Here is a 60,948-nt window from a genome sequence, read left to right on the forward strand (position 1 = left end):
CTTGTCTTGTTGATCCCATATTGTGCAACTAGTCTGTCAAATGGAATAAATTCTGTTCCCTCTAATATATGTTCTAAGTATTTAATTCCTTTACAACTCCATTCTGGGAAATTAATCATATTATTGTTTTGTAATATGTCAGGGTTATTTCAGATAGGTGTACGTTTGCATGGGATTAATGAAGACTCCGTTATTTTTAGAAACTCCCACCATGCTGTCAGAGAAAAGCTGATGTTGATACTTTTAAAGCATTCATGTCTTTTGATGTTTGAGCTAATAAATGGTAGGTCTGAAATCTCTAGATCCTTGCATAGTGCCTGTTCAACATCTAGCCAGGGCTCAACTAAGAAGGTATGTTTTGACCATTCTGAGATGAACTGAAGCCTGTTGGCTAAGAAGTATTGGTGAAAATTAGGCAGATCTAATCCTCCTCTATCCTTGGTTCTTTGTAGCGTTTTTAAGCTGATACGCGGGGATTTATCTTTCCAAAGGAATTTGGAAATATATGAATCCAGAGATCTGAACCAATCTTGTGATGGTTTGTTAGGGATCATCAAAAATAAGTAATTTATTTTTGGCAAGATCATCATTTTTATAGTGGCGACCCTTCCCATGAGTGATATGGGTAAAGATTTCCATCTAGTCAGATCGCCTTCTACTTTCTTTAGAAGTGGGATGTGGTTTAATTTAGTTAAGTCTGAAAGCTTAGGAGAGACATTAATACCTAAATATTTAATATTTCCGGATTGCAGTGGGGCAGAGGAAGAATTATGGAAGGAGCAGTTAATGGGGAGAACTGTAGATTTTGGCCAGTTAATTGAATAATCTGAAACTCTTGAAAACAAGTTTATTAAAGTAATTACCTCAGAGAGGTTGGTTTGTGTGTTTTGCAGAAAAAGCAACACATCATCCGCATAGAGACTGATTTTATGTTCTATGTTCTTACATTTTATGCCCTTAATTGTTGTAGCCTGTCTAAATGCTGCTGCTAGAGGTTCGATAAAAATTGCAAAAAGTGAAGGGGAGAGTGGGCATCCCTGTCTGGTGCCCCTCAGAAGATAGAAGCTGGAGGATTTCTGGTCATTTGTTCTGATACGAGCTGTTGGGGAATTGTATAATATTCTTATCCAGTTTATGAAAGAGTTTCCAAAACCAAATTTGTGTAAAGTTGCGAATAAAAATTTCCAGTTAACTCTGTCAAATGCTTTTTCTGCATATTTTGTTCAATGTTTCCTGATCTTGGTCGCACGCGTAGGCTTCTTCTAGTGATTTGATGTTTTTTTCTAATTCCTGAATATTTTTGTTTTCTTCTTTCTTTTTGTGTGATGAGAAAGAAATTATTTTACCTCTCATCACAGCTTTCCCTGCTTCCCATAGAACAGAAGCAGATATTCCGGGAGTGTCATTAAAGTTTAAATATGAAGTCCATTCCTTTTTAAAATATTTAATAAAGTCTTCATCTTTAACTGATACTCAATTTAATGGATGATATTAAAGAACTAAGAAGGCAGAGCGAGGAAAAGGACAAGAAGATTGCTATGCTGGAAGGACGGGTGTCAGATCTGGAACAATATTCAAGAGTAAATGATGTGATAGTGACAGGACTGGAAACCAAGCATCAGACATACGCACGGGTAGCAGCAGCAGAGAGAGGGGAGCCACCCGAGCAAGAGCTACGCTCTTTGGAAGAGCAGGTAATGGCCTTCTTTAAAAGCAAAGGTATAGAAATGGACAGTAAAAATATTGAGGGATGCCATCCTCTTCCGAGAAAAAATCAAATACCTGCCATTATCATTCGTTTTGTTAATAGAAAACAGAAAAAAGAACTGCTCAAGCAAGGAAGAAAGCTAAAAGGTACAAATGTTTATTTAAATGAACACCTAATCAAGAAAAATGCAGACATTGCAAGACAAGCAAGAATATTAAGAAAACAGAAGAAAATACAGTCAACTTGGACGTCAGACTGTAAAATATTCATTAAGTTAAATGGAACACCAGAGCAGGCTAAGGTTCTAGTCATCAAAGAGATGACGGAACTAGAAAAATATAACCGATAAATGCAAAGCAGTGCTAAATATGATGTGACCGTCCAAGTGCACAACCAACGCAGATGTCTGACAATTTTCAACTAACAACTCATATAGATATTGAAAATAAGACATTGATGTATGACAGCAACATAGATCCTGATTGTAATTTCTTTAACAATAAAACAAATGAATGCAATTATTATACAAATGAGCAACTTAAAAAGGAATTCAAGGTAGAACAGGGTATAACAATGGTTCACTTTAATAGTCGAAGCTTATATGCAAACTTTCAATCCATCAAAGACTACATAACACAGTTTGAACAGCCATTCAATGTGATAGCCATATCGGAGACCTGGATAACTCCTGGAAAAGAAGAAGACTTTAAAATAAATGGATATGAATTCCTTCATGTAGACAGGATCAACAAGAAAGGAGGTGGGGTGGCACTTTACATTGATAAAAACCTAAAGTACAAAAGAATGGGAAGAATGACAACTGTTATTGATGGAGTGATGGAATGTTTATCAGTGGAAATAATTATAGAAAAAAGGAAAAACCTAATTGTCAGTTGTATATATAGAACACCAGGATCTAAGATTGAGATATTTAAGGATAATATGGAGGACTTATTTACAAATATAAATCAGAAAAGAATGTTTATTTGTGGGGACTTTAATATTGACTTATTGAATCCAAATCATAATAAGAGTACAGAAGAATTTATTGATTCCATGTACAGCATAGGTTTATTTCCACTGATAACAAGACCGACCAGAATAACATCTCATTGTGCAACTCTATTAGATAATATATTTACAAATATAATAGAAGGAAAGATAAAAAGTGGGCTGTTAATCAATGATATAAGTGACCATTTACCAGTCTTTGCATCGTATAATTGCCATTATAAAGTGAACAACGATGGACATAAGATTATTTACAAAAGAATAAGAACAGAGAAGACCTTAAATTGTCTTAGAAATGAACTTTTAAAGCAAGATTGGAATATTGTATATGAACAAACAGAAGTTAATAAAGCTTACGAAGTATTTTTAAGAACATTTAACACATTACTTGATAAAAACTGCCCAGTAATTGAAATCAATAGGAAACACAACTATGCAGGAAGACCATGGATGACAAAAGGACTACAAAATGCCAGCAAAAAAAAGAATACCTTATATCGAGAATTCATAAAAAAGAGAACAATAGAAACTGAAATGAAGTATAAAACTTACAAAAATAAATTAACTAATATAATGAGATCCTGTAAAAGAGAGTATTACATTAAAAGGTTAGAACACAATAAAGATAACACAAGAGATATATGGAATGTATTAAACAGAATAATCAAAAATGAATCAAGGAATAATGATTACCCTGGATACTTTATAGAAGGGACAAGAAGTATTAATAACATGGAGGAGATAGTAAATGGCTTTAATGAATTCTTCGTAAACATAGGGCCAAAACTGGCAGAAGAAATAAAGGTTGATGGAATAGAAAGGGACACTGGTGAAAATATTGAAAGGAATAGTAGCTCAATGTTTTTAAGAGCAGTGGAAGAGAAAGAGATTTATGACATGGTTAGAGGACTTAAGAACAAAACCAGTACAGACTGGAATGATATTGATATGGTAACGGTAAAGACAGTTATTGATGGTATCGTAAAACCATTAAAATATATATTCAACTTGTCGTTTCAAAAAGGAGTTTTTCCACAAAAAATGAAAGTTGCTAAAGTTATTCCCATTTACAAAACCGGTGAAAGACATAATTTTACAAACTATAGACCAGTGTCAATACTCTCCCAGTTCTCTAAGATACTGGAAAAACTCTTCATAAAAAGATTTGACAGTTTTGTGGAAAAATATGAATTAATGACAGATAGTCAGTATGGGTTCAGAAACAACAGATCAACAGCTTTGGCACTGATAGATTTAATGGAAAAGATAACGGAATGTATGGATAATAAGAGGTATGCGCTCGGAGTTTTCTTAGATCTAAAGAAGGCGTTTGATACTGTTAATCATGAAATTCTATTAAAAAAACTGGAAAAGTACGGGTTTAGGGGAGTGGTTTTGGAATGGTTAAAAAGCTATGTAGGGAATAGGCAACAATATGTACAAATAAATGAATATAAATCTAATTTGATGGATATAGCTTGTGGAGTACCTCAAGGTTCAGTACTGGGTCCAAAAATGTTTATTATGTACTTAAATGATATCTGCAGAGTATCGGAGATTTTAAAGTTTGTAATATTTGCAGATGACACAAATATACTGTGTGCAGGTGGGGAATTGCCACAGGTTTTGGAAATGATCACACAGGAATTAACGATATTAAAGAAGTGGTTTGATATAAATAAATTATCATTGAATCTCGATAAAACCAAATTTATGTTGTTTGGAAACCAAAAGAAAAACATCGAAGTAGAAATATGTGTTGACAATGTATATTTAGAAAGAGTAAATGAAATAAAATTTCTTGGGGTGATCATTGACCACAAGCTCTGTTGGAAGCCACACATTACTTATGTTCGGGGGAAATTGGCACGGGGCATTGCCGTCCTGGGAAAAGCAAAGCATATGTTGGATCAGAAAGCACTGCACATTTTATACTGTGCTTTACTACTGCCATATATGAGCTACTGTGTAGAGGTCTGGGGAAACACATACAAAAGTAACACACAAACAATAACTATAATACAGAAAAGGGCCATTAGATTAATAAATAATGTAGGGTACAGGGACCATACAAATGCACTCTTTGTCAAAATGCAAGCTATTAAATTCCAAGACTTGGTGAAGCTTAAAACAGCGCAAATAATGTATAAAGTCAGAAATAAATTGCTTCCCAAAGAAATCTGTAAATTGTTCATAGAAAGAGAAGGTGGGTATAACTTAAGAGGGAAATGGAATTTAAAAATACAAAGTGCTAGAACAACTTTAAGAACTATGTCAATCTCAATTGCAGGAGTTAAATTATGAAACAGTCTAACAGAAGAAATAAAAGACAGTCAAAACATAAAACAGTTTAAAGTAAAATATAAAAACCTAATTTTAAATAAGTATAAGAATGAAGAAAACGGGGTTAACCCAGGACGGTAATGTTGCTGGTAATGGTGTTGCGGTTCTTTTTTGGTTGTTTTTTTGTTTTTTTGTTTTGTTTTGGTTTGTTGTTTTTCCATAACTTGTGTATCTGCAAATATACACATTCTGTATTTTTCATATGAAAGAAACTATACTGTGGTGGGGCTTGCTAATTTCTTGTTTTTGATTTATGTATGTTATGTTTTGTTTTACTTCATATGTTTATATGTTTCATATGTTGTTTGTTTAATTTAAGACAAAAAAAAATTAAATGAATGAGAGGTAAAACTTGAGGGGGTAGGGACAAATAAGTAAATACTTCAGCCTACTCCTTTTCAAACAAATAATGGAATGATATTTTGTAATGATTGTGAAGGCACATGTTTGAAATGTTTGAAATAAAAATGAACTGAACTGAACTGAACTAAGTAGTGATATATTAAATCTCCAGTTTTTTCTTGGCGTAGTGTTATTCTTGTGCATTAGTGTTAAAGATACAGGAGCATGATCGCTGACAGCTATAGGATGAATCTCAGTGTCTGAAATGTCACACAGCAGTGAGCTGCTGACCAAAAAATAATCCAGACGAGAGTAAGAGTGATGAACATGCGAGAAAAAAGTATATTCCTTACTGGTGGGGTGAAGAGAGCGCCATGCATCGCAAAGACCAAAGTCGTTCATATACTGTTTGATTATATTTGTGGACTGCCAATTACGCTGAGTTCCTGTTGTGTTGAGCCTATCCATGTCTTCATTTAGTCCAAGGTTGAGGTCACCGCCAAGAATGAGTGTGCAATCAAGATGTTCAGAGAGTGCACTAAAAAATCCGTGGAAGAATGAGGGTTCATCAACATTTGGACCATATACACTAACAATACATAGTTTTTTGTTCAATATTGATAGTTTAATAATTAGAAATCTACCCTCTGGATCTATAACTGTATCGAGTACTGTAAAATTAACATTTTTATGTATTAAAATTGCTACTCCCCGTTGTCTAGAATTATAACAGGCTGCAAACACGTTAGGAAACTCAGGTGTTTTAAGTTCGTTTAAACCTGTGACAGGTCTGTGAGTTTCTTGTAATAAAACAACATCTGCCTGTAGTTTTTTAAGCTGGTTAAATATTTTTAACCTCTTTCCTCTGGTGCCAGCTCCATTTACATTCCATGTGACAAACCTCAGCATGCCCATAATTGTGTGTGTATGTCTAATGAAGTATGCTGGGTGTTTCGTTTAGACAGGTGGAGAGAATGTGGAAACATCCCTTGTTTGTAAATAGAAAGAGAAAAAGAAGTGTGGTGAGAGGCTCCATAAGTCTGACTATGTGTGTGAATATTCACTAATATGAACAAGCGTGGCTTGTGTTATGTGTCCTGCAAGTCTGTGCGTGCTGTGAGGCTGTTGTGAATGTGCTGCCGTTGAGCTGATGTGTTTGCGTGATCGTGGTGTGAAAATATGGAGAAATAGAGGGTGTTGTTTGTAGGTGAGTGGGGAAGTAGGTGATCACAGCAGTGAAAGACAAGAGAAAGAAAGAAACCACATGAACTGTGAGCAACAACAACAAAAAAGAAACGAAACGGAAACATTCCAATTAAAGCAATGACGGAGGGTGACGGTGTTATATCTGCTATGACATCATATTGATATTACTAGGTTAAACCCATGTTAAAGGAGAAAGTGTGAATGAATAAGAAAAGAGTGTAGCGGGTTCTTATCTGGAGTGCAGTCAATATAACCACGGTGTGGTGCCGGGGTCGCGGTAGAGCTGTCCGTCCACGTAGAGCCGGTCCACGGCGATGACAGCACGGGAGCCTTTCTGGATGAAGCTACGTCGAACTGGGAACAGGACCTTGCGTCGTTCCAGGATCTCTTTGGGGAACTGGTCGTTCACGCTGAAGTCCGTTCCTTTCAGCTCTCTGCCGCGACTCTTCACCTGTTCCTTCTGTTTGAATTGACCGAATTTGGCCACAATAGGCCGTGGTCTCCCGGTCCGCGACTGCACGCCCCCCAAGCGATGTACTCTATCGAAGTCGATGTTCTTTACGGTGTCCTCCGGCAGCTTCAGGTGGATTTTAATGAAGTTTTTCACCGTTGTCTCTGCGTCCTCTCCGGCAGTTTCTGGAATACCAGAAAACACAAGATTATCTCTCATGCTACGGGCTTGTAGATCGATAACGGACTCTTTTATTTTTTTATTTTCAATGTTTAGCTGGGTCACGTTATCGGTGAGAGATTTGACCGACTCCCGTAGCGTGGCATTTTCAGCGGCAAGCGTTTCCACCTGCTGCTGGCTGAATTCCAGGGATTCTCTCAGAGATTTAAATTCCCGGTGTAAAATCTCCACCAGGGCCAGCCTCGCATCGAAACTGGACAATCGCTTGTCGATTGACTCCAGGATGTCTGCGATGTCTTTGCCGGCAGGCGATGTTGTACCGGGAGAGTCTGATGGGCGACATCTCTTCGATGACGGCGTCTCAATTTTGGCCGGGGAAGATGCACTCTGGGCCTTATTCATTACTAAATCTTGAAAACAGCGGTCGATGTAATCTTGGAGAGCGTCTAAACTCTCCCCGTTGTCCTCCAGGGTGTTAGAGATGATAAAACAGATGTTGTTAGTTATATGACAGTTGATTAGTATATTTGGTAATACTGAAGCTTGAAAAACCTTTGTTAAACTCTATGCTACCATTTGCTTTTTCTCCGCCAAAATCTCCGGCGTCTGACGTCACCTACAACATGGGTCGCTTACCTTGTCCCTTTGAAAATTTCATTTAAAAAACATAAAGAATGCAGGCTGTTGGCTCTAAACTACCTAGTCATATACAAAGTGTTAAGGTCAGTGAGTGACTCACCTCCCAGTGGGACTCAAACTACAATACAAGAGCAATAAATTTAGGTCAAGGTAATGAGTTATAACACAAACTAACCACCTCCTACTACAAGTTTGAAATCACCTTTTATATAAAATAACTAAAAACGAAATAATTTATAAAAATATATGTGACTTAGAAATTCAGTTTGAAATAGAAAGCATCCTGTTATGACTAAGGCCCACCCACAGTGCCTTTGTGACTAACCAGGGGTATCCACCCACACTTTGGGAATTGCTGCTTTAGGCAATATAGTGTACATTTGCCGTAATGTAATGTGATTGTGATCTTAATCCACAATGGTTAGGACCATATGTATTACCCCACCTTTGTTCTTTCTCTCATCAAACAAACAAGCCCATTATTTTAATTATAAAGGTCTTATCAGTCTATATGTGATTCCTTTTTATCTGTGAACTTGGTGATGAAATTAAATCTTTTTAGTTTAGGTAGGACCATATTCATATTAAATATTTATATTTTAAATATGTGCATTAAATGTTTTAACTGTTGCTCCTTTACAAACACAACTGACAAAAAGGAAAGACATCTGGTAAGAGGCTTGCATTTGGCACATGTCAAATTTACACACATATAAAATGGTAAACACCCTGTAAGACTGGACAGACAAAAGCTGCTCATTGCCCTTCCTATTACAGCTGCATGAAAGATGCAATTCATACAGATGTCACCCACAAAGTAAGCTTTAATCAAGGATTTTCTCTCCTATGAAAATAATCAGCCTATATACATTAATGTTAAAATACCCCAGCCACAGAAACCTCCTATAGAGGACTGGATAAGAAGATGGCGAATTAATTGCTCTTATCTTTACTGCAAATGGAGCTTTGTAAGGACCTGTGTCTTCATGCACTTCATGGCACAAATAACTTCAGTGTTTTTGAATGTAAATATATTTATCCATGAATTCAAATGTATTTGGACAGACGTGTAAATGGTAAATGAACAGGTTATAATATAGCACTTTTCTACTCCATATAAGAACTCCATCCCTCATTCAGTCATTCATACAAGCAGTTTTTCTATTCACCCACTGATGACTGCATCAAGTGTTGCAGCCTGGTTTAGGGGTACAGGAGGGGAACATGTCCTCAGAATTGCAACTTCCTTACACTTGTCTCCTCTTGAAACTAGAATATGCAGAAGACGAACTATAAAACGCGCGTCTTACAGATACACCCACTCAAAATTGTTGCTTTCAGCCCAAGGTCAGCCGGCTGACAGTTAACTGACAGCCAGCTGTCAGCAGACAGTCAGCCACTGGGAGTCCCCCTTCCTTCCCTTGGGGTGTATCTACTTTCCATTATAAACCTTCTTTCACTCAGTTGCAGAGTGCCACCAAGAGATGCCGCTCTCTTCAACAGTGGCAGTTAGCTGTAGATGATTTTCTCAGTATTATCCTAGGGTCTTTGCCTTACAATCTAATAAATAGATACTATTTAAAAGAAAATTAAATACAGAAAAATGATATTCTTGCAGACATGCTTCCTTATAGATCCCAAACCAGATCTGGAGGTTGTGTCTGACACTAGTAGAGCTTAAGTTTTTATTTGTTACTTTGTCCGAACACAGTTTTACAGTATGCTTTTTCTCCTTTGTCGCTGATAGCAAACATAGGCACACACACACTGTTTTGTTTTTGTTTTTTTGTTTTTTCCCAGGAAATTGAGAGACAAAGCTCCAGGACTCCAATTGTTTTCATTTATTCTACTTTTCAGTTTTGCTGATAATGTGCTTCTTCATTCATGATTCATTGAAATCTTAAATGTTACCTGCTCCCATATTTTTGCCGAGTTTCATCTCAGCAAAATTCCTGAGAAGTTAAAGGACAATTATGCTCAAATTCAACACAAAATGCGTTAAAAATGAACACTCTACCCTTACCCCATATGTATATGTAAGTCATCGTGTGCCCTGCTGTGTGCTCTGTTTTCTGTCTTACTGTCAACTTCTTGCTTCATGCCAGAGTTTTGTGTTTTCGTCAGGGCTAGCGGGTCAGACTCAAGCACAGGCAGCGGGTCACGTTCACAGTCTTAACTTTATTGAACACCAGGTGCTATTTACAAAGTGAGGGATTTGGGGTAGGGCTCCAGTGGGTCCATGGGTTGATAGCGAAAGGGACGGGTGCTCCACACTCGTGGATCTCAGCCACTCCTCACTCACTCACGCTTAATCCTCCAAACTGCGGGGAACGGGAAGGGTCCGGGAATCTGAAGACAGGAAGGGAAGCAATCACTAAAAGGCGTACAATATTGGACACGAATCTATAAGCTGGGATTCTGACTAATATGGTAGTTCAATATTCCAGTGACAGGAGGCTCTGAGCTGCTCCCTTTAGTAGTGACCAGAAACAGTGATGAGCTACAGGTGAGTGATTAGTGGAAGGTGTACATGCCAAAGGCAGGAGCCCGAGGAGAGCTCCGCCCCGGCTGAGTGATGCAGGAGCAGGAGGGAGGAGAAACGAGAACAAACAAAAACACATGTAGCCTGGCGGGGCTGGCTGGGCAGACACGGGGACCATGACAGTTTTGTGTTTTAGTTCGTAACTCCCGGCAATAAAACGATTTCCAAGTTTACATTTTGCCTCCAAAATCCAGCACCTGGGTCCTCATTCAGCCTGCCACGCAGCCAGCACTTGACCTTAAAACCCATTAGAGCGATTAGAACATGCTGTAGGTATTACAGGTACTGCGCTGCAGTGGTTTGTATCATATCTATCTAATAGACTCCAGTTTGTTCATGTAAATGGAGAGTCCTCTTCACACACTGAGGTTAATTATGGAGTTCCACAGGGTTCAGTGCTAGGACGAACTCTGTTTACATTATACATGCTTCCCTTAGGCAGTATCATAGCATACATTTTCACTGCTATGCAGATGACACCCAGCTCTATCTGTCCATGAAGCCAGATAACACACACCAATTAGTTAAACTGCAGGAATGTCTTAAAGACATAAAGACCTGGATGGCCTTGGAGTCATTTTTGACCAGGACATGTCCTTCAATGCACATAATAAACAAATATGTAAGACTGCTTTCTTCCATTTGCGCAACATCTCTAAAATTAGAAATATCCTGTCTCAGAGTGACGCTCAAAAACTAGTTCATGCATTTATTACTTCCAGGCTGGACGACTGTAATTCATTATTATCAGGATGTCCTAAAAACTCCCTGAAAAGCCTTCAGCTAATCCAAAATGCTGGAGCAACAGTACTCTATTAGAGCACTTCGCTCTCGCTCTGCAGGCCTACTTGTTGTTCCTAGAGTATTTAAAAATAGAATGGGAGGCAGAGCCTTCAGTTTTCAGGCTCCTCTTCTGTGGAACCAGCTTTCAGTTTGGATTCAGGAGACAGACACTATCTCTACTTTCAAGATTAGGCTTCAAACTTTCCTTTTTCCTAAAGCATATAGTGTCACGGTTTGCCAGGGCAAGCCGTGTGGAATATTTAGGACCTGGATGCGGCAGCTCTGATGCAGGTGAGTGTTTATTAACGAAGGGAAAAACAAACAACAAAGGCACTGGGAACATGAAACTGGAACCTAAACTGGGTAAAACTAATAAAACAAACCAGAAACGAAGCTGCAGGGAGAGCCGGGGAAATACACATGGTGAGATGCAGGGAGACCGAGGGGAAACAACACAGACGAACCAGCAACTACTATGACAGAAGACACAACTTAAATACACTCAGAGAACACAGGGAGATTACACACAGGTGGGGAACACAGCTGGGAGTGATTAACGTGACGAGACTAGGGAGGCAAACTGAAAACACTCACATAAGACGCAGACCTTCACAATAAAACAGGAACTTACACATGAAAGGACACAAACTAAGAAACGCAGACTAGATACAGGAACACACGGGCAGAACAGAGTAAACACTAACCAGAGGAAGAACAGAACCAAAATCGCAAGAAGAGAAAACACAAAACGCTGGGTCAAAAGGACCCAGGATCATGACATATAGTTAGGGCTGGATCAGGTTTAGCTGAATGAAAGGTTTCCCCAACTTTAGAAACAATACATTTGCATAATGGCTGAATATACAAATGAGTGATGAAACATTTCTCCCATTGAAATCGCTTTGTCCAGATGAAAAGAATCAACTTTTTGGAACTCATTTGATTTATTAGAGTTATTTGATTCTGCAAAAGTTGAATCAAATAATAATAAAAACAAATCCTATAATCAGATCACTTAAATTTGCTCTAGACTTTGGAAGGACAGAGATTGGAACTAGGGCTGCCACAAACGATTATTTTGATAGTCGACTAGTCACCGATTATTTTTGCGATTAGTCGACTAATCAGATCATCATCCATTGGACGTAAAACTATAGATTATTGCACCAGCAGCATCTGCTCTTATATAACTATCATTAGCTTACAGCTTTAAGTGTTTAAGGTATGTGCTAACTAAAAATAAAGACAAGATGATAGTTTATTAAATTTTAATGAAATTTGCAGATTGTTTCGGTGAAGTTTAATAAACTCCTTGCTATCTAAAATATAACGGGACAGTATATTCTCCAGCATCTCACACTTCTGATAATCAGCTGTCTGCTTGACGTTTATTCAGCTGTGTAAAAACAATAACTTTGATCTCAGCCAGGAACAAATAAAATACTACAAAAAGCCAAACAATAACATTTTTAAGTTATCTAAGTGACTTATATATCATGTTTAACCTGAGTAGCGAAAGACAGCGGTGGGTTTGAAAACGATTTGCCGGGAGTGCGGTGTTCTCACGGCTCTAGTGAGCCTTGCCCTCGGCTAGCTATCGAGCTAGTGGGTAACAGACGTCTCCGAAAACGTCGGAGCGCTCTTGATAAACTGAGCAGATATTTGAGGTTTATACAGCTACATTCTCACCTGAAAATATGTTAAACGTTTATTTTGTGACCCACAAAGAATAATAAGAGTAATATTAAAACTAACTAGCTGCCGCCATCGTTGGAAACTGAGCAGTGCTGCGCTATGAATTCTGGGACAGAGTTACTTCTTCTTCTTCGGGGTTTAACGGCAGCTGGCATCCTTGTACATGCAGTGCTGCCATCTTCTGTTTCAGTCCGTTATTACACTCTTAAATCCTACTACGTATTCCTGCGTCTTTTGGGATCTTACAAAGCTTCAAACGACGCGTCGACTATTAAATCAATCGTCGACGATTTTGATAGTCGACGTAATCGTGACTAGTCGACTAATCGTGGCAGCCCTAATTGGAACAAAAACGAGTACATCCAGGCCCAACAATGGACTTACCTCTGTGTTCTATGTTGATAATAATCCAATAGGAAAGCATTATCCCTTGGAAATTCAATCCTTCAGGAATACTGTGGAAATCCAAATCTTCTCAAAGTTACCGACCACAGGGAAGTTGTAATCCAGCAGGAGGACAAAGGAAATCCCAATCCTCCTCCTTTGTAAGTTGTATTTAACATGATTTGTCAATAATTCCATCACATTTGAACATTTGGTCACATATGAATACACTCCACTTCAGGTTTTATTCAGTGTATGCAATTCCGCTTTAGGTATATGTGTTATTAGCTCATTCTTATAGGAGTATCCATTTCAGCAAAATCTTAAACTTTGATCAGTATTAAGCATAGGTAACTCAAAAGAGCTAGAAATTAGAGGTCAGAAGACTATTTAACCTGTTTGTTTAGCACAATTTTTAAAAGTGAGAATGCCCGAGGAATGAAGAAGAACTGATTTTCAAGAAAGGTTATGTGCATAGCTGTAGTAACTAGAGGGGGATAAATCTGATGAGCCATGCCATGAAGCTATGATAAATAGTTGTTGAAGAGAGATGACCATCAGCGAGCAGCAGTATGGTTTTATGCCAAGAAACGTCACATCTGTAGTGCTCACATTGGAATGGAAATTCCATAGTTTTCCTCATCTCAGGGCTAACAAGCTCAGTTTTCCCTGAAGCTGTATTCTGGAATGGGGCCCAGCAGTGACATTTGGCAGTCTGTATTTAGAGTGTCCACATGTCACTCATTGCAAGCTACACTGCATGTTACAATCTCTGTTAGTTTTTTGTTTTGAGTATCAGAAGTTATGTCCATCCTCTGTCCCATTGTTGCCCATAAATGATTAGGTGTTTGACATTAAAACACACTGTTACGCCTTGTGTTGCATTTTGTATGCATAACACACACATCTTTATTTTTACTCAACCTCCATTCTGTTGCAACAAATACTCACAGCACAGCAGTGCCAAATAAGGATTAATCAACTGAATGAATAAAAAACTAAAGGACTTGATTTTAAGATTGTGATAACCCTCTCCTCTCTACGGTGGCCCCTAGAGACTAAGCACGTACAAACTCCAAAGCACTTACAAAATCCAAAACACTTGCAAACTCCAAAACACTTACAAACTCCAAAACACTTACAAACTCCAAAACACTTAATGTTAAGTCAAATTGTTGAATGTTGCCATTGTGTTTCTTAAATTTGTAAAGTCTTAGTTCAAACTATATGATCAACACATTCCTTTGTCCCCCTCCCCAGCCTCTCGAAGTTCTGGGAGGAGGCTGTAGTGTTTTATCACAAGCACATCCCTTGTGAAGATACCATTTGATGTTTGGTAAGCTTCCTGCTTTTATGACCCTTTTGGTGAGCAGGAGGTCACACAAACGCACCCCCATGACACACACACACACACACACACACACACACACACACACACACACACACACACACACACACACACACACACACACACACACATAGTGCCTTGTCTTAGAACCACTGGGGGGTTTTTTTTACGGTGGGAGGTGCTTGTGTTGTGTTGTGTTGTATTGTGTATTGTAACTGTTTTTCCAATAAAAGGCAGCGAGCGGAGGCCGGAGTCAGGGTCATATTGTGGTAGGATTCGAAGTGCGTTCCTGAGATACCGACGAGGCCTCCCTTGCGCAAGTAAATCGATCGACCGCTGTTACCTTGTTTTTTCCTTCACAGGAATGAGTCCCAGGGTCAGCAGGGTCTGAGTTTAGACCCAAAACTTACAAACTCCAAAAAACGTACAAAATACAAAACACATGCAAACTCCAATACACAACGGAAGTGCTCCAGGACGCTAGGGGCAGTGTTGAGCTTTTGTTACCTAGTAACTACACAAGCCAGGAAGTACCAATGACCGGATTTGGTGTGTGGTAGTAACGGGTAAATGAATTTTTTTTAAATTATTTGAATATATATGAGTGTGGTTGTTCTATCTTTGCAGGTGTTTCCGCCGGTATCCAACTCCATAGTCGTGTCCAAATTCATGGGCTGCATCCTCCTGAGGCCGCATTTGTAGACCGATTACGTCACAGCGACGCGCCGTAGGCTGTCCCAATTCATAGATTCCTCCGAATGCAGCCGATAAATGCGTCCTCCTTTTCCCCGAATTTGAAGGATGGGTCGGGTGTGTCCTTCGTGGCCTACCATATCCCAGAATTCATAGCACGGCCCAGCCAAACTCCAGTTTCCAACAATGGCGGCTGCTACTAAGTTTTAAAATTACTCTTACTAATCTTTCTGGGTCACAAAATAAACTTTTAACATATTTTCAGGCGAGAAAGTAGCTGTGTAAACATCAAATATCTGCTCGGTTCATCAAGATATCGCATATTTGCAAAAGTGCTTTGACGTTTTCGGAGACGTCTGCTACCCACCAGCTCGATAGCTAGTCGGGAGCTCGAGGGTCACTGAAGCCGCCGAGAACGGCACAACTCCCGGCACAACTCCCGGCACATCATTTTCACATCACCGCGGACTTTCGCTACTCAGGTTAAACGTAAGTCACTTAGACAACCTAAAAATGTTATTGTTGGGCTTTTTTAGTGTTTTATTTGTTCGTGAGTCAATCGGTTTGGCTGAGATTAAAGTTATTAGATTAGATTAGATAAAATAAAACTTTATTAATCCCCCTCCTCCTTGGTTTTTACACAGCTGAATAAACATCAAACAGAAAACTGATTAAACAGAAGTATGAGACAGTCGAGAATTTACGCCAGTGTCCTGTTATATTTTAGATAGCAAGGAGCAGACGGCCGAGTTTATTAAACTCCACCGAGACAGCGGTGACGCTAATCAGAAGGCTAGACCGTCCAATTTCCCCAGCTGTTTACTTCCGGCCTACCCGACCTTCTGAGGACCTGGCCCACATAGACCGCGAAGGCTGGGTCCTCGGGAGAATGCAGCCCATGAATTTGGACACGACCCATGGCTGTATCCCAATTCAGGGTCTGCAGCCTTAAAGGCCACGTTTTAAGGCCGATTGCGTCACAGTGATGCAACGAAGGCTGTCCCAATTCAAAGGCTGCTCTACATGCGGCCCTCAAATGCGTCCTTCATCTCCCTGAATTTTAAGGATGGGTCGGTGTAGCCTTCATGGCCCAACATATCGCAGACTTCATAGCGCGGCGGTGGTGTGGATAATTTTGCCGTAAAAAACCGGCGGAAGCGGGGTGGCCGAAGAGTAAACTTTCAAAAGTAAGTACTGAATATTATGTTATTTATTTATGCGCAAATGTTTAATAATGAAGAACATTAAAACATTACTGTTGGCCACATGTCGGCAAAGTTATGTGACATTAGTGATGTTTGTACTAACTTGGTTTTAAAGCCTTTACTTCAAAATATACGCCGTTCAGTAGTCGACCTTAATCTTACAGAGAATGTGATGATTTATGGATAATTAAAGTCAGTCGTATATCCACAAACACAACAAGCTCAGTGATGCTGCTCGGTTTGCAGTCCTGAATATCACGGCACAAGCAGGATTCACTGCACTGTTAATGTTAGCTATGTTATATTGCTGCCTCTGTTCGGTGGTGTCGAGCCAAACGGACTTAACATGTGTTTGAATGAGCTGATGGTTCACTCGTTAAGCTGAAAGAAAGATGCTTTTATCACAGGAGTCACACATGTGTCCACTGTACCATCTGGGAACTCTTCTTGTTTAGCACTCGTAATAACACAAACACTAAATCCTCCTGTTTGCAGCAGTGTATCCACCTGAGACTGTCACCTGTCTATCTGTCCTTCACAAACAGACTGTTCCCTGTTTGTGAAGGACTGCTAGAAAAGTTTAAAATAACTAATTGTCTGTCCTGAATCAGTCTTATTAGGTAATGTTCAAATAATTTTATCATTCCAGTGTTTTCAGTGTGGGAGAAAGTACTCAGGGCCTTCAAGTTACACACTATGAAAGGCAGCAGCAAGTTTAATGTTCAGAAACCTAAAGTATGTATCAGCAGCAGAATGGAGCTAAAATAAATGTTGGTTTCAGTTCTATGAAGCTTTGAGTATTTTGGATCAGTAGCTGCTGTGTTTGTTGCATCATATTGCTGTAATTGTTTATATGCTTTATATATTCTGAGCTAAGTTGATCTATAGTGTTACATCATATTCTATAAGGATGTTGTGTGTTTGTTTACTTTCTGCAGTTTCAGTTTGACCCATTTAGCAGACGTCAGCCTGTTTAAGGCTCTGATATCTATTCTGTATGACTTAAAGCAGTTATGACATGGTCTGATTTTTTCACCCAATAAAGAAATATTTAATATATCATTTTGATCTGGCCATTTTTCTCAGAAAAATGGCGGCGGCGCACACAGTTGCAGCAGCTCGATGTACCACTGGTCGGTGTGGTGTTTGGTTATCTTTGTACGTTTTGTGTTTTGTTTTGTGCGCGATCAGTCAAGTGAATAACATCTTCAGCAGACATGATCTTCTTAAGATCGGAATGAGTTACCGTGTGAGCGTGACCATGGAATTTATCCACACACACAAAATACCAGAGGAAGTAGCGAGGAGACCGGGCGCTCCTTGGATTACTATTCCGGCGGGAGGGAGACGCAGACGGCGACGAGAGAGAAGGAGGAAGCGAGGCTGCCGGGCTGGCGTGCTAACCAGGCTAAGGAGGAAGCCTTTTAGACCACCGTTCCCGAGTTTATATCTCTCGAATGTCAGATCCTTGGCAAACAAGATGGACGAACTAAGGTTACAAATAACAACGGACAATCACATCAAAAACTCATGTATTCTTCTGATCACTGAGTCCTGGCTGCATCAGTCCATCCCGGACTCTGCTATTGAGCTAGCAGGCTACACCGCACAGCGCCAGGATAGAACAAACAATTCCGGTAAGAGAAAAGGAGGGGGAATCTGCATATACGTGAATAACAGCTGGTGTACTAACACAGTGATCATAGACCGTCACTGTTCTCCGGACATAGAATATCTGACTGTCAAATGCAGGCCCATCTATCTTCCACGGGAGTTCACTGTTGTGGCAATAACAACTGTTTACATACCGCCAGATGCAAATACTAACGTGGCACTAGCGCTTTTGCACACGAACATCAACAATAAACTCAATAAATACCCTGACGCAGTGCACATTATAGCGGGTGATTTTAATCAGGTGGATTTAAAAACAGCTATCCCTAATTTCCACCAGCATGTGAAGTGTGCCACGAGAGGGGCTAACACCTTAGATAAAGTCTATTCCAACATCAAGAAGGGCTACAGGGCAAGACCCTTACCACATCTGGGCCAATCTGACCATTTATCCCTGCTCCTAATTCCTGCATATGCCCCAATCAGGAAAACTGCGTCGACCATCACTAAAATTGTAACAACATGGCCAGAGGGCGCTTCTCAACAGCTACAGGACTGCTTTGACAGAACCAACTGGAATATCTTCCAACATCAAGATCTGGAAATGTTCACAAACAGTGTCCTCTGTTACATCAAACACTGTATAGACACTGTCACAGTAGACAAGCAGATCCGGGTTTACACCAACCAAAAGCCATGGATGACCCGGGAAGTCCAGCAGCTGTTAAAAGAGAGGAACAGCGCCTTCAGGTCCGGAAGCAGGGAGAGCTACAGCAGGGCTAGAGCCAACCTGAAAAAAGGCATTAAGAAGGCCAAGGCGGACTATAGGAAGAAGATCGAGAACCACCTGGAGAGTAAGAACAGCCGGCTGGTGTGGCAGGGTGCCCAGCAGCTGACAAACTACAAGTCCAAATCAGGTATGGCTGAAGGTGACCCAGCACTGGCGGAGGAGCTGAACATCTTCTTCACACGTTTTGAGGTCACTGCACCCTATGCCTCAGAGGAACAGCTACACCATACAGCCCACAGCAGCAGTACCATCATCACTCTGGAGGAGCATGAAGTGAGGCGCACCCTGCGGGCTGTTAACCCGAGGAAGGCAGCCGGCCCAGATGGTGTACCAGGACGTGTGCTGAGAGACTGCGCAGACCAGCTTGCCTATATTTTCACCAGGATTTTTAACCAATCCCTTGAACAGTCAAACGTCCCACCCTGCCTCAAGACCTCCACCATAATACCCTTGCCCAAGAAACCTCATATCTCTAGCCTAAATGACTATAGACCAGTGGCACTAACCCCGGTGGTGATGAAGTGCTTTGAGAAACTTGTGCGTTACCACATCACAGCAGCCCTACCCAGCAGCCTTGACCCACACCAGTTTGCCTACAGAGCAAACCGATCGACAGAGGACGCCATAGCAACAGCACTCAATGTAGCATTAACACATCTGGAGAGGCAAGGAAGCTATGTGCGTATGCTCTTTGTGGATTATAGCTCGGCATTTAATACCATTCTTCCATACAAACTGGACGCCAAGCTAAAAGACCTAGGGCTTCCTCACAGCACCTGTAAGTGGATCAATAGCTTCCTCACCGACCGCAGACAGAGAGTGAGAGTGGGACGTTACACATCTCCAGCCCTAAATCTAAGCACTGGGTCGCCACAGGGCTGCGTGCTTAGTCCACTGCTCTACTCGCTTTATACACACGACTGCACCCCCGCCCACCAGAGCAACACCATTGTAAAGTTCGCAGATGACACTACTGTGGTGGGGCTCATATCTGGGGGAGATGAGTCTGCCTACAGAGATGAGGTGGAGCGGCTGTCTTCATGGTGCAAGGATAACAACCTTCTCCTAAACACGAAAAAGACCAAAGAACTCATAATTGACTACAGAAGACACAAGACAGAAATCCAACCACTAATCATCAGCGACGACTATGTGGAGAGGGTGGCAGACTTCCGCTTCTTGGGAGTCAGCATAGAGGGAAACCTATCCTGGAGTGTGAATACCTCTGAGCTACTGAAAAAGACACAACAGAGACTGTACTTTCTGAGAGTGCTTAGGAAGAACAACATCACACAGAGACTGCTGGTGTCTTTCTACAGAGCCTCCATCGAAAGCATACTAACGTACTGCATAGGCATATGGTACGCTAGCTGCACAGTGGCTCAGAGGAAAGCACTCCAGGGAGTAATCAACGCTGCCCAAAGGACAATCGGCTGCCCTCTCCTCAAACTGAAAGACCTACACAGTTCCCGCTGCCTCAAAAGAGCCCATAACATCATAAAGGACACCTCACACCCTGGACACTCCATGTTCGAACTGTTGCCTTCAGGTAAACGGTATAGAACAACATACACAAGGACTAACAGACTCAAACACAGTTTCTACCCAATTGCAATATCATGTCTCAATGCTAATAAAAGTAGATGACTTTCATTGCCCCTGTTGTCATTTGTGCCCTTGATGTTGGAATGCTTTCAGACATGTTTTGTTGGATGCGCTAACAAATTGACTGAGTGATTGATTGTTTGAGTGATATATCAACTAGGTCGTATGTTGAGTGTCTGTATGGGGCCTTAGGCCTGGATTGCTTGGGTGTATTTACTGTATGAGAACACTGTATTTTATATGTATTTCTATCTTTTATATCATATCTATTATAGTTTTTAAGTATTTATTCGTGATGTTGCACTGACCGGAGACATCTTTCAATTTCATTGTACTTGTGACAATGACAATAAAGAATATTCTAGTCTAGTCTACTCTTCATTTTATCAGAAACAGTTATCACAGCTCGTACATTTTCTTTTTATACATACATGTAAGCATTGAGCCAAATTTAGTATTGCCAACATACTGAAGGAACAACATTTGTCTCTTATATATAATACCAATGACCAATACATATATATAGGTATATATGCACTGTCAAAGATACTTGTCTTTGAGTGAAGATTTAAGGTGATAGGACATATAAATAACTGCAACTTGAATCTTTACTGAAGCTCAGTGTTTGACACAGAGTTCATGTTCACTGCTGTAATAACTAATAATGATTAATATATTAACTATAATATTGGCCATATTATATTTACATATAACTGATATGACTTTAGTCTCATGAACAACATTAGCTAATTGTTATTTACTAGCTAATCTTAAATGACTGTTCAGTGCAGAAATGAAGCCCAACAATCATGTTTTACTGTCCTGTGGTCTCAGCCTCAGATACTTATCAAATCACACAAAGCTCTTGTAGAAACAAACAAACAAATGAACAAAATATGTTCTCCTTCATTTCTGTCAAACAAAGCTGTATGACACGTTTCCAGCGGTTAGTATCATGGTTGCTAGGCAACCTGGGCAGTGCTACGGAGACTAGACCGTCCCATTTCAGAAGCCTACAAGCCTTGCACTTCCGGCCTTAGCGGTCTTTGAGAACGCGGCCCTTGTGGACCGTTAAGGCTGCGTACTTAAGGCTGCAGACCCTGAATTGACTATGTGCACGTTAGCATATGCTACTTCCGGTGCGGAAACTCCTGTGGGGAGCTTTGTTTCCGGTGCCCTATTCGCGCCTGGTTTACGGTCCAAAATAAGTTAAGCAAATGAATGAATCAAGCGGCGATTTACATTTCTATAGATGTCTTGGGCATTTATCCAATATATCTGTAAATGATGTTCATCGACTTGTCAATATTTTTTCCCCGCGCCTCAGGGCAAAAGAGAAAATGGATTCAAATGTTATATTTCTCAGCTGTCCCTCGTTTATCGCGGGTGTTAAGTTCTAGAAATAACCAGCGAGAGGTGAAATCAAGTAGCCAATTTTATTTTTTGACTGTGCAAAACGTTTCGTGGACATCGTGGACATACAGTACTGCACTTCAGAGTCACACTGCTAGCAATCGATGCAGCGATTCTGTACTGTACTGGAGAGACGTCACGGAGGAGATCGTCTGCAGCGATCAGGACGCAGGACACAATGTGATGTTAAAAAAAAAAAAGCATGCAAACTTGCACTAAAAAATCTGCGAAACAGCGAGGTGAAAGGTGAACCGCGTTATAGCGAGGGACCGCTGTAATTTTTAAGGTAAGTCACAACATACCCTTCGTACATACTAATGTATAGAAACCGTTACCAGCAGTCATTCATTTTTTGTGTGGCTTTTTTTCATGGTTTGTTAACATGCTGTGTAGGTGTGTACTTACAGTACATCATTCAAGAAGGTTCAAGATTCAAGATTCTTTATTTGTCACATGCATAGTCATGCAAGTACAACACACAGTGAAATGTGTCCTGAATTGCTGCATGACTATGCAAAAACAAACAATAAGTAAATTTAAATTTAAAAAAAAAAAAACTTAAAATGCACACTGTGCAAATGGAATGTTAAAGTGCTTTGTGCCTTATTAGCAATGTATTAACAGAGCAATTCAAGTAGAATAAACAAAATGACCAAAGTGATGGTATCAGTAATTTAACAGAGTAATGTGAACTGAATGACCAGAGTAATAATTACTTGTTATTAATCTTGTGCTCTCTTCCACAGCATGTCTTTTGTCCTGTCTTCCACCCACACTGGATGTGGCAGTTGGCCGCCCCTCCCTTCTGCTGGAGGTTTCTTCCTGTTAAAAGAAGAAGAGACCCCTATCTGGGGAGTGAGGGCGGGGCCTCCAGGATGTACTTGGAAGGTAAATCTTCATGTGACTTATAAGTGAAGAACAGCTCTCTCTCTCTATCTGGAAGGTGGGTGTGGGAGGTTTCAAGGATGCGCTGTAGGTATAGGTCCCCATGTGATGTGGCGGTAATAAACTGATTTTAAAGATGCTTACTCTCCCATATTGGCTTCTCTTCACTGACTCTCTGTTAAAATCCTGTTAAATCTAGAATTGAATTTAAAATCTTTCTCCTCACATACATGGTCTAGAATAACTGGACTGGATCTTTTCTTAAAGACCTCACCCCAATAGAGCACATTGGACTTTCATTTTTGATAAAGCTTATAGTTAGGGCTAAATCAGGTGACCCTCAATCCAACCTTAGCTATGCTGCAAATTTAGACTGTTCGGGGCTTCCCATGATGCACAGTGTTTCTACTTCTCTCACGCCTTTTCACTCACCATGTGTTTATACACTGCTCTGCATTTAATTATGGGTTATTATTAATCTCTGGCTCTCTTCCACATCATGTCTTTTGTCCTTTCTCCCTCTCCTCACCCCCAACTGGTCACAGCAGATGGCCGCCCCTCCTTGAGCCTGGTTCTGCTGGAGGTTTCTTCCTGTTAAAAGGAAGTTTTCACCAAAGTGCTTGCTCATAGGGGGTCATCTGATTGTTGGGGTTTCTCTGTATTATTGTAGGGTTTTTACCTTGCAATATTAGCACCTTGAGGCAACTGTTGTTGTGGGTTTTCTGCTATATAAGTAACATGTAATTGAATGGAATAGTCCAGCCCAGAAGTAATAAATCCACGAACTAGTTTTTCAGCATCACTGTGAGACAGGATGATTCAGATTTTAGAGATCTTGTGTAAATGACAAAAGCAGTCTGTGACCAAAGGACCCAACATGTGCACAATATTGCCAGGTTGGTGACATTTTATTTACAGTGTTTTCCTGCTCACCTCCCAACTAATACAGAGTGATATCCCCATGCAGTCTGGTGAAATGGCCTGATGAGGTCCATACCAATGCGTTCAAATAGGACTTCTATTAATGGTAACAGGTGCAAAGACTCACCAGTGAAGACTACCCAGAGTATCACACACTGATTCCCACCATTGTGGCCCTTCTCCAATTAAATGCTTCAAAGTATTTCAAAAAATGGATACGAGGGCAACTTTTTACTTTATTGAAAAGTGATATACCATTCAGGAGCCCAAGATTGTGTTGGATGGTTCACATAGTTTTTAAAATACTTGGATAATAAATATGGATTTTAACTTTATAGAAACTGTATGTTATACGCCAACAATTGCCCCCAAATTCTCGATCTTTGCTGTACTGTATCCCAGAGTCTTCTTTGTGGGCAACGATGGCACTTCAGTTCCATTTTCATTTTGACAGGTGTCAACGAGCTCACCAAAGGCAACAGAAACGTCTGTTTTACTTTGTTAAAGTGATATAATATTAAGAATCACAATAAATTGTCGAAAGAGTCACATAGTTTTGTCATTTTCTTGATCATTAAAATGATCCATATTATATGACCTTTAACATTTCACACTTGAAGCCACTAACAAAAAAATCACCTCACAGAAATTAATGTTACGTGCCATCTGGACCCCAAAATTCTTGATCTCTGATCCATTTTCATCTTGACAGGTGTCAAAATGACTCTCAAGTGTCATATAGGCATTTCTGATATTCAAATTAGATGAGTACGATGTAATAAATAAAGCAGTCCTTTGACTCAAAATGAATAAATATCAAATACTGTGGCTCGTGTGGTAGAGCAGTTTTGGTTCAAATCACCTGTCAAAACGCCAGAAAGACCTGGATCCACTGTTTTATTGCTGTTAATGTAGAAAGAGTCTCTGGTTTTAGATTTCTGTTACTCAAAAGAACCAAAGAGACACAGAACAATTTAATAAACCAGCTTTTAAACAGTATTCAAATGAGTGATGTTATGGTGAATGATGCAGCATCAGCCCATTAGAATGTGCTGGATCTCTGTCAGCTGGCTGAACTCTTCATCTTGTGGCAGGGAACCTTGGCTGGACAGAACTACACCACTGGAAGGCAAAACCACATGACAGCCAGCATCTGAAGCACACACGATAAGGTTTCATTACCATATATTTATTTTGCTCTTTTGAAGCAGCTGCTAAAACAAAAGGGCACTTGATTACTTTTTCCTTGATCAGTGTAGCATTCAATGCATCTGATTTGAAAGGGGGAGGGGAACCAGGACAATGAAATCCCTCCCAGGGAGAAGGGGGTAGCTGACATGCATACAAGGCAGGGAGGTTTGGATTCCTGAGGTGGGATCAGCCTGTCTCGTCTTCACAATAGACCCGTGAGAAAAGACAGATGCACAAAAGAGCTGAACGTGGCAGTCCATCCACTTGACCAGTTGACGTCCCCAGAGATGACGAGTTGGTTGCTTAGTCCTCCGCCTTCACAAAAGCTTCCTTCAGCATTGTACTCAATATTTGACAAAGTTGACACATCTGTTTATACTAGGAGTGAGCATAAACAGAGGAACATTTTTTTAAAGTGGCAATAAGTTTTATGTAGTTTTTTAAACAGCTCAAACTGCAATCTTTCCGCATCAGCACAAATGAAAAGCTTTTTTAAATTGTCTTTTCACTCACTTTGGCCATTTGTTTGTAAGCAAGGTCTGGGGTAGTTTTACATTTGTTGGTAGAATGTAAACAAATTTAGGTTAGAAAATATTGACAAATAACAAATTTCTCCATGAAATGTGTGCATACATTTGAGAAACACGTGAGTAAGTACCGAAAAATCAACTGTTCCATTTGATTTTAGGGTAGAGTGTTCAGAAAAAGAAAGGAGAAATACTGACTCATTTCAAACTAAATTAAAACTACCCTTAAAACGAATGAAACACCCCAAACTAGCGTGACTACTCATCAGCTACTCTTCTCTGCCTGCTCCATAGGTCCAGCAGATTTTGGAAAAAGCACAGTCTTTATTAATAAGAGTCAAACATATATACGTACGCTTAAGACTAGTTTATAAGACATGGACCAAAGCTTCTACAGGGGCTAACATTCAGTACCAACATGGAGCCGAAACCCATTCAAATATTGTAGCAGTGTTGAGCTTTATTTCTACAGAATCAAATTAAATCTGCACATGAGGAAAAATAACAAAAACAAAAAATAACAATTTCAATAAAATAAGTGTTTATCTCAAATTGAGATTTTGAGGGTGTAAGGAAAATGCTTGCTGTTGAAATTTTCCATGTTTTGTTTAATTTCAGGTGAAGTTAATCAATATGATAAAATAACAGATGAATGGTTAGAGAGAAATATTTTTGTTTTATTTTCATTGAAAGGTCTGAATAAACATCTGTTATTTAGAAGCAGCCTCTTGGTGCAAGTGTGACCTTAACCTTTTAACCTTTTAACTCTGTCTTAGTGAGCAGCACTGATTGGAGAGAGCTCTGATTAGGGACAACTCTCTTATGCATCTAATAATTTGAAGGCTTGATTGATCCAAATATGAATTCAGAGTGAGGGGCAAACCCAGCTGTGTGGCTATGTCTTAATAAAACCAGACATCATATCTGGGGTTCTTATTTGTTGTATTATCTCTGTGCTTTGATAAATGAGGATTAGCATTTTGCACAGAGCTGCTCCTGAATGGAGAAACAGCAGCACAGCAGGAAGCAGAAGGCCGGGAATCTGGGGATTACAAGAGGCTTTCTGCTCCCTAATTTGCTTTTAAAAGAGTCTTACCTTTGTTCTATTAGGTTCAGTTAGGATGTGCTGGAAGCTCGAGATTAGCACAGAGAATCGAGTTTGTGACAAAGCCGATTAGCTGCTGAAACAGGGCCAATGATGCTTTTGTTTAGAGAAACTGTTCCTGTCAGGCAGAGAAATATTTCCTTTTCTGAATTTAGAAGCTAATGTAAATATAAATGTTGGTGCTATGATATCCCTTAGTGCACAACGGCTAGAACAAGTTTTAGTTGTAAAGACAGGTGGAGGTTTGGAGCTCTCAAAATGAGAGATACAAACAGCTGTTTGAGCCCTTTACATGCTAAACTGTGACAAAATCTGAAATCAGCCAAATTCAACTGGGTGCCGGTTGTCTACTGCCATCTGCTGGGGGATATATATCACTGCTGGGCAGAGGTTACAATTTATAAAACAAATGAAACCGCTGTTATTCAAATACAGCACCGGTTCACAACAGTAGTAGTGCTTTATGTAATAGGTAAACAACTATACTATTCATTAGACAATGTTCTGTCGTGTCTTAACCTCCTTGCTGTGATATTTCTTTGTTTGAATGCTGACTGGGGCTTTTCTGTGTGGCACTATGGGTTTCAGCACACATAATTAACATAATTTCTAACCAAGAAATTAGCTTAGAGAGTCATTATAAATTGGCTATAAATATAAATGTGAGGGAGACAAAGTAGAATAGCAGTAGAGTAAAACATTATCGCATGGATTTTAAACTAAAGAGGTTAGATTAGTTGGTAAGAAAATCAGATTAACTAAAGACAGGATGACTGGTCTAGGGAGCACACTGCCCTCTAGCTGAGCTTCCACATATGGTGAAGAACTATAAACTTATTGGTTAGTAGATTATTTCTTCATTGTAACAATGCTTCTTGGCAAGAAATCTTATATTGTTAGAAAGCCTGTTTATTTCCCCTTAAAAGGTACAATATTTGTGGGTTCACCAAAGGTTGAGTATTTGGGTATGAAATACTTGTCAAATCAATGCTAATGTCAATGAGCTGTGAATGGCAACCCATTCTTCAACCGGCATTTGTCACAACTCAGCCATTGTGGTTGCTGTTGGTCATTCTGGTATGACGTATTTATGGAGTTGAGGTTGGGGATGCAGGCAAGCCCTTCCATCCTCTCCTCTTCCAAATTCTGGAGGTAGTGTCTGATAAACCCTGCTCTGTGGGGCCAAGTGTTATCATCTTGGAGGATAGGGTTCGGTTGCACACTGTGGGGATATGGGATTGCCGCTGGTTGCTGAATCTCATCTTAAACTAAATACATTTTCTGACTTCAGATGACCTAAAAGGAAAGAAAGGAAGGAGGGAAGAAAAGAAAGTGGGACAGGACTCAGCATCTTAACTGAGCTGTCCAAAGCTGTCCCTATGTCTTCTTAATAATTTTGATTTCTTTCTAAATGTATTTCAGATTTCTGCTGTCAGGCTTAGCTCCTTGACAAACTATGACTGGAGTTTAGTCTGAAGCTTTACTCATCACCCTCGTTGGAGAAATGGAGCTTGGATTTGTTTTCTAGGCAGCGCTGGGGCAGCTGCTGAGGTAGTGATGCTCGTTCAGGTGGGCTGTACTTGTAGGATTTTGATTGCATCTCAGGGTTGGACATGAAACTGCGGGTTAATGGACTGTCGTGGACAACTGTACACCTAAACAACTGATGTGAATACAAGGCTTTTTAAGAACTAGCCCAAGAAACACACAGGCACAAGTGTATGTGTCATAGTCAAAAGTTGATTAAAAAAGGCAAAAATGAGTTCATAATTAAAAACTGTAATTTAATTTCATAGTCATTTCTGCCAGTGGGGTGTTCACTAGTTGCAATTCAACTTATATAGTGCCTCACAATATTTTCTTGGAAAACAAATTATATTTAAAATGGAATGAATAAAGTGTTAATGTTTAAACTATTTGTGCATATGTTTGCCACCATCTTCATCTCTCTTTTTTAATCAAAATCACCATCATCTTTTTTTTCAGGGTGATTGCTGCAAACATCAGACTGCTTAGATACACACGAAGACCTACCTGCTTCAGCTAACTCTTGATTTCTTTTTTGTCATCAACAATTTTTATTTATTTCATTTTAAACTTCAATAACAGAACTTAAGGATAACTACATAAATAAATAGTTTAAAAAAACAAACAAACAAAAACAACAACAAAAACAAAGTTATCCTATTCTTTCTTCGCACACCAATCCCCACACCACCACTCTGTCATTACTCTTCTGTTCCTCAAGTTACAGAAAGCCAGCTTGTAAAGGGGACCAAATACAATCATATTGATGCAATTTGTCTAATAAACCATAAGTCACTTTTTCGTAGGACGCCAACTTAGCCATTGTCTTTAGCCACTCTTCATAGGGAGGGGGGTTCTTTTTCCACCAATGTCTTAGCAGGACCCGTTTGGCCGTAGTAAGAGCCAGAATAATCCATCTTTTTGTATAACTGGAAAAATCTCCACCAGAAAGTTCTGTGGTTATACCAAGTATGGACAGTTTTGGTGAGATACCAAATCTCCTTTTTAGAACACTGAAAATTACCACCATTATATTTTCCCACCAATCCCGAAGTGCCGAACAGCTCCATAAGATAGCTAACTCTTGATTTCTAATGACCTGTACAAGACTAAGAAAAAGAAAAAAAGTTCCTTATGTCATCACACATTTCACAGCTGTGATGAATAAAACCCTGTATGACACACAAAAATGAACAGACAAAATCCAGATTTTTTTTTTTCCTTTATTGCCATTGTGCATGAACTTTGACACTACTGGTTACACAAAGAGGAGCTGATGAACACTCTGACCTGCCAGTGGTGTGCTCTGGTCATTGCTGGTTTTGTATCAGTTGATGGCTTTAACAACAAACTTCTTGCTGATTCAGCCTTCATGCTCAAAACCAAAGGAATGTGAGATGAGACATTTGTGTCAAAGAACGAAAAGACAACACCTTTTCTTTTTAATTTTTTTTCCTATTATTGCACACATCTAGGTTACCAATGCCAAGTATATGTGGAACATTGGGAAAGCTAAAATTCTTGGTAAGGTGCTGAAATGTCTTTAGAAACCACGACATTGAACCTCCTTAAAAGCCTTGTATATACAAAATAACGTATATACAAAAGGAGTGTCAATACAGGGATTCAACAAATACACCAGTTATCCAAAGAAATGATGAGTAAGATGAAAATGCACTGGTTATTTACACTTGGCCATGTTCATGTCTGTTTGTAACATTGCACAGAAAACATGAAATGCTATGGTATTGTAGTTTGGTGGTAGCATCAGGGTGCCTACAGCATCCCATAATAATAATAATAATAACAGTGAAAACGAGGCCGGCCAGTGTAATGCTTTCTCTATGCATCATACAGCAGAAGGCGCTCTTGTAGCTGCAACCAAAAGTCTGAGTACAGAAACAAAGATCAAACATAATTTAGGAATCAATCACCTCTCATGCTCATATCTCATGGAATGGATTTCATTAGAACAGTAAGTTTCGAAGCTTACCAGAGTGCAGAGTGGAGGGAAAGGTTGTACAAATATTCATTTTTAACTTGCACAAGAACTGCGTCATCCCAGACCAGGCGTCATGAATAGTGAAAATCAGACTTTGATCTGTCAGTCACAATTTACCTGGATTTATATATTTATTTACGCTTTTTTCTTAATTTTGGCCACCTGGGGGCAACAAAACAACTTACTCGTTAAGGGCAAAAGCTGCCTGTCACTGGCATGTTTTGTAGCTCTTGACATACACTTGGAAAGATTGTCAGAATTAGAACAATACAGACCCTGTGGGAACATGCTTACCTGCAGTCCATCAACACGCCAAAAGCATGCTGCTTCTGGAAAACAGTGCTATGCATAGGTCAGTTGCTGCTTGTTTGAAAGCTTGGATTGAACTATAAATGAAGATACTACAGAGCTCACTCAGAGGAAAAACTACTTTCCAGGTTTTGGGAGTCACTGTAGCGATCCAAAAGAATGCTGCTGTCACTTCTACAGAGCAATAAAAACAGTAAGGTCACGTAGCTCATGCCTGAAAAGGGCTGACGTCTTTTGGAAGTGATGCAATCAGCAACCCATAATCATTAAGAGATATAGCTCCATACATTTAACACTGCCTCCATGTGGCGGCTGACAACTGGAACATCTCCAGAGCTCTGAATTCCCTATTTAGACATTCAGTAGATGTGGTCCACTATTTAAAGTTCTCTCTGTCTGGATCTGACAAACACAAGTCCAATAATCATTCTCTCCTGGTTTTATCCAGCTTTTTATCATCTCTGTGTCCTATGGAGTAGTGAGGTCTGTCACTTAACAGCAAGCTTGCTGTGTCAAACCTCCAGGCTTGACTGAATATATTCTAAGATGTGGAAAACTAAACTTTAAAAAATGTTGTGGTAACGCATCTGGGTTATAAATAAAAACAAGTTTATGCTGCTCACAATATTTTGGGTGGAAACCGCAATTACCCTTTGAGCAGCGGTCTAATCTGCCAATCCAGTGCCAGTTTTACGTCCTCAAAGTTTTATTTCCTCAAAGACAGGTTGCATTTGAACATTTTCCTCATACTTTCACATAGTGTTACTGCATCCTCATTGCTTTTGCTCCACCATCAGCCAATCACATTATCATTAAGCTTAACAGGCAAGCTCAACCCCATCAGTACATCCACAACAACACATGGCAGAGGTCACAACAGCCTTCACTATTTGCAGCCATGAGCTCAGGTCTAGTCACTGAACAGAAAAGAGTGATTCGTATATTAATGAAAATGTGAGGGAATAAATGTCAGGGAATCTGTTCTGCTTTTTATGGACATACATTCCAAATTACCTGAGTATAGACTCCGATTGTGAAATACCTGAAGCAAGATCTGACACCGTGTAACCATTTGAGGCCATTTTCTCCTTTTCTTCCAACGTTTTCCTTGTTGCATTTAAGACAAAGCTCAACAACATGACCTGGACAGTGTAAACATCATCCTGTTCTTGTTGTCTTTCCTGTTCCATTTATAACACAGCCATAGAGTTTTAAACAAAGACTTTTCTTTCTTTTTATAGAGCTATATGTGGATATACATGTTTAAAGAGCTTATTCATACTGTGAATGTTGAAACAGAACACAACACATCATTTCATCAGAAATACACTACCAGCTTAAAATGCATGCCCCTCCCCGATCCATTGTGTTGCACTCCTCACTACGCCTGCATATGAACCCTTGAACTGTCAGGTCTCTTCCTGCCAACAGCAGCTCACTTATTATGCAGGACAGGAGGTTGAGGCAGCAAATCATATTGGTTGTGGTGGATATTCTGGACACTGTTGCTACGCCATGCAAAGATAGAAGGGCAACGGAGACAGTGGGCACAGAGAGACAGAGACCCCCTGGTGGAGCAGAAGGTGGTGTTGGTGAGAAAGTCAGTGGTGGTGCTCGATGGTTGCAAGTGTACATCCCAGAGACAGAGGCCAGCTCTGCTCAGGTCTAGCTGATGGCCGGGCTGTCTGTCTGGGACTCTGATGTCTCTGAGGGTGAGGCAGGCTCCTCTGGGGGATCATCTGTGCTGGTGCTCGTGGACACCTGAGTAGGGACACCATAGAATGACGTGGTTCCGTGTGGGTCAGAGCCAGAACCTGCTTCCCTGCTGTCCTCGTCTTCCTCGGGCTCTGATGCAAGGGTGAGTTGTAAAGAGCCAGGGAGTTTGACGGGACAGAAAGCTGAACCCGTTGGGATGAAATTCACTTTGTTTTTGTCAGGGCAGGAGAAGAGGGGTGCCGATGTGGACTGCCTGGAGCTGCACAAAAACATGTTCAGCGGAATTAAAGGGGGCAGCAGAGTACTGAGGAAATTCAGTATAAGTATCAAAGCATCTATACCTCATTTCCTCAAAAGCTTTAATCTTCTCACAGCCCTCTGGTGGTTCCCGCTTGAACATATAGCTGTTGTTGGGTTTGGGTGAGGAGGCAAACTTTGGCAGCGGTGAGCTGCTTCCATTGTCTGAAAACAGAAATATGATGCTTTTATCTTTTTTGGGATTGATTAGTAAAGACTATTCTCTGCAGTCATCTGCTCAAATGACACAGATCCACTGTGAATGCATATTTTATATAATAACTGATTAAAGTTTCGATTTCTACCAAAACTCCTGAGATATTATCACATTGGTGAGCAAATTCAAGTGTCTCCTCTCAACTTTTCAGGAGAACACAGATACTTACAGAATACAGTTCAAAGACATGTTAGGCTAATGGGTGATTCAAAATTCTCCATGGATGGTACATAAAGTGCTGAACGTGTATAAATTAAAACACTCTACACTGAATATAAAATTGCCTTTATATGTCTGAAACTCTTTGAGGGGTCAGTAAGAAAATAAAAGCACTGCATAAATATCGTTCCATTTCAAAGCACATATTTGCCCTTTTTGTGCCATGTCAATTTTGTACTGGTTTCTTTCAAAGATAATAAGATGAAAAGCAGATATTTCATAAAATCAACATTTCTTAAACGGGCACAAAGGACAAGATATATACAGGGTGGGCCATTTATATGGATACACTGTATAAATGGGAATGGTTGGTGATATTAAAGTCCTGTTTGTGGCACATTAGTATATGTGAGGGGGCAAACTCCTCAAGATGGGTGGTGACCATGGTGGCCATTTAGAAGTCGGCCATCTTGGATACAACTTTTGTTTTTTCAATAGGAAGAGGGCCATGTGACACATCAAACCTATTGGTAATGCCACAAGAAAAACAGTGGTGTGCTTGGTTTCAACGTAACTTTATTCTTTCATGAGTTATTTACAAGTTTCTCTTTGTTCACAGCCATTGACATGTCGAAGAGGTTAACACGTGAGGAGCGGATCGAAATCGTGTTTATATCTGGTGAACGCAGTAACCGGGTCATTGCAGAAGATTTCAATGCAAGACACCCTACGAGACCACCTATCTCCCATGCTACAGTTAGCAAACTGCTTGCTAAGTTTCGTGAAACTGGTTCAGTGTTGGATTTGCCACAATGTGGACGCAAGAAAACTGTCACTAATGAAGAAACATCAGTGGCTGTCCTAGCTTCATTCAGCAAGAGCCCACAGCGTAGCACTGGAGAGTGGCATTAGTCGAACATCCCTTCGGCGGATATTAGCTACTCACAAATGGCACCCTTACAAACTCCAGCTACTGCAGCATCTCAACGAGGATGACCCAGATCGGCGCACAGAATTTGCAGAATGGGCAAAACAAAAATTGGAACAGGACCCTCAGTTCACGCAGAAGATTTTGTTCAGTGATGAGGCAAACTTTTATGTGAATGGTGAAGTTAACAAACAAAACCACCGCTATTGGTCTGACACTAACCCACATTGGATGGATCCCTCCAAGACTGTTGGAACAACAAAAGTGATGGTTTGGTGTGGTATATGGGGAACAATGATAGTGGGTCCATTCATCATCAATGGAAACCTCAAGGCCACTGGATATTTGAAATTGCTATATGATGATGTGTTTCCTCTTTATGCACTGAAGCTGGCACGTTCCCTGAGTTTTTCCAGCAAGATGGTGCACCACCACATTATGGGTGCCAGGTCCGAGCATTCCTAGATGAACAGTTTCCTGGAAAGTGGATTGGTTGTCGTGGGCCAGTTGAATGGCCCCAAGGTCTCCCGATCTGACCCCCTTAGACTTTTATCTTTGGGGTCATCTGAAGGCAATTGTCTATGGTGTGAAGATACGAGATGTGCAGCACCTGAAACTACGGATACTGGATGCCTGTGCTGGCATTTCTCCTGCGGTGTTGCTATCAGTGTGTGAAGAGTGGGAGAAGAGGGTTGCATTGACAATCCAACCCAATGGGCAGCACATTGAACACATTTTATAAGTGGTGAGAAACGTGTAAATAACTCATGAAAGAATAAAGTTACGTTGAAACCAAGGACACCATTGTTGTTCTTGTGACATTACCAATAAGTTTGATGTGTCACATGGCCCTCTTCCTATTGAAAAAACAAAAGTTGTATCCAAGATGGCCGACTTCTAAATGGCCACCATGGTCACCACCCATCTTGAGGAGTTTGCCCCCTCACATATACTAATGTGCCACAAACAGGACTTTAATATCACCAACCATTCCCATGTTATTACGGTGTATCCATATAAATGGCCCACCCTGGAGATTTATTATTATTGTTATCCCTATTTGCTAAAAGTCAACCGAAGTATAATAAAGATTCTATGTGTGTGTCTGACTTATAAAATGTGTGACTTATCAAAAAAGTCTAACTGGGTATACTGTGATTGACAAAAACAGAGTTTTAAAGAGAAAAACAAGAAAGAAAGTATTCCTCTGTATTTTAATTAAAAGGGGGATTATTTTAAAATGAAGGCTCATGTGAGAATATGCTAAAGACAAATCTAATTTAATTACAATTACATAAACTAAATGAAACATGAAGTCAATTAGAAGCATATGTGACTTTGTTAAGAATTAAAAGATATGAGGTTCTTCCCTTTTGTCTTCTGCGAGATGAGCAGTTCGGAAGATGGGATCTTAAGAGGTCACAGCTGCAAATTCCAACGCTGGAGTGATCAACTGATGTCAAACTGTGAACCTGCAAATTGGTTTTGTATATTTTTGGCTTTTCCTCTGCTCAGTTTTTGCCACATTAGATGATTAATTCAGAAGGATTTTGGTTTACACCATACGGCCACTGAATGACAAGGGTATGCCGGTTTCCTGTTGGGTGGTTATCATCAACTCGGTATACAGAGATAAGTGCATCCATTTATTCGCTCCAACCATTCTCCTCAAAAGGATCAGAACATAATTAGCATTAGCTCAGACTATGTTAATTAGATAAATGCAATTCAGTTAATTTGATTATTATACACCGAACTGTACTTTTATTAAATTTTTGTTAAATTGTTTTAATAAAATATCTTGCAACTAAAGTCTAAATTGTGGACATTTACTTTTTAACTCCTTGTGAAACAGTAAAAGTAAAAACCTGAGTATAAAGTTCATTTCAGTGTAAATAGCTTTGACAGGTTGCTCCAACCCTTTTTTATTGTTCAATTTCAGGTAACAAACTATGTTATGGTGCTTGTGGGCTTGGCGGTAGTCAGATGTGGATTAGACGGTTCTGTGAATTGTACAGGGACAAGTACTGCTGCCTATTGCTGGGTTTTGATATGGATGAAGCTTTACTGTTTGAGGTGTTGCCTACTTGAGGCGATTTGTGATTTGGCACTATATAAATAAAATTGAATTGAACTGCAAAAAACTCCCCACTGCTGGACCGCGATTCATAAGTCTTGTCATCAGATATTGATGTTTCTTTCATATATAACACAAAAAAATTAGACAAATGCTTAATTCCCAACACAACTAACTATCCCTAAGATGCTCAACCCATGTTGCTGTCTGGATTATTGTTGAAGTCCTAAATTATCACCTTTAAAATGTTTGTGTTAATGACATGATGTACAGTAAGGCATGCACTGAGCGCAACACTAACTGAGAGACTGAACAAACGACATACTCAGTTCAAATCAGCACAGAAGACTTTTACAATACACAGGCATCTACCTGAAATGTATTTATTTAATCTATCGTCATTGATATTATTACACAACCTCCAAAACAAGAATGGTTTTAAAGGTGGAGGCAACTGATATTTTTTGTTCCTAATTTTTTTCTGTCTGTTTTGCAGTTGACTGGGGTCAGTGTCACTCCTGGTAGCATAAGGTAATATCTGGTGACATCTAGTGTCCAGCACTAGAACTGCCCTACTGGCATTTGTCGCAGAATATCAAAATTGGTAGGTCCACCACTGGTGCTCTGTGTTTTTCACAGATAAGAGCAGGTTCACCCTGAGCACATGTGACAGACATGCAAAGGTCTGGAGAAGCCACAGAATGTTCAATTCAATTCAATTTATATAGCGCCAAATCACAACATAAGTCGCCTCAAGGCGCTTCTGAATGTTGCCCGTAACAAAGTGACTGGTATGTCGGTGGGTCAGTGATGGTATGGGGCAGTATATGGATGGAGGGATGGATAAACCTTTACAGGCTTGGCAACAGCACTTTGACTGCTATTATATTGGGATGACATCTCTGGACCCATTTTCAGACCCTACATGCTAGTGCAGTTGGTTCTGGTGCATGACAATGTCCAGGCTCATGTGGTCAGAATATGCAGGTAGTTCCTGGAGGATGAAAGAATGGCTTCCATGCTCCGCTAACCTAAATGAAGAAGAAGACCACTGGGACATTATGTTTTGGTCCATCTGACGCCATCGAATTGCAGAACATCTCAGTCCAGAAACCCGGTGATGCCCTGGGTCATATCTGGGAGGAGATCCCCCCCAGAACACCATTTGTTGACTCATTAGGAGTATGCCCCCATGCATACAAGCACATGAAGGCCATACAAACTGCTGACAACAATTTGAGTTTCTGCAATGAAATTTCACCAAAATGGACTAGTGGCAGAGAATTTTGAATTCACGCCTCTATAGGTTTAAGTTTCCATTATCATCAAAAGATGTTACATAGCCAATATAGGCTATGGTCTACATTTGATTTACTCCATTCCTTTGCAATACTGTAGAGTTTTAGTGATCTCCTCCAGGATCTGGTCAGGATAGGAACAAATCCCTTGACCCCAGCAGCTACTTTTTGTGGACACTTCAGTAGGACCTTAGCGTTGCTTACCTTTATCTCGGTCATATAGTAGATCATCTGTGGAGTAAGGACTGCCATCATGTGATCCCAGTGGGCAGGCTGGCGAGGGGGATGGTGACAGGCTAGAGCAGCTGCTGGACCGGCCAGGAGCTGAGGGGGTCTGGGTGTCCACACTGCGGGTGCTGCTGCTGCGCTGCTGTGGAGGGAAAGGTGCTCGTCGCCCATCGGGAACCTCCAGGGACTGCAGAGAAAACAATATAAGATTCAAAGCTCAGTCAAGAGATGGCAGTGACACAAGTCACAGGTTTACTAAAATACCATGCTGAAAATGGAAACTGAGCCCCACCTTAAGTTCCTCCTTATCTCCATTGTCTTTAATGAAGACCTTCTCCAGCTCATGGTTGATGCCTTCCATGCTGCTGGGCACCCTGGAGATCGAGGGCTTTGGCACAGTGATGTTGGACAGTGGCATCTGGGCAGACTTCGACATGGAAAACTGCTGCAGCGAGCACACAAACAAACACACACACACACACACACACACGAACCTTCTTGAGGCACACACACTACTCCAGCTTCACTATAGCCACTTCTCAGCTCCGTAATGTCTCTTTTCCACTAGTACCTACTTGGCTCGACTTAATTCAATTTTGGGGTTTTGTATTAGGTGGGATTACCTGGTACCAGGTACTGTCTGAATAACGGTTCAGCCAGGGTTCCAAGCAAGCAACCCATTTATGAAACCCGGCAACAGGGGAAATGGCTGTACAAAACCCAACACCACAGTCCCTCTATATCAGGGGTTCTTAACCTTTGTTACCTCGGGGCCCAACTTTTCCACCACAAAGTGGCTCGGGGCCCACTCAGATATTAACACTGTATTGAATAAACTGATGTTGCTCATCAATTTATTCAGTACAGGTGATTTATATTTAATAACTAAATCAAATGTACTTGATTTTAACAGCTAAAACCTTGTAAAATAAACATGATGATGCAATGCAAGAATCACAAAGACATTTATTTATTATGTGCAAGTGAACCTGCACATAAAACAAAATGCCAAACAGGTTAACAATACATGGAACAAATCAAACTTCAAGTAGAAATTGAAAGATTCAAGTCAGGCTTAATAACACAAAAATAATGAATAATTCAATTTTACTCCAGCAAAAGAGACCAGGACAAAATGGGAAAATAGAAATCGGATAAATAATGTCTTGATAAAATAAATACATTCAAAATAATTTTCTAATTAAACGAATAAATAAACAGTTTTAAAACTTAAAGTGCAAATGAAAACAGGGCTCGCAAAATCGCTAGCCCCGGGACGTCGGGCTAGCGATTTTTCCAGTCGGGCTACCAAAATCTATCTCTGCCCTGCCCTGCGGGCTATCGTAGGAAGGAAAAATATATGTCAATGCTTTTGCATTCTTTCGGAAATGTAGCTGGGTAATTATGTCATTGGCATCAGTGAGCCACTGTCAATATGTGACATATTGAAATCGCGTTTGAATTTGCGCTTGTTTTTTTGCTTTCACTTTGCAATCGTGTGAACTGTGTATAGAGAGCGACAGCACTGATTGGTGAGTGATGATAATTTGTGCACCAATTCCTCTGACATCGTCTTATCAATCGTTAGCTTACTATGCAAACATGACAAGTGAAATCTCCCGCAGCTTAAACATGTGAGAGGTTGATCGCGCAGAGAATCGCTGAGCTTATGTGAGTGCGTGTGTAAAAGCAGCAGGATATATATTTTAGTTCTGCTGAGCCAAATAAGACAGGTCAGGGTGAAGAAGTGACAGCCAAAGAAAAGCTTACCACAAAACGGAGAAGTTATGACAAATCAGACTATAAGGCAAAAAGAAAGTGCAGCTTTATGGTTTCATGGACAAAATAATTTCTGTGGCTGCAATATGACGAGCTAAATAACCAGGGCTGCACATAAGTGGTCCGCAGGTGCGCATTCGCTGTCAAAATAAAAAACACGCACAAGAGAAGTTTTTCTGGAGGAGGACAGACATTTGTTTAGAACTCTTAAAGATGTCGAAGAAGCTCCTTTAAGCAATTACTTTGGTGTTCCTCCACCTCCAAAGAAATGTCAGAAGGAGTCCGAACTACAAAAGAAGCGCGTATTCTCGGAAAAGTGGTTGCAGGAGGTGAGCTGGCTTCAAACAAATAATGAACGCACAGAGATGTGGTGCAGAATGTGCCGTGAAAATCCCACTCTAGCGGACAAAAACAGTGCTTTTTATATGGACGCAAACGCGCGTTGCAACTTCTTATCTGGTGCGTCTTTTATTTTGACAGCGAATGCGGACCACTTATGTGCACCCGTGTAAATAACATAATGTTCTGCCGGGTGTGTTGTTGGTTTTCCCTTGATTTCTGAGTCGACAAGCGCCTTTGTTACTGGGACCAGTAATTTTAAGAAAGGCCCCCATTAGAACCCATGAGAAATGCAAGAAATGCATTATTGCTCAGTCTGCAGTATCTTTCCCGGAACAAACACCAATTGAAAATAACATACTAAAAATAAACCTGAAAGATCTGTTTAGAACAGCGTACTATGTTGCAAAGAGTGAACTACCACTGGCAAAATTTAGCAGTCTTTGCAAACTTCAAAAAGCAAATGTCCTAGATCTTGGTTCCACTTGCCTCTTACCCGTGACTTCAGTGCAAATTTCAAATTCAGGATCTGACACAGACTGATTCATGTCCTACACAGTTCTTACAAGTTCATAGAAATTTCTGTTCAATTAGAACCAAGTATTTGAGTTGATGATTGTAATTTTTATACAATGTTGTAATTTGTGTTTCAACAATTTTTTGATTAATGTTTTGTTTCCTTTACAATATTATACTTTAATGTATAATATTGTAAAGGAAACAAAACAGGAAACAAAACGTCAATCAAAAATTTGCTCTCTTTTTTATTCGGGCTACTTAAATTTATTTTGGGCTACCAAAAACTGAAGAGTCCCTGCCCGAAGGGCTACCAGGGATTTTGAAATTTTGCGAGCCCTAGAAAATATAGCCTTATGCCTATGAGTGAATCTGAAAGTTGCTTCAGCAGTAAACCTTTTTTTCATTGGCAGAACCAGAAGTTGCTCTTTATATTTGAGACAAATGAACAACAACAAACAGTCACAACAGCCCATTTTTATGTTCACCTCTTAATGAGACACTAGAGCCTGCCTCTGAGACCTAATCAGATCCAGTCTGGGTGGAATAGGGGAAAGGCTCACTCTCAGAGCAACACTGGAAGCTACTCTGAGTTCGTTTTGGGCTTTGGTCTTGGTTGTGGCCAAGCTGTGGGAAGCTGTACTGTAATTGAGGTCTATATGACAAACACCCAGAGACTGAGCAGTAGGTATAGCAATGACTTGACATTCTCCATTGTTGTGTTGCATATAGCAAAAGACACAAATGATACAAATAATGTCACTGGACTTTTGGCCACATTGCTAGAATAACCCCAAGCACACTGAGGTAATGGAAAACGGCTGAAACAGAGTGAAGTCGAGTCGAGTTGAGCCGAGCAGGGCTTTCGTACCCTTTCCAACAATACCTACTCAATTTGGCTCATTTTCTATTACAATCAAGTACCACCTAATGTGCGTGGGGTCATTATAGCAACGCAGCCAAATGTCCTGTTACATCATTTGTATGTGACACAGATGACAAAATAAAAGCAGGATGTCGAGGCAATGACATTGGTGTTGCTTGGTCTGTGGTTTTTTGTCAGCCTCAGGGACCACAGTGTTGTTTGTTGTGCAGCCATTTGTCTTGTTGTCTGGCGGTTTTGATTTTCGTGAAGGTGAGTGATGCCACTGACTAGCCAATCGGTGGCATGCAGTCTGACAAGGTCACATTTGCGGATATGTTTCACTTGTCTTTATGTACATTTTAACTTCTTTATTTTTTACATTCATTTAATGTATGGCCATTACAGGACACTTTGCTCTTAAAATCAAAGTCTGCTTGACAAGGTTATCAGAGATACCTGAGAGTGGATGACTGAGGTGAAGATGGCTGATGGTACTAGTCAGGGCAGGGTGCTGATGCTGTAATGTACTTGGAAGAGTCAGCCTTTACTGAGGGGTTCTTCTTTACTGTGCTGGAGCTTTGCACTCTGCTGGAATTACAAAGGAAAACACAAGAAGCTGTGAGAGCAGACACCATGAAATGGTGACATACAACAGTCACAAATTTGAACACGATGTGACCTTGCACAGTAGTTACAGACTGAAACCACACAGCCAGACAAATCTCTTTACATTCACCTCAGTCAGCCACTCATCACTTCCCTTTCTGTAGTGAGCAAAGCTCCAAAATGAAGTAATGGAATATGCCAGCACTAGTCCACCAAGTAGAGCAGGGCGATATGGCCAAAAATATTTATCACAATATATATTTGAAAATTTGCGATAACGATATAACTGAACTTGTACTTGTGAGCATGCATTTTCTTCAGCATTGGAGTCCTGCGTGGTGCGCGTGGCTCAGTGCTTTACTTGTTGTTTGCTTTGAAACAATTGTACCTGCTAATTCCAGGTCTTTCTGTCTCTCTCCACAACTGTTCCTTGGCTCTTGGACAACTCCTTTGACCATTTTTTTCACTCCTCTGTCTGAAACCTTGCAAGGAGCATCAAGTCGTGTTCAGTTTATCATAAAATGATGTTCTTTCCACTTCTGGATTATGATCCCAACAGCCCTTACTGGAACGGTCAGTATTTTAAAAATTCCTGTGCAGAAGATGTCATCAATATATTTTGAAACAATAAGGCTGTGAGAGTTGGGCAGGGCGATATGGCCAAAAATATATATCATGATATAGATTTGAAAATTTGCGATAACGATATAACTGACGATATAATTTCTGCGAGACAAAATACAACTCCACAACTTTACTAGTGCAAAAAAACATCCATTTATTTTCACTTAAACAAGCAGCTGTTTATTATGTACATTAAACCTATATAAACATTTAACAGCGCAAATGCAAATTCCTTGCTGAAAGTTTAACCAAAAGGCATTTCCAGTAGAAATGGGCTGACATATCCTGAGCATAACCATGTATAATATCCACTGAAGTTAAAAAAAGGTGCTTTGCAACATTAAACTGCAGTGTGCAGTACGTATTTTTCGGACCATAAGGTGCACGGGATTATAAGGCACATTAAGCGAAACAAAACAGTCAGATAAATCAAACTTTATTCAACTCATTCTTCTTGCTTCCTCCACTTCTGTACCATTGATTCATTAATGCTGTATTCTATCACAGCTGCTATTCCCATGTTGTTGCAGTATATTAATGACTAAACTTTTATTGTGGATGGATTTTCTCAGTTGTTCTCCTGACTGAAGTTTGGTCCGTTTACAGCATCCTGCCATGCGATTGCATTTGTCTCTAACCACCAGGAACCTTCACGTTAACTTTTATTGAGTGGAAACGTGTTAGCGTTCATCCTGCAGCTTCACTGTTTATGTTATGCTAACATAGCTGTGTCACTAGCGATCACGTAGCACATCATTATATACCAGCTAGCCCAACTTCAGTAACCTTACAAACGCCACTGCTGTTTAGTTCTCCGTCTTCATTTATGTTGGATGTGATAGCAGAGCTGTACGCTTGAATTTTTTCAGAAATCTCTCAGTCAGAACGTGCTATAGAGATTGAAAATGTGACGTCATTCTGGGGTAAAACCGCAAAGGATTCTGGGAATGCGTGGCAAGCGGTACTAGCACACGCAGGCTTTCACATGAAAACAGTCACTCAGCGATAAAAAGAAACACAAAAAATGGCAAGAAGCTGTTGTATTATTAACTGCAATAGCCGGTCGCATGACAGCCACGGGAAGCCGACGGGTAAAGAGATCGGTTGTTATCGGATTACGTCGCGGAAGAAAAATTGTTTAAGCCGTGTTTCCAAAGTAACAAAGAGCCGACGGATGGCCTGGATTGCAGCCATTCGAAGACCAAATATAACGTTCCAGAACACTCCAGCTCACATGTTAGTCTGCTCCAAGCATTTCCACAAAGGTAAGTCTTCTAGTAGTTATTACGTAGTTTATCATAACATAATTGTTGATGTAGGTTACAAATAAGTCTTATATTGATTTGAATTGAATTCGTTGCGCTATGCTGCTTTGTTCACGGTGGCTTTGCGTTACAGATCGTCAACTTTTCTTTATTATCAGGTGTGTTTCCAGAATCACTAAAAACTGCTGTAATCAAACCTATACTGAAAAAGGACAATCTTGACAAGACACAAATGAACAACTACAGGCCGATCTCAAATCTCCCGTTTTTAAGTAAGATCATTGAAAAAGCAGTTTCTCAACAGCTCAGTTACTTCTTAAAACAGAATAATTGCTACGATGCCTTCCAGTCAGGTTTTAGACAGAACCACAGCACTGAAACTGCTCTGACCAAAGTGTTTAATGACATATGTCTGAATACAGACAGTGGAAAAATGTCAGTCCTAGTTTTACTGGATCTCAGTGCAGCATTTGATACAGTTGACCACAACATATTACTCAAACGACTGGAGAACTGGACAGGTCTTTCAGGAACTGTACTAAACTGGTTCAAAACATACTTAGAAAACAGGAAATACTTTGTATCAATAGGTAACTTCACATCTGAGCAGACAAGTATCACATGTGGAGTTCCCCAAGGTTCCATCTTGGGACCCCTTCTGTTTAACATCTACATGCTCCCACTGGCACAGATTATAAACAACAACAAAATAAACTATCACAGCTATGCAGATGACACACAAATATATATCACAATGTCACCAGGAGACCGAGGCCCTGTACAGGCTCTTGGTAAATGCATTGAGGAAATCAATGACTGGTTGTGCCACAATTTTCTCCAGCTAAACAAAAACAAAACTGAGGTAATAGTCTTTGGCGCCAAAGAAAAACGATTACAGGTCACCAGAGAACTTCAATCTATACACCTAAAAACCACAAACCAGGCGAGAAATTTGGGTGTAGTGATGGATGCAGACCTAAACTTAGAAAAACACATTAAGACAATAACAAAGTCAGCTTACTATCACCTCAAGAATATATCAAGGATAAAAGATCTGATGTCTCAACAGGACCTGGAAAAACTAGTCCATGCATTCATCTTTAGTAGGCTTGATTACTGTAACAGCATCTTTACAGGTCTACCTAAAAAATCAGTCAGACAACTACAGCTCATTCAGGTATCTGACGGACAAACACCAAACCAGTTCCACATCACTGAAGCTGCGCCATTTTTACAAACCAATTCTGGTTCATCCGTTTCACTCAACGATCCGCTTTCCCCCTTCTCATTCTCCGTTGCCGCCATGCTTTTTCGGACATGTGCGTATGAAAACAAATGCACTGCGCATGCGCGTTTTACCCATATTCTATCGCGATATTTCATTTTCTTATCGTTGCCTAACATTCTACCGGTATTACCGTGAATGGTATAATATGGCCCAGCCCTACCACCAAGTCATATAATTCAGTATCAGATGGATTAGTAGTCTAACGTGTGATAATTTTATCAGAAATCAGCTTCTATAGAAAGCTAAACTTCAACAGACTTACCCCACAGTAGGGCTGCTCAATTAATCGAATTTTAATCTCGATTACGATCTGGGCTTTCAACGATCATTAAAAATGACGGAGCCGATTATTAGCACCTCCCTCGTGCTTTACTCTCGCGCTGCTCCGTGTGGCAAATCGAGCGCACCTCTCTGCATTTCGAATACGCGTCACAACAATTAAGAGGACCCGAGGGAAGCTCGGAAAGCTAAGCAGAAGTTATTTGGAGAGGAGAGTGACTGCTGTTGGTTGAAAAGAGAGGTAAAAAAACTTCAGTGGTGTGGAAACATTATGGGTTCAGTCAGACGTGGATCAAGTAGACACAGTGTGTAAACTTTGCTACGGTGTCGTAGCTGCACCACAGAGCAACACTGCAAAGTTCACTAAACATAGATGTTTACATTTTTCATTTATTTTTTATATTGCAAACATTTGCACTGTTATCAGTATTTGCACACTATTTTATATTATTTTTTGACAATCTTTAAAGTCATTATTCAACACATTGTTATTGTTAAATAAATATCGTCAAATAATCGAGATCTCAATTTCAGTGAAAATAATCGTGATTATCATTTTTGCCATAATCGAGCAGCCCTACCCCACAGTCAGTCATACTAAAGTAATTAATCAGAGATTAAACAATTAAATGACAGAAAAGTTTCTGCTTTTCAATTACAATAGACTCTTTTCCAATGAGCAACTCGAAATTTTTCTGAAATGTTGCACATTTATTCCTTACCATTTAAACTCAAAGAGTTGTGCTGACAGATTTCTTTTTGACAGAAAGGGCAGTTACACTGGTTCAACCAATTTAAGATTAAAGTGGGTTGTATGTAGCCAACAATGTAAAATGAGTTTGATATTCCTGGTTTAGAGACTATATGACAGTGAGTCTTCTCTCGTGAATAGCTTTTTAAAAAGGGCAACAAGGGTTGTAGACATTTGTGATTTGCTCAATTTCTCAATTTCAGCTTCATATTAAAGCTTATAGCTGATAGTTCTGCCTATCAAAGTAAGGACCATTTCCTTTCAAGCGTTTAGTATCATACCTCTTTGAACTCGTCAGCACTGCCTCAGGATGCAGAGCAAATTGAATGGTCTTCTTTCTTTCGCGTTTCGTCACTCCAACATCCAGGTGTCTGAACACAGCAGCAGATTAATAGCTGTTAACTTAAAACTGTTTTCCCTACAACACCTCAATGAGTGTGTGTTATGAAATTGTTCTGACTAGCAATAACTCTCAACATCTTAGTCAAGACGTGGAATAAATAAGTAAACCTGCCTTTTCCTAAACCATAATGAATTTATCTCTTCTGGGGATAACAGATTCATAGAATATATGAAGTGTGTGGGCTCACCTGTGTAGATTTATCTTTCATATAAGATGAGTAGTGCACATGTGGATCTCAAGATCACCGTCCAGTTATAGTGTCCAGAGAGTAAGTCCACAGAATAAAACCTAATCTCAAAATAAAAAAAATTCATTAAAATCTCTGTAAAACATTAAAATGATATTACAGATGATTATTTGCTATCCATATTTGTTCCACTGTGCAACATGAGTTGCATTATAGTATGAAGACTTCTTGTATCTGTGCTTGCAGAGGAATTATCCATGATGCCAGAGGTAATTACATGGTCACAGCTGCTCCAAGACAAACAAATCAAATCAAACTAAAAAAAAATGTTAAAATACATTTCAATACAGGAAACAAATGGTAAATCGTCTGTATTTGTATAGCACTTTTCTAGTCCCTAAGGACCCCAAAGCGCTTTACACATCCAGTCATCCACACATTCACACACTGGTGATGGCAGCTACATTGTAGCCACCCTGGGGCGCACTGACAGAGGCGAGGCTGCCGGACGCTGGCGCCACCGGGCCCTCTGACCACCACCAGTAGGCAACGGGGGTGAAATGTCTTGCCCAAGGACACAACGACCGAGACTGTCCGAGCTGGGGCTCGAACCGGCAACCTTCCGATTACAAGGCGAACTCCCAATTCTTGAGCCACGATCGCCCTTTACAAATTTTAACAAATCACCGGGCCTTCATCAATGTGCTCCAACCCATTTAGGCTAAAGTTAGTCAGCCTTCAATTTTTTCTCTGAATTAAACACAGAAGTGTTAAAGAAACAACAAAGTTTCTTACTAAGAAACAAAGTATCAGTGTAATTTGATGAATGCAAGCCAAACAAGCCAGGTGCATCACAAGTAGGGCTGGGCGATATGGCCTAAAATCCATATCGGGATATAATTTAAACCATGTGCGGTAACGATATATATCGTGATATATTATTTTCTTCTGTATAACGTATTTTCCACACTTAAAATCCTTTAATTTTCACAAAAATCGTGAGTGTGCCTTATGTATGAATTCTGGTTGTGCTTACTGACCTCGAACCGATTTTGGCAGAAATCTGTTAAAAAATGTTTTAGTACAACTTTGGTAAGCTGCACTGCTTGATGGATTGTCAGAGCATTACGGCTGCCGTAGTGAGGAGCTTCGCGGAGTAAACTGAGTCCAAAACTCCGTCCGCTTCAGGTCCCAAAGTCAAACGAACACAGAGTTAAAAACGGTCTAAATTCTTTCATCTTTAATAAAATCATCAGCGTTGCTGCTTTACCAGGTGTAACAATTAAGTTTAACATCCAGGCATCCATGAAAACAGAATGTATTAAATTTAACTGAGTTAGAAGTTAACAGGAAGTTAGCTCGCTAGTTTCCACCTAAACATGACATACCATGTTCTGACTGAGAGATTTTTGAAACTAATTAAAACGTACAGCTCTGCTACCACTTCCAATATAAATGAAGACAGAAAACTAAATAGCAGTGGCGTTTGCAGGGTTACTGAGGTATATAATGTTGTGCTACGTGATTGCTAGCGACACAGCTATGTTAGCATAACATTAGCACAGTGAAGCTGGAGGATGAACGCCAATTTTTTTTTCCACTCGATAAAAGTTAACGTGAGGGATTTTATTTTATTAAATTACAAGCCTTTTTTTTTTCATTTTTTGGTTACACAACCACCCATCACTACTCATGACAGCCTATGCTGCTGCAAATGTATAAACATACTGGGAAAACTATTAAGGTACTTGACGTTTTTTTGTTGCAACTGTGTGGTACCTAAATGAGATGTGGGCTACTGCTGACACTGTCATCTCATGTGAGGGCCACTTTAGCATTCAAGTAGTAAAAAAAACACAAACACAAACAAACAAGAAAACACCCACAAATATTTCTGAAGATGTAATGTTTTGTTTGTTTTTTTTAAATTTCAAATATTGTATAACAAGACAAAACAGAAAACGTGAATGCAAATGTTTTTCTCACTCTTAACTGAAGCCTTTCATTAAACTACCAAATAAACACATTGGTCCTCTCTTTCTGACAAGTGGCAGCACTTCTGCTATAACTGTGTTCGTATTTAACAAAATAAAAATGCAGACATAAGTGTACACATTAGTTTTTGACTCTCTCACTGAAGTTTGAGACCCCTGGTCTAGAGCGACTCATTTTCAGTTATACTTTCTACCAGTAGCAGAGCACTTTATTTTCAGTTGCTTATGTGAGCGAAGACCCTGGAACTTACTGTTAAGTTGCAGGGGAAGTTGCAGAGTTTAATCATCCATCCATTCTCTTCCGTTTATCCTTATCAGGGTCATGGGGGGCTGGAGCCTATCCCAGCCACAGGTCGCCAGCCTGATGCAGGGCTAACACAGAGAGAAAGACAACCATTCATGCTGACATTCACACCCATGTTCAATTTATATTCACCAAATAACCTAACCTGTCTAACGCCATGTCTTTGGGAGGAAACCAGAGTACCTGAAGAGAAGCCACACAAACACAGAAGGAACGTACAGTCTCCACACGGCCAGGTGGCGGAGTTGAACTCAGGACCTTCTTGCTGTAAAGCAACAGTGCTAATCACTGTGCCACTGTGAGTTTCTTTTATTTCCATTGAACAAAAGTTGATTTTTATTTGTATGTTTTCATAGCTCTTAGAAATAAAAACAGAACTGGCAAAAAATAAAAAATAAAATAAAAAATTGCAATTGGTACATCTCCCGCTATAGTGAATGCCAACTTTAAGTCATTAAATGTATGTTGAATGTTAAAGCATTATTTATGACATTACAAATATTTGTAATACATACAATAATATTTAATATCTCCCATGCAGCTTGTATTATTGTTAAATATGAAGGTAGGAATTTAATGAGAAATCCAACCCAATAATCTTCGTCTTTGGCTCCTCCTGCTGGAGCATTGAACCAATGTCATTAACCGGGAGAAAGTAAGCAAAAAACAAAAACCTTATAAAGTAAGAAAACTTAACTTCATATTTATTACCACAACAAATAGATATATTTGCTCAGTCATAAACTTCTACTACAGTGGGGCAAAAAAGTATTTAGTCAGCCACCGATTGTGCAAGTTCCCCCACCTAAAATGATGACAGAGGTCAGTAATTTGCACCAGAGGTACACTTCAACTGTGAGAGACAGAATGTGAAAAAAAAATCCATGAATTCACATGGTAGGATTTGTAAAGAATTTATTCGTAAATTAGGGTGGAAAATAAGTATTTGGTCACCTCAAACAAGGAAAATCTCTGGCTCTCACAGACCTGTAACGTCTTCTGTAAGAAGCTTTTCTGTCCCCCACTCGTTACCTGTATGAATGGCACCTGTTTGAACTCATCATCTGTATAAAAGACACCTGTCCACAGCCTCAAACAGTCAGACTCCAAACTCCGCCATGGCCAAGACCAAAGAGCTTTCGAAGGACACCAGGAAAAGTATTGTAGACCTGCACCAGACTGGGAAGAGTGAATCTACAATAGGCAAGCCGCTTGGTGTGAAAAAATCAACTGTGGGAGCAATCATCAGAAAATGGAAGACATACAAGACCACTGATAATCTCCCTCGATCTGGGGCTCCACGCAAGATCTCATCCCGTGGGGTCAAAATGATCATGAGAACGGTGAGCAAAGATCCCAGAACCACACGGGGGGACCTGGTGAATGACCTGCAGAGAGCTGGGACCAAAGTAACAAAGGTCACCATCAGTAACACACTACAACGGCAGGGAATCAAATCCCGCAGTGCCAGACGTGTTCCGCTGCTGAAGCCAGTGCATGTCCAGGCCCGTCTGAAGTTTGCCAGAGAGCACATGGATGATACAGCAGAGGATTGGGAGAATGTCATGTGGTCAGATGAAACCAAAGTAAAACTTTTTGGTATAAACTCAACTCGTCGTGTTTGGAGGAAGAAGAATACTGAGTTGCATCCCAAGAACACCATACCTACTGTGAAGCATGGGGGTGGAAACATCATGCTATGGGGCTGTTTTTCTGCCAAGGGGACAGGACGACTGATCCGTGTTAAGGACAGAATGAATGGGGCCATGTATCGTGAGATTTTGAGCCAAAACCTCCTTCCATCAGTGAGAACTTTGAAGATGAAACGAGGCTGGGTCTTCCAACATGACAATGATCCAAAACACACCGCCCGGGCAACAAAGGAGTGGCTCCGTAAGAAGCATTTGAAAGTCCTGGAGTGGCCTAGCCAGTCTCCAGACCTCAACCCCATAGAAAATCTGTGGCGGGAGTTGAAAGTCCGTGTTGCTCGGCGACAGCCCCAAAACATCACTGTTCTCGAGAAGATCTGCATGGAGGAATGGGCCAAAATACCAGCTACTGTGTGTGCAAACCTGGTAAAGACCTATAGTAAACGTTTGACCTCTGTTATTGCCAATAAAGGTTATGTTACAAAGTATTGAGTTGTATTTTTGTTATTGACCAAATACTTATTTTTCACCCTGATTTACGAATAAATTCTTTACAAATCCTACCATGTGGATTCATGGATTTTTTTTTCCACATTCTGTCTCTCACAGTTGAAGTGTACCTCTGGTGCAAATTACTGACCTCTGTCATCATTTTAGGTGGGGGAACTTGCACAATCGGTGGCTGACTAAATACTTTTTTGCCCCACTGTATGTGTCACTGCAACGACTTGAGCAGCTCATGTTTCCTGGTTTAGCTGTTGGGCTGGCTGTTTGTTGTTTGGGGTCAGGAAAACTGTCACTTTAATGTTGCAGATTCTTCTGTAGACTTTTAAGGTTTTTATTCATCATCCTTTGAGTACCAAGTCTCTTTGTTATCACATCTAACTATTGAAGTTTCTCAGGTGACATCATGCACACATTGCTCAAGAGTTGTCTGCCATAGTAGATATGAAAAATGTGTAATGCTCAATTCGTTAGGTAAAATTAGCTGCACAGACGCTGTCACACCAAAAACCTCATGATTGCCTTAGTAAGATTGCAGTTGCCTGTAGCCTACGTGGAAGACACCGACTTGTCTACAAAAACTTGTGAAGTAGGGCTGGGCCATTTCATACCGTTCACGGTAATACCGGTATAATGTTGGGCAACGATAAGAAAATGAAATTCCGCGATAGAATATGGGTAAAACGCTCATGCGCAGTGCCTTTGTTTTCATACGCACATGGTGGAAAAAGCATGGCGGAGACGGAGAATGAGAAGGGCGAAAGCGGATCGTCAAATGAAACGGATGAAGTGGAACTGGTTTGTAAAAATGCTGCAACTTCAGTGGTGTGGAACTGGTTTAGCTTTCGTCCGTCAGATACACAACAAAGCACTATTTTTGGTAGAGCATGCTAGCGGGCCGTCGTTATTACCGTGTTTTTTGGAAAATACGGCATACTTAAAATCAACCCTTTGATTTTTCTGAAAATTGACAGAGCCCCTTATAATCCCGTGTGCCTTATGTATGAACTCTGGTTGTGTTTACTGACCTGGAAATGATTTTATGTGGTACACGGCGCTCGCAAATCTGTCAAATGTTGTAGTACGACTTTGCTAAGCTACGAACCCGCGCCGCGGCAACATAATGTTACCGTATTGTGTGTGTATAACCTCTTTTTAAGTTTTGTGGATATTATACATGGTTATGCTGAGGATATGTCGGCCAGTTTCCACTGGAAATGCTTTTTGGTTAAACTGTCAGCAAAGAATTTGCATTTGCACTGTTACATTTTTATATAACTTTAATGCACATAAAAAAAAAAAAAAACAGCTGCTTGTTTAAGTGAAAATACATTGATGTTTGTTTGCTTGTTTGTTTTTTTGCACTAATAAAGTTGTGGAGTTGTAAAGTATTTTGTCTAGTGTCAATAATATCATCAGTTATATCGTAATTGCAAATTTTCAAATGTATATCGTGATAAATATTTTTGGTCATATCGCCCTGCTCTATTGCGAAGTACCAACAGTAGTAAAACCTTAACAAGTGCAATAGAACCTGAAAGAGAATGTTTGATGAAAAATATCAGTGACTCGCACAATATGCTAGAGACCAATGACAAGGAGAGTTTTACGAACCGATCAGCCAAAACTGCAAAAATCTCTTTCTCTAGGAATCTAGATCAGTGGTCCCCAACCCCCGGGGCATGGACAAGTACCGGGCCGGGAGAGTTCAGGCTCGGATGTCAAATTTATGGTTTTCAGGGTTTTTATCGTTAACTCTGTTTCCCTGGGTCTTTTCCCGTGTTGTAGTTGTGCGTCTTATTTTGAAAGCAATATTTACACGTTACCATAGCAACCAGAGAGCATTAAGGGGCAGAGATGAGGATGTTACTCTTAATGTTGTTGGCGCATTTCAGGAGGACGCTGCTAATAAAGTTACACAATTACACAGTGAATTTGCGTTTATTATTATATTTACAAAATACCACAGTTTTTGTCTTGGTCATATCATTTTATTTTGTTGTATTTATCCGCCACACCTTAAAGGCTGGTCTGTGAAAATATTGTCTGAAATTAAACTGGGCCGTGGTGCAAAAAAGGTTGGACCGCTGATCAAGATCATGTGTTCATGTCAGTCAAGTCTTCACTCAACTATAAGAAAATGGTGAAAATAAATTAATGGCTATGCAATACGCAATAACTTTTTTGTACTCTAAAATGGCTTATGACGTTTGAACTAAAGCAGACTGTTCAGTTCAGTTGTCATAAAATGTGGATTGATCAAAACCACAGCCGTTGTTTTACATTTTGTAAGCGTTGTGGTCAGGTATCACCATAAAGCAGATAATGAAAATGTGGCGTAATATTCTGTTCTTTTTAACTGAAATTTGGAACTGGGCGATATGGGACATGAATTATCCTGATCACTTTTTCATATCAGTATATAGTAATATGTATCACTACAGGTCAGTACAGGTAAGCCATCTGGGTCTTTCTTTTCTAGGTATTGGCTAATGAGTGAATGACACTCAGCTAATAAAGTTTAAAAATATTTATTGAAACAAAAACAACACCACACAGCCATTTCAGAATTTGAGAATTTTAACTGTCCTTTTTTGCAAGTCCATAAACTCAGAATTCAGTTCTTTTCAGTTTCTTCAGTTCAGGTATGTGTATGTCAAAAAGTTAGTGTTGTTAATAGTACCCAGTAGGGATGGGTACCAATATCCGGTGCCATTATGGCCGAAAAGCAGCGCACATTTCGGTGCTTTATTTCAGTGCTTTTTTTTCCTGAGATGTCATAAACTTTGGCTGTACTTCACAGCAAAAGATGTAAACTCAGCAGCCTGCAACAAGTGCTTTACGGTGATACTGTGCAAAGGAGGTAACTCCTCGAATCTGATGAAACACCTGGCGACGCATAGCATTATGTTAAAAGCCGAGAAATGCACCGTATTTGATAGCTTGCTGCGAGACCTCACACCGAGCACATCTACTGCGGGTGTGGTGCCTGTTATCAGACCCGGAGTTAGCAACATCCCCCAAAAACCCGAAGAGGAGACTCCTGGCCCCTAGCCCTGCCAGTGTAGCAGAAATGATGAGGATGATGATGGCAGCAGCAGCCTTTCTTCTCTGCGTGAGCAGCTTAATGTTGTTCGTGTGTAATTTACGTTGAGTAGGCTAACCACGTTATTACATTAATGCATGTATGGTGAACTAGCAAACACCGTCGTAGTTACATGCGGCTGTCTTCTTGTTTGATAGAGTGATACCATATATGCCCTACAGCTGCAAAAAAGGCTAACATTGTTATCTTTTTACAGAAAAAACAGCTGAACATGAGAGGTTTTAGGACAAAGTTTGTATTTTCCATTGTTTAAACACCAGTTCCAACCAAAGGAGGTATGTTGTATCAACAGAAAAGGCTAACTTGGTTATCATTTTGCAGAAAAAAAGAGACTGCTAAAAATAAAAACATAAGAGGTTTTTGGATAAAGTTTGTGTTCTCCATTCTTTAAGCACCGGTTCGAGCACCGGTTCGAGCACCGTTTAAGCACCGGCACGTTTCAAAAGTACCGGTTTGGCACCGGTATTGGATAAAACCTAAACGATACCCATCCCTAGTACCCAGATGGTGTATTGCTTCAGATCTGAAAAACTTGTAATGTAGCTACAGAACCTGATAGCTACGGCTGATCCTGAATCCTGACTTGCCACATGTGGATGAATTTGTCTCAGACTTCAATAACAAACCCGACCTGCACAAGGGAGTGACTATTTCTGCATTATTTTAGATTAGCTTAAGGTTAGTGCACAGAGAGCTTCATGGATTGCACACATAAACAGAGCAAGTAAATAAAATACTGAACATGCCTAAGTAAATATATTTTTAAAAGTGCTATTAACATGAAATTCTCACCAGATGTTGTAACAACCCATACAATCCACACGTGCAAAGAACAAATCACAGACGTCCATAAATTATATGTAACAGTGAGAAATGACACAGAAAAAGGCTATTTAACACGCTTACTGAAATGTATTTAAAACATTGTACAAAAACCTTTGTCGGTGATGACTGCTTTAAGATGCATCCTGTATTGCTCAGGTGTGGTTTTGGCCCATTGTTCTACACCAAGGGTGGGCAGCTCCAGGCCTCGAGGGCCAGTGCCCTGCAGGTTTTAGATCTCACCCTGGGTCAACACACCTGAATCAAATGATGAGTTCATTCATTGGAGAACTTCAAGACATGTTGAGGTCATTTAGCCATTTAAATCAGCTGTGTTGGGTTGAGGACACATCTAAAACCTGGAGGACACCGGCCCTCGAGGCCTGGAGTTGCCTATCCCACAAAGTCTTCAAATCTGGAAGGTTTGATGGCCCCCTTCTATGAACTCTGAGCCTTAGTTCCAGTTCCGTATGCTAAAAAACAGCCCCCTGCCATGTTATTCCCATTTCCAAACTTCACTGTTTCTATGGTGTTTTGGGGATAATGTGCAGTCAGATTTGGTCTCATCTGACCAGGCTATATTCTCCCAGAATTTCACAGGCTTGTCTAAATCTTGTTCTGTTAACTTTAAATGTACTTATGAGCATGCATTTTCTTCAGCATTGGAGTCCTGCGTGGTGCGCGTGGCATTTCCAGTAGAAAGGCATTTCCAGTAGAAATGGGCTGACACATCCTGAGCATAACCATGTATAATATCTAGGGATGGGTATCATTTAGGTTTTATCCGATACCAGTACCAAACCGGTACTTTTGAAACGGTGCCGGTGCTTAAACGGTGCTCAAACCGGTGCTTAAAGAATCAAGAACACAAAATTGGTCCAAAAACCTCTCATGTTCAGCTGTTTTTTTTGTAAAAAGATAACAATGTTAGCCTTTTCTGCAGCTATAGAGCATATATGGCATCACTCTTGGCTGGAAGCAGTGCTTAAACAATGGAAAAAACACAAACTTTGTCCAAAACCTCTCATGTTTAACTGTTTTCCACTTTTTCTTTGGTCATTTTAGCCTTTTTGGCCAGGGTGAAGGGAGTATCTGCCATCAAACAAGAAGACAGCCGCATGTAGCTATGACGGTGTTTGCTAGTTCACCTTACGTGCATTAATGTAATAACTAGAGGTGGGAATCACCATACATCCCACGATACGATATTATCACAATACTTAACGCACGATACGATATTATTGCAATTTTTTTAAAATATTTTGCGATATTCAGATTCTGTACATAAAGGTAAACTTTATCAATATTCATTTTATCTAATATCAAAGTCTCACACTCAGTCTTTCTCTCATTTCAGTCAGTTTTATTGTTGACAAACTGAACGGTTTGTATTACAGTCTAGTCCAACTTAACTGAATGCAACCATCTGGTACAATTATAGCTATTCTGAACTATGCAATTTATGAAAACTATGCAGCCCATTCAGCAACTGAAGAATTTGAAAGTAAATTAAAACAAAATATAATTTTACATTAAATAAAAAAGTTTAACTTAATTAAAATAAAACATGTCTTAAATTTAGTTTATTGCTGCCAAAAAAAAAGTTAAACACATTTGGACAGTGAAGGAATGTCAGGATTCTTGCTCAGAAAAAGGATCAACGTGCTCTGAAGTCAGAGCATGTTCCAGTCTACAAAAACTTTTGTAACAAAATATCGATTTCTGCTGTCCCTGTATCGATACATTATTAGCAAACAAAATATCACGATACTACACAGTATCGATTTTTTCCCCCCACCCCTAGTAATAACGTGGTTAGCCTACTCAACGTAAATTACACACGAACAACATTAAGCTACTCAGAGAAGAACGGCTGCTGCTGCCATCATCATCCTCATCATTTCTGCTACACTGGCAGGGCTAGGGGCCAGGACTCTCCTCTTCGGGTTCTTGGGGGATGTTGCTAACTCCGGGTCTGATAACAGGCACCACACCCGCAGTAGATGTGCTCGGTGTGAGGTCTCGCAGCAAGCTATCAAATACGGTGCATTTCTCGGCTTTTAACATAATGCTATGCGTCGCCAGGTGTTTCATCAGATTCGAGGAGTTACCTCCTTTGCACAGTATCACCGTAAAGCACTTGTTGCAGGCTGCTGAGTTTGCATCTTTTGCTGTGAAGTACAGCCAGACTTTTGACCGCTTCGCCTTGGGCATTTTTAGCGCTGCTCTAAAAGAACGTATGTACCTGGGCCCGCCTACTATCCTTGGAAACGTAAAATGATTGGCTAGAATCTGAAGCGTATCACATCTCAGTAAAAAAAATAAAGCACCGAAATGCACGCTGCTTTTCAGTCTGGTTACTACCGTTTATGTCAGAAACGATACCGGTACCCATCCCTAGTCATTTCTCATGGTTACACATAATTTATGGAGATTTATGGTTTGATTTCTTTGCATGTGTGGATTGGATGGGTTGTTACTAACATCCGGTGAAAATTTCATGTAAATAGCACCTTTAGAAATACATTTACGTAGAAAATTGGTCATGTGTTGAATACTTATTTTACCCACTGTGTTTGTGTTTACATTAATATATATGAACTACATAAAAAAAATAATATAATGTGTTAATGACTCTTGCTTCTGGTACCCCATGTGGTGACAAATGCTCTCAAGTGCTGACAACCAGGTGCTAATCAGTACTGCTGCCTTTGCTATACAGCCATCCTTTGAACGCCACAGGAGTCGGTTTGTGACAGTGGGATGGTGGGGGGTGGCATCTCCTGCACTGGAAAATCGAGGCTTGGTCATTATTGTCAATCTCAATGCAGCAACATAGGAAGAAAGGGATTCTGCAACCAGTGGCATTCCTATAGCTTCACAGTTTGGACCGAACTCCAAGACGACAACACATTTCCAGAATTTGGGAATGGAGAGGATTGAATGGCCTGTTTGCAGTTCTGACCTAAACCCTACCGAACACCATCCATTCGCTTCCACTTATCCTTTTCAGGGTCGCGGGGGGCGCTGGAGCCTATCCCAGCTGTCATAGGGCGAAAGGCGGGGTACACCCTGGACAGGTCGCCAGTCTGTCGCAGGGCTAACACATAGGGACAGACAACCATTCGCACTCACATTCACTCGCACATTCACACCTAGTGGCAATTTGGATTATCCAATTAACCTATCCCCACAAGCTGCATGTCTTTGGACGGTGGGAGGAAGCCGGAGTACCCGGAGAGAACCCACGCAAACACGGGGAGAACATGCAAACTCCACACAGAAAGACCCCAGCCTGATGGTGGAATTGAACTCAGGACCTTCTTGCTGTGAGGCAACAGTGCTAACCACCATGCCACCGTGCTGCCGCCCCTACCGAACACTTCCGGATATAATGATGAAATGTAAAAACTATGAAAAATTTCGTACAGGCCAGGTTAGTCTATGCCTGGCCTATGGTTAGTCTATGCCAACACCAATATCTCTCTGCAATATACACCACTGGTTACTAATTGCCCAGGGGTCATTTGATTTCCTTTAATATTAAAGGAAATAAAATTTACACCCCAAAAATGTAAGTAATAACCAGAGCAATAGCTAAACAATGTCACTAAAGAAATAATGATTGTTTATGGCATATTTAGGCCCCCAGACAAAACACCCTGGATTTCAGCAGTGATATTTACGTCAAGTGTAGATAACATCATGTAATAACCCACTCCAGAGAGATTAGCCAGGCTAACTGAAATAATCATGACATGTTTCATGTGTCTGTGTTGCACATGAGCCTGATAAATACTGGCGTGTAGACAGAGACATGGATGATGAAGAGACTAGCCTACTTGCTCATAGTTTCCGTTTGTCTCTTAGGCCCCAATTACCAAAAGACCTAAATACAGTCAGTTGACAACATATTTTATTTCCCTTCCACTGACAGCAAACAGGTACATTTAGCAGATGAATAAAAAAACTGTTTGATGGAAATCTGGATAACCATCGATAACACTCAGATCAGAGAGTCGTGTTTATCTTCGACAGAGCAGCTGCATCATCGCCACCACACTGGAGTCTACAGCCTGACGTCGTTACCTCGTCACAATGTACCGTAGAAATCCTGTTTATCAGCTAATATCAAGTTATTGATTTTAAATAGTTGCTATACAGTGCCCCAACAATAAAACTGAACGCATGGGCGGAGCTGAAATAGTATTTAACTTCGGACGATAACAACCCAACTATGGCGAACATATGGCGATGATGTACCTCTTTGCTATTTCTAGCATCCAGCATCAGATAGGTCGACTGCATTACGACACACGTAGAGTGCTAGCAACTAGCCTAGCATAGCTCCCGAGTGTGGTGAGCTCTGACTTTGCTACAAGGGGGATGGTGCGCTAAACTACAGCTAGCTATTGAAATGTGTTATAATAAATGCTATACTGGCTTTAAACAAACACTCCCGGCCTTTGTCTGAATTATGACAATGAAATCTTGAATTTGGCGCAAGTCCATTTCACATGAAATTAAGTAATTTAGGAGTTGCTTCGACTGTTTGTTCCCTTTCCTCGGTATTTTGAGTCACCAAAACACAACGCGGCCCCCGCTTTTCGAACAGCATGAAAAATTAAGTATTTTATTTTCTCCGGTACTGAACAGGGGCCTACACATAGGCCGAACGCGAGGGTGGAACGTAACTATTCGGAAACAGGTTGGGTCTTTTTTTTAATCAAAGGACGCATTTATTCATTTATCGTCGAAACCATTCTATTGCCCGATTTGTCAAGCTACTTTGGTTTGGCGGTCGCTCAGTAGGTGACTGAACACCACTTAGCATAGCACGAAGCTAAACGATGATGGGTGCATTTAGGATAAACTTCATTTGCTAGACAGGAAGCGGTTACCTTTGGGAACAGGCAAGCTCCTGCTGTACAGCGGTGACACTCTCTGCCTGTGGACCAGGTTGCCGTCCGAGCCACTTCCACCCGGGTTGGCGGGACTGGAGCAACTGGACGTCGTAGGTCCTGTGTTGCTCCCGGCTAGAGGAAGAGGGGGGGTTGAGTTGTGTTGAATTCTACGCAGAAGCCGGTACAGTACCGTGACGCGGAGCGGCTGCACGCGGATCGTGGCGGTGGAGGTGTTACTGCTGCAGATAGAGATGAGGCTGTGGGAGAGGCGCCGAGTTTATTCCGCTGTTGTCGCTGGGACGAACTCGCTGTTGGCTGACCTGACTACCAGCAATTACTTCATTAGATTGTTTGTGATGTTAACATGGCGAACGTAACAGTTCCTTTTATAAGCTCACATTTTCACTAACGGAATTGCTTTTAACACAGTTGACAAAAGCTGTCCATGAAGTACACTTTGCCTTTCAGGTTACGAAAAATTCTCAACTTCAATTGACATGGCATGATTTCCACTTGTGCGCTGATTCTGAATAAAAATGTTTTTTTGGCAGAATTCAAACTTATGTTGCCACGCTTGCATATTTATTTGCACCTTAAAGTCAAACTAGTCCTCCCCCAAACCAACCACTCTCCAATACAGCAACGCAGTTACCTATCACTTCATATATTTTATGTGACGCCAGAGCCACGCCCACCTGGAGGACAAAACGGTACTGCGGTCCTTTGCCCTCCCGGCTTTGATCGCTTCGAGTTTAACTCGAAGATGCCACATAGTTGCTGTGCTATTGGATGCATAGCCCAACGTTTATTTACAACTGTCAGAAGCGTGTAGACTCTAAGGGTCTCAAATTGAAATGAGCCGTGGGCCACTGCTGGCACTGTCATCTCATGTGAGGGATACTTTAGGGTTCAAGTAGTACAAACAAACAAGAAAACACCCACAAATAATTCTGGAAATGCAGTGTTTTGTTTGTTTTTGAATTTTAAATATTGTATAACAAGACAAAACTCCAAACGTGAACACACATTTTTTTTCTCACTAACTAACTGAAGCCTTTTACTGGTACTTAAATTTGTACTTGGTACTTTCTTTCTGGCCAGACACATGGCAGCACCTCTGCTATCATTTTTGTTCATATTTAACTAAAATGAAAATGCAGATATAAGTGTACACATTAGGTTTTGACTGCTAGTGAAAATTGTTTTCTTTACAAATAACTCTCACTGAACTAACACAACCAATCCCTCAACATGTTTGTACTCTCTGCTCATATTGCCTTCATATTAAATATTTTTTTGCTTTTTAAAGAAAGCATTTTAACATTGAGCTCAACAACAAACAAATCCTCTCTAACAAAAAAAAGTAACTTCGTGGGCCAAACTCCATTATATTTCTTCATGTCAATATACGTAGCACTTATCTT

The 60,948-nt window shown here is 40.3% G+C and overlaps 1 protein-coding gene across 1 annotated transcript; it reads right to left on the reverse strand.

Moving 5' to 3' along the window:
- Positions 1 to 29,311: 29,311 nt before the first annotated feature.
- Positions 29,312 to 59,801, reverse strand: glcci1a (glucocorticoid induced 1a; the record flags this gene model as incomplete). Its single annotated transcript, XM_080864039.1, has 7 exons — positions 29,312 to 32,394; positions 32,477 to 32,597; positions 37,316 to 37,526; positions 37,632 to 37,784; positions 45,966 to 46,022; positions 46,242 to 46,288; positions 59,522 to 59,801. Coding segments are annotated over 7 exons (1,179 nt in total), but the record flags the coding sequence as incomplete, so codon positions are not given.
- Between the last annotated feature and the right edge of the window lie 1,147 nt (positions 59,802 to 60,948).

Source organism: Rhamphochromis sp. 'chilingali', assembly GCF_963969265.1.
Source record: "Rhamphochromis sp. 'chilingali' genome assembly, chromosome: 17".
NCBI lineage: Eukaryota > Metazoa > Chordata > Actinopteri > Cichliformes > Cichlidae > Rhamphochromis > Rhamphochromis sp. 'chilingali'.